The 71,556-nt window shown below is 44.7% G+C and overlaps 4 protein-coding genes and 2 pseudogenes across 4 annotated transcripts; 3 read left to right on the top strand and 3 right to left on the bottom strand.

The window, feature by feature from the left end:
• Nucleotides 1-7,352: 7,352 nt before the first annotated feature.
• On the top strand, nt 7,353-8,710 carry LOC133906343 (uncharacterized). The gene is made up of 2 exons (XM_062348216.1): nt 7,353-7,541; nt 7,637-8,710. Exon 2 carries the CDS (start codon nt 7,779-7,781, stop codon nt 8,376-8,378), a length of 600 nt encoding a protein of 199 aa, XP_062204200.1. The 5' UTR covers nt 7,353-7,541; nt 7,637-7,778; the 3' UTR covers nt 8,379-8,710.
• A 9,121-nt stretch (nt 8,711-17,831) lies between these two features.
• Nucleotides 17,832-19,292, bottom strand: LOC133906019 (probable serine/threonine-protein kinase PBL7; annotated as a pseudogene).
• A 1,627-nt stretch (nt 19,293-20,919) lies between these two features.
• LOC133905874 (transcription initiation factor TFIID subunit 4b-like) lies at nt 20,920-31,554 on the top strand. The gene is made up of 13 exons (XM_062347658.1): nt 20,920-21,231; nt 24,434-24,936; nt 25,602-25,697; nt 25,851-26,525; nt 28,682-28,794; nt 28,920-29,007; nt 29,559-29,694; nt 29,785-29,840; nt 29,908-29,964; nt 30,048-30,191; nt 30,624-30,689; nt 30,759-31,017; nt 31,133-31,554. Exons 2-13 carry the CDS (start codon nt 24,460-24,462, stop codon nt 31,291-31,293), a joined length of 2,328 nt encoding a protein of 775 aa, XP_062203642.1. The 5' UTR covers nt 20,920-21,231; nt 24,434-24,459; the 3' UTR covers nt 31,294-31,554.
• An 8,973-nt stretch (nt 31,555-40,527) lies between these two features.
• Nucleotides 40,528-49,796, top strand: LOC133906099 (vacuolar protein sorting-associated protein 26A-like). The gene is made up of 11 exons (XM_062347885.1): nt 40,528-40,710; nt 41,515-41,589; nt 41,690-41,761; nt 41,843-41,915; nt 42,829-42,873; nt 43,447-43,558; nt 44,712-44,778; nt 45,045-45,089; nt 46,445-46,500; nt 46,592-46,767; nt 49,268-49,796. Exons 1-11 carry the CDS (start codon nt 40,537-40,539, stop codon nt 49,453-49,455), a joined length of 1,083 nt encoding a protein of 360 aa, XP_062203869.1. The 5' UTR covers nt 40,528-40,536; the 3' UTR covers nt 49,456-49,796.
• On the bottom strand, nt 47,363-48,165 carry LOC133906202 (uncharacterized; annotated as a pseudogene).
• A 49-nt stretch (nt 49,797-49,845) lies between the features above and the next one.
• On the bottom strand, nt 49,846-53,105 carry LOC133906100 (uncharacterized). Its single transcript, XM_062347886.1, has 3 exons — nt 52,752-53,105; nt 52,569-52,642; nt 49,846-50,620 (listed from the first exon to the last, which is right to left on the bottom strand). Exons 1-3 carry the CDS (start codon nt 53,080-53,082, stop codon nt 50,324-50,326), a joined length of 702 nt encoding a protein of 233 aa, XP_062203870.1. The 5' UTR covers nt 53,083-53,105; the 3' UTR covers nt 49,846-50,323.
• Nucleotides 53,106-71,556: the final 18,451 nt, after the last annotated feature.

Below are 71,556 nucleotides of genomic sequence, written 5' to 3' on the forward strand. Positions count from 1 at the left end.
GACGCCGAGGAGCCCACACCACCATCACCTCCTCCTCGACGAGCACCTTGACGCCGAAGAGCCTGCGCCACCGTGCTCTGCGCCGCCATCGTCCTCATCCGTCGAGGTAGGCCTCCCGCGGTCCCCTCCTCACCGACACCTGCTGCCATCGTCCTCACTGAGTGTAAGTCCAAGTCCACCAACTTGTGTGGTTAGCAAAAATATTGGAGCTCCAGGACCCTTTGGAAGTCCTGGAGAATAATAATGCAGGTAGCTATACTTTATCCAAAAGGGTTCCAATTTTTTTAATAAATCCACTTCAGAAAACTACTGCAGTCTAAACACAAAAGGAATTGAAGTTGAAATTGATTACTACTACTATGTGCTACTATTTCAGTTAGGCTTAAGTTTCAGTTAAGCTATTGTTTCCTACTATTTCAACTACATTTAAATTTTAGTTAAGCTACTATTTGCTTGTCCTTCTTCTTTCATCTCTATCTGTTTTTGAGCATACATGTTTGCTTCAATATTTTTTGGTCTGAAATGATGCATATGCTTAAATATAGTTGTAAGCAGCCAAACCAATATGATCGATTCATATGCTTCCTACTAATCATATATGCTTCTTCTAGTCCTATTTACCTATATGCAAGTTCTAGTCATTTTATTCAAGTTTATATGTATGCATATTGCTTTGATGATGACATTTAGGAAATGAAAACTAAATTTGTAAGAAAATCCCAAAATGAATTTAGGTTGTGTAACCTATTATGTCGTCTCCCGTTCGGGAGTCCAACCTGTCTCTAGAACTCTATCATTAGTGACGGGTGGTAAATACACTCATCACTAATGACTCATTACCAGTGACGGGTGGTAACACCTCGTTGCTGATGACTCAGTCACCAGTGACAGGTTGTAGCTACCCATCACTGGTTCTAGATAATTAGTGACGAGTGGTAAATATACCCGTCACTAATGACTCAGTCACTAGTGACGGGTTATTATTACCACCCATTGCTGATGACAGAGTCCCAGAGACGGGTTAGAAATCTACCCGTCACTAATGAATCGGTCACCAGTGACGGTTTGTGGTTAGAACCCGTCACTAATGACCAAGTCCCAGAGACGGGTTGGAAAGCTACCCATCACTAGGGATCAATTATTAGTGACGGGTGTATAATACACCCGTCACTAATGATGGTCACAGTAACAGGCAACATGCCTTCTCAGATCATAGGAGACACATTTTAGTGACGGGTCTGAACTATGACCTATCACTGGTGACTGTCATTAGTAACGGGTCCCAACCCATCACTAATGATAAAACATTAGTGACAGATGCGGTAACTGTCACTAATGACGGTTATCACCCATCACTAATGTGTTGTTCTGGTGTAGTGTTATTCTTGACAACCGAGAATAAAGATAATAAAACATCTGAGTTCTGTAAATGAATAGGATTTTCTGGATATTGTGCTATGTGTTGTTTTCCAATAGTTAGTTTAAAAGTAGCTAGGCAACACGGTCTCTCATTCTTAAATGAAAACAGAGCACGTTTTGAAGTCTGAAGTTCAAATAATGTACAACGCTAATATTCCTAATCTGCAAGTGCAATTGGAATGCAAAGTAGAGAACAGTATAAAGTTGGTTTCACGAAGGGATGTGTTTTACTGCCTACAGATAATGCCTCATAAACAATGCCCACTTGGTGGTGCTAAAGATGACAATCTCGAATCCACATTCCACAGTAACCATACTTCAGCATTAAATTGGAGAATTTGCCAAGTTTTGATGATTTATCGGATACCCGAAGTTCAAGGTAAAATGATCTATTTCTGAAACAAATAAGCCTCTAAGATTTTTAGTTGATGAAGTGTTTCTATCACCGCCCAAATTTTGTTACCTAACAATTTCTTCAAAAATAAACAAAAAGTAGAATTGTCCCTCTCTTTCCCCCTCACTCCGCCCATCTCTCTTCCTCCCCTGGTCTAGCCCACGCTCAGCCCCCTTCTCCCCCGACCTATCTTCCTCCGGACCAAGCCGCCTCGGCCCACCCTCCTCTCCTGCGCCCAAGCACCACAGGCCGCCCAATGCCGAGCCGCCCCGACCTCCCTTTCCTCTCCTCGCCTGAGCCGCTCGGCCCCGGCCCGCTCTCTCCCTCTCCTCTGCACGCCCCACACCCCGCCTCTGGGTCATAGCCACGCAGGCCCACACTCTCATCCTCGTGCCCTCACACCCGCATCCCCTCTCATCTCTCTCTCTCTGCACATGGACCCCAGCTGCCAGGGTCTTCTCCCACCTCTAGCCGCTCCCCTTATACCATGCTTGACATCACCACCAAATCCGCGCTGAGGAACAGAAGTTATCACCCAGCTACCACATGAAAGGGGAACTTGACCATGGAAAAAGGAAGGAGATCACTCAATCGAAGGAATTGACACTCGGAAGTATGGAAACCGGTAGCTCGATTACCATCGGCCTTGAACCCTAGCCCAACTTGGATTCGCACTCCCCGGCCTATAAAACCTCCCCTCAAGACCTCCTTGAGCACCACACGAGTCCCCACGTTGTTTCCCTAGCTTTTCCGAGCGCAAGCGACGCCCGGGAGCTCCCTCTCCAAGCTCCAGCCACCGTTGCTGAGCCCCTGCACACCTCCCTGACGTCCACACGCCCATCAAATGAGTTCGCTGAGGCCCCATAATGCTTTTCTACCGCTCACCGTCGACATCCGAGTCACGCGGCGCTGTTCCGCTCTTCTACAGTGACTCTCCACCGTGGGAAGACGTCGTATTCAAGCTACGCCGGGGATCAACCAAGGAGACTGGCCATCGTCCGATCGCCTCCATCCGGTCCGGATTAGAAGGTAAGATACCAGTTCTCTCAATTGATCTCATCCGTCTGATCCGAGTCAGCATTGCCATGCAAGCAAGCCACGTTTGCAGTTTTTGTTCGACGTGGCACGCCTAGTTAGCAACCTCGGCCAAGTCAGCAAAACCTATCAGCATAGTGACGTCAGCCTTGCGCAATAAAGTCATTTTCCTTTAGAAAAACAATTCCTGAAATCCGAAAAATCTAAAAATAGTGTTTTCTTTAATAGAAAATTTCTAAAATTTATTAATAAATTAAATAAAGGTTTTAAAAATGTTTTTAATAATGTTTTAGTGATAAAGATGAATAATAATTAGAAAAATGTTTTAGTGAGGTGGTTTATGTCAAAGGTTAACTCTTGAGGTGGCTTTTACTTAGTTATTTACTTTCACTTTTATTAAATGTTTTATTGAATTATTACTTTATACAAATAAGCCTATGTAAGTCTTATTATTGTTAATGCCTCTATTTCATTCTTTTGCCACAACTTGCAGAGTACAAGAAATATTCACACTTGCTATAACCATAATACTCAGTCAGAGAAGATTATGAGGATTACTCTAATGATGGAGGATTCTGAGGTAGGGTACTACATTGACTGCATGTGAGAGATGTGGAATAAGAAGTCTACGCTAGTTGCGGAGTTTATTTGCTTTTTGACCCTCGAAGGCCCCCCTCTGCAATAATGAATATTCACGTTAAGTTGTGACATTGTATTTTGTTATGATCTATGAAGTCCCTATATATTAAGATTGATTCTTGGCTCAATATATAGCATAAGTATTGGTCTATCCTTAGACCAATCTCGAAAGTTTCAATTGTTATACTAACTTTTATGTCATGTGATGTTTGTTATAGTGCAAAAGCACAATGCCAACATTCCCATCTTACAAAGGAAGACCAGCTGCCTTGAGTTATTTATTCTTCCAGATATCACAATGAGTAGTTATCAAAGAGAAAATATAATAAAATAAACTATCTAAAATCGTCTTTTTAGATAAAGCAAAAGTTCCAGCCTCTGCAAAACTTGGTGCATATGGCCTAGTTCATTAATACACTATCTCAGCAATAACCTGCAAGTTCTGAATAGGGAACAATGATTAATACGCTAAACGATGCTTGCATCATCCACCACATAGCATGTTATTAAATCGCCATCCATTCTTGACTAATACCTCCATGACCACAACATCCAAGGATTGGCACACCTTGCTCACATCTTTCCTCTCTTCTTCCTTCTGCAGTAACACCCAATGTCGTAGCCAGTCCCATGAAAAATGCCTGCATAAGAGATGAGATTCTCTTTTTATCAAAATTAATATCATTGCGACATAGACTTATATCCCAAAAAAGCACATATACACCCACAAAGATTTTCTTCTTATGTTTAAGACCAGCACCCCCTAGCCAATCTCCCATCATGTGAGAGGTATTCCTAGGTGTGTTTATGCCAAAGGCAATCTTAACAATGCGTCAAACCGACCTAGCATAATGACAATAAACAAACGGGTGTTGTATGCTTTTATTTTGATTACATAAGCAACAATTTATACTCCCATGCCAATTGCGTTTATGAAGGAAGTACAACTTTTGGCCTCTATACCAATAGGAGGTCAAGGATATATACAACCATTTTATAAATGTGAGCACTCGTACAGAGTTTGAGACTCAAACCTAAGTGGATAGGTTCCACCACAAAGACTCTAACCAGCTGAGCTATGCCCAATTCTGCTTTTGCAAAAGCACGCAGCACTTATCTGCTATAGCTTTTGAATGTGAACCTAAATCTGTTTCTGCATCAACATGTACGACATCATGTCAATAATATTCAGAGAAGCTGAAAAAATTCAGCCGAGCAAGCCACATCATACTACTGAAATTTGAAACCCACCGTTTCTGTCATGCGGTTGTTAGAACAAAAACGCTTGTGGTTTCTATGGAGTGACTTTTCTCCTTGTATGGACAGAAAACTAGGTATCCCAGGCTCCGAGCCATCCAAATATTGCTCAAGATTTGTTTATCTCTGCTTCTCAAATAGATTTTAAATTTTAAACCGCCATTCCCTCTAAGGGACCATCTCGAACGCAGCAAGAAATCAGGGGAAAGATTATTAAACGTTCCGAAAAGGGGCCAAAATTCCAGTCATTGTTACATATCCCTTCACAAATCTAGAGGCACTTTGGAGGGCTATGATAGCGGGTGTACATATGCTTTTGCTTTTGTCTGGTTTCTACTGTCAAATACCCCCACGTCACTTGATAGAGATGATAAACAATGTAATTTGAGTACTGAAGAGACAAGACCGAAGATAGCAGCGCTGAATCAAATCTATACATCATAATTGCAGCACTAAAAGACAGTACCTACAACAGTGGGATGAAACAAGTCAAGACAGCCCAATTTGAGCACCAGAAGGCAGACTATCAGCAACAAACAAGGATGAATCAAGTCTAGAAAATATCAAGATGTCCACTTCAAGAATTTGTCTGAAAAGCCTATTAATTTCGGGACCCACACATTGTTCAAAGAAGGACTCACATATGTGGAAAGAACAAGAAGATAGGATCAGCAGCTAGGCACTGGGATTATGCCTTGTGTGCTTATGCACTGTGGAAATGATTGGTTTATTCATCGAGATTTGTGGCTCTGCGCCTTTCGCTCGAGTTTGTGGACCGCGAAATGATAGATCCCTCTATGAGATGTCCCTTTCTATTAGTACAGAAGGCCAAGTATTAGTGAGAGAAAATAAATTCCTTTTGTTGTCTACAGAAGGTTCAGTAATCATGAGAGCTTGTATGACCTTACTTTCATGGTTGTTGGCTTTTGATGCATCATGCTTCCAGCTACCCATTGTCACCTAATACTGGAAAGAAATGGTTCATTTAGTTCATATATATATGTGGATAGAAGGCTATTGGTTATTAGAGAGTACTAATGCCACAGTAGACTTTAATTGATTATCTAAGCATGGTCTTGGCAAGTTCAATAATGAACATGAACATTAGCAACTGATCACAAATTCGTATCTGCGTGTGCATAAGAGATTCAAAGGATACATTCCTCTGTCAAATTTTCAGTGGTTATGATTATGATTATGATTAGCAAAACAATTAATTTCTCTTCAGATATAGTATTGAACATTGCTTCCATGAGTTTCACTATTCCGTACTTTTGTGGCTTCTTGTATACGAGCAAGAAGCAAGGAGCTGATTGGTAGACAAACAGGTAGACTTGTAGTCGCACACACAGTTCTTGCATTTCGGTGGTTTGACATTTCCAATTTACTTAATATCCTACATTACTCAAATCAAATATAGTAAAGGAAAATTTCAAATTAATGTTTCGCAATGTACCGCATCTGCTTTCCTATAGTGTAGAACAGAAAAGAACCAAGTTGCTGGAGGCACTAGCAAATACTAGCTAGTAGTATATATTGTTCAAAGTGCGTAAAGGCTACATTGTATCTTGTTAGGTACTATCGCATAAAATAGAATAGCATAGGTCATTTGTTGTATCTTATTGTTCCTAGCTGTACACTCATCCTGGTAACAAATCGTCTTTTTAGAGATCTGATTAAAAAACAAATAGGCTTTTAGAGTAGCCTGGGCCTGGGGAAACTACTGGATGCCAAGTGTTTAGTTCAAAGATTGTACTGTCGGTGGCTATTTTAACTTACATACTTGTCTGATATGCTACTTTGCAAGCCTCCTCTCTGCCACTGTAGATATAATACTTCTAGGGATTCAGTAAAAAAAGTATTTTATTGAGGTTATTTAGGAAGAGCATTCCAAAGTAAATCTATTTGACCCAGGTGCATTGATGTGTTGGCTAAGCTTGTTTCTTTGCCTCATCCGCAGGCCTAGTACCAATGGCTCATGCAGCTCAAGGAGGGGCAGAGTTTTGTTTCTGATCATCATAGGATTCCAAGTTTACAATTCATGGACTGTGAACATTTGATCCCGTGCACCAATTGATTACTCCAAAGATCAGTACTGTTAGAGAATAGATGGATAACTACTCTTCTACATGTTCTTGTCTACACTTGACCATACTGCAATATCAAGACATCCAGCTCTGTCGGCAAAAAATTATGTGCGGTAATAACTCACTAAAAAAATATTAGTGTTAGAAAGTGGCAGGTTACTGTACTCATAGTTTTTCAGAAAAAAGAATGTTGTTTCAGAAAAAGGAAGGATGGGGCAAATCATGAACATTGGGTGCCTCCCACTGCAGAGGGAAAGAATGCTGCAAAATGGGAGAAAATTCATTGCAGTTTCACCTTTCATGAACAAAGTAAAATCCTGCTTTTGATAAGGGTAAGAACAAGAGTGACTGGATGAGATGAGTATGTGAGGCCCATGTGGTAAACTTTTAATTTAACCCAGTGCACATGACACCCTCTTACCCCTAAGTTCATTGGAGCCCAAGAACCCTGCCTTACATGTTGTCATCCCATAGGCAGACTGCAATGGACCACACCTTAAATATTGGTGTCATGAAGGGCTTAACAACTCTGGCCATGATGCAAAGACAGCAGTTACCTTGTTAACCTAGTGCTATAAAGGACGGGGGTGGTGGGCACTGGTAACAATTCACCAAAAAGCTTCAGTTTTTCTAAGCATTCACTGCTGCAGTTACCTTTGCATCCATCCATCAATTTCAGATAAAATTGTGCTGCAGATGCATTCTCCATGGTGATCCCTTCTTCTCTCTCCTTCTCCTCTTTGTGTCAATTCAAAAATCCATTTGATAGAGAAACACACGACCTTTGTTTTCTTTCCTTGTGCAGGTTTTATTGTAAAGGAGGTGAGGGAGGGAGGAGCAGGGCTAGCTTGCCTCTTTCATGCTTGCTTCATCATGGCTTCTTTCTCCTTTAGCATCACTGCATCATTTCTTCCACTAAAGCCCATTCTCCTGTGAGCAATTTCTTGATGCCTCCCAGCTCCCAAATGGCCATACAACTCACACTCATACTCATTTCATGTAGCCTTTACAGTATGTATTCTTCTTCTTCCTCCTCCTCTTCTTTGTTCTTGGCATCGTCCTCGCTCGCATTGCTGGTGCTTCTCATCTCCTTGCTCTTCTCCAACATCAGACAGCTGCTCAAAGCCAACACCCACAAAGGTCAGACTCCTCCTTCCATGGAGGAGGCTGTGCATCAGGAGAAGAACATTGTGTCACAAGATGAGGTGCCTGATGATGCGCCAGAGTATTTGACGGGAAGCCTATCGGATTCTTCAGATTGCACGGCGAATGACGAAGAGCACACCGAGGAGGACTTGATGTCAGACGACGACGACGAGAGCCTCATTGAGATCTCCCTTGTTGATGGGCACTATGTGGGCGTGGGGCAAGGTGAGCAATGCGCACACGAGGAGAAGGACCTCCTCGCCGAGTTTTTGCCGGATTTGGTGCTTGACAAGAGAGACTTCATCGACATCTTGTCAGATATCAGCGAGGAGGACAGCCTGATTGAGATTGACATTGCAAGAGGCTCCATCAAGTGCTCGAACTTCGGTATCAAGGCATGAACTTACCAAAGGTTTGGAGAAGCTGAAATCTTCCTCTGCTTTGCTTCAGAGCGCTGGTCAGGGAGAGGAAGCAGGTTGTACCTGGCCTACATGAAATGGTTTAAGGTGTTTTTTTTTTCACAAGAGCTTATAACTTTCCTTTGTGATTCTTCAGTGAAAGCCTTGTTGCATCTTTTATTGTTCTTTCATATTTAATATTATAATGGAAATAACGGGGTTGCACATATTTCATATATATATAGAGAGAGAGAGTTTCAGTAGAAGCTAAGAATGGTCTCAGTGGTGAACAGTTGTGTCTGTACTGGTATGTCCCAATGCTACCTACTATCATCTATCTAAAAGTACGGTGCAATTTGTTAATTTTGCCATGTAAAAAGATACTTTTGACCACTTAATATGATAACACAAAACTTTAAGTTGAACATTGTGGCACTTAAATTGCTTGAGGTGCTAAGGCTTAAGGTCAGCTTTTGTCATTCTGAATGAAAATTCATTCAGAAGATGGTACTGGCATATGGCTAAAAAATCAGTTGGTTAGCTTGTACACTGGGTCCTTTTAGCAGACCGGTGTTTGATTTGGAAAAAGGGTACAACCTACAAAATCTTCATGATTTGGGCCTCTATTATTAGCATTAGCACTTAAGTATCAGTGTCCTAAACTATAGTGCTACTACTATAATATAGTGTGTAGTTATTAAGTACCGTAGGCTCAATTTTATCTTATATTATAGAAAGATATTAAGATATGGAAAGAATACTTATCTGAATAACCCAAGGGCGTGGAGTACTAAGATATTAAGAATTCATTTTTAAGAGGTAAATTAACTGAAAATAGCCCAAGGGCGAGGAGTATGCTTATCTTAATACATGTTGCCATGCTTTTTCTTTTTCTTTTTCCTTTTTGAGGGTGAATACATGTTGCAATATTAATCTGCTCGTTTTGAGCTGAAATGATGGGTTGAATTAACAAGACAGCATTGAAATTTCTCAGGGATGTTCAGCCTTGAGAGAAGAGTGTGCAGGCTTCATTTATTTCTTGGCCAGGTTCAGTGGCAGACTCAGAACAAAAATAATCAGGTGTCTTAGGTTTGCCTACTTGGAGTCTGGATGTTTCAATTGTTAGGCTAAAACATATCACATGAGCTGCTACATATGATACATCACTGAAAAATGAAAATTTAACCCTGGCTAGGTTTGCTTTGCAGATGCTAATCACTAAGCAAAAATTCATGAGAAAATTCCTCATTTGCCATTGAAAGATAAGTTAATTCCCTTTGTGCGATCCCTCGAAATAAATTTACTTATTTGTCACTATTTCTACTTTTTTATTCCTTCCTTACCACTGCCATCTATTCGACCTATAGAAAAGATATATTTGCCCTTGAAGAGAAGAACGGTGGCCTCATGCATGGTTGCTGGCGGCAGAGCTCGAGCCATAAACCCCTCCCAAAAGCAAGAGCGGGCGGAAGGGAAAAGCGTCGAGGGTGAGGAGGATGGATACGCGGGGGACCACATCCCCATCATGGACGTTCACACCGGCACTACGACCCCACCGCCAGCAACCACGCCCGAGGCCATCCCCCTCACCAAGGACAAATATGTCTAGGTTAAATGGATGGTAGTAGCGAGAAATAAATGAAAATTAGAAATAGTAATAAATAAGTTCATTTCACGAGATGGAACAGAGTATATTAACTTATCTTTGGATGATAAATAAGGATTTTTTTTCAAATTTGATAGCCACTTGTAATTTGGTGGCCATGTAACGTGCGTGCCTACTGGTGTGCACCGATGAGCACAAATCAATCGGAGCCCAGCTTTGTTACAAATCATATATGCTCCCGCTAGGAAACCAATTAACCAAAAGGCAAACTATGGGACGTACAAGCTGTCACGTATCTCTCATCCAGATTTAGATCTGTTCGATCCCATTCCGCAACCTCCAGCTGGGATGCGCCGCCGCTGGAGGAGCCCACTGCCGTTCTGTCACGGGTGAAGCCGCGAAACCATCATCTGCGGCTCGTCCCGCCGGAACAGCAGTTATTTCATCCGGATTCATTTATTTGAATATTTCAGGTGTCATCTTCGTACTCTAAACGCGGGCGTGTTAGCTACTTCCCAGGCTATCCACGTCATCAACAAAATGTCAGCTGTCCGATTCGCCTAACTCGTGATATGAGCCGTCGAATCTAAATTGAGCAGCCACGATATGCTTTGTCTCGTGCGTTTTGGAATCTTTCAGTCTCGACTCTGACCTCTTCCTCCTCCTCGTGGTCCTCGCCCCCCCCCCCCCCCCTCACCCTCTGCCTCGGCATCTCGGGCTCCGAGTCCCCCAACCACGACTACTCCGAGGACATCGCCACTACTCTCTCCAGGAGTGGACCCACCCTAGGAGCAAGCATATAAGCATAATAAAAGAATAATACATAAATAAATGTGTTAACTTGTATTATTTACATCGTGCTTGAACCCGAGTGAACTCATCACAAGGACGTCCATGATGTTGTGCAGACCGAACTCGTTGGGGACGTAGAAAGCACCATCTACTCCTCGTAAGACCTCAACTATGGGTGCCCTATGTCGAAGCGCTCGTACGCCCACATATTTAGGAACAACGAACAACCTGTGATCGACCCAGACACACTGCTCTTGTAATTGGCCTCGCACAACACCCGATACATCTACGCTAGGACCGTGGAGCCCCAACTATACTGAGGGACTTGGTCCAAGGGGTCGTTCACAATCTGCTGCACAAAGAAGATGAATCGCTTGTCGATGGTGTCGTGGTGCGTGCTAGTGAAGAGGACCCACCCGAATAGCCACAATAGGTACGCCTCCAGGTGTCGTCAAACTCTCCAGTCCTCCGACTCTGCTATGAGGCGGTTTGCTTGGAACTGCTCGAGTTAGGCCTTTGTCGGACCTTGCATCGAGGTGAAGTCCACTTGCGCTGGCTGCTGGCCCTCAGGGATGACTCTGTTGTACCTAGCCAACAACTCGTCCCTTCACCCGGTGTGTAAGTCAGGCATGCACACTGGAGGCCCCACTAAGGGCAAACCAAGTAGCATGGAGACATCCTACAGCGTGACGTTCATCTCACCTATGAGCAGTTGAAAAAGAGTGTATCTCCGACCTCCAGCGGTCGACAAGTGCAGTCAGCAGTGCCCGGTCAATAGGAATCTAGGGGGTCGGTCCCTAGTCGGGTCGAGGAGACACGTCATCAGAAGGAGACTCGAGGCCCTCAACCTATGACAAATACAAGTTGAGAGTAAAATATCGGGAGATTTACAACAACAAATATACACTGAACGAACTTATTACCTCGAGATCCAACGCTGGTTAAGCCTCTAGAAGTGGTCCGGAGTACATAGCCGCAAGGTGGGGGTGCAGCTCGGAGTCCTCCAAGTGTGATCGATGAGTCGCATTGATCACGGGGTCGATGAGCTCCATACATAAAAGCAAAAAAGATTCTACTGCATAGCATAATGAATATCACAACATATAGCAATAAAACGCATAGCATGGACAATAAAAATTGAACTTGAATTAAACAAAACTTATAGAATAATGCATAAATTGAACACATTATTACAAGAAATGTCGCAGCTTGTTCAAACACATCATATACTACAACAAAGTCCAAATAATTACAACAGTTCTATACATATGACAACATTTTCATAATATTACAACACATTGTCAGATAGTCTGAATATTACATAATATAACATGGTCCAAATATTACAACACATACGCAGGTGGTCCAAATATTGTATAATACAACATGGTGCCAACATTACAAGAGTTCAACACATAGTCTGATGAATATTACAATCTTACGACACCATCCAATTAGTAATACAACATAAAAACAGTCACATCGTGCTTCAAATCTGAGTCTCATTTGAAGAGTTTTTCTTCTTCTTTGGCTTGTGGATCGGGACATACCTAACCTGCTCGCCTGATGCCAGAGTATCGACCGGATACTAATCACACTACCTCCTCGAATGTGGACCTCCAAATATCATGTACTCCTTGTGGGCTCGTGCTCCCTTAGCAGCATCCATATAATTCCTGATAAGTCGAGTCTTGCATCGCCCCTTTGTGTCAACCTTGTTGTTTGGATCTAAAATCCAACGCGGGCCTTTTTAAGGCGGCTTCGTGAAGTCCATTACAGTCCGCCATCCAAGCAACTCGCCACGTCAAGTACTTTCTATGGTTTTCTTGCGGTAGTATGGTGACACGAAATACTCCAACTCTATGTTATCCTTCGCGCAATAAGCTAGCACATAAGAGCAAGGCAAATGCATCAGTGATGGCTTGTTAAAGGTGCACTCGCACTTGTTGTCTGCTAGCCACAACCTACATTTCATTGTATGTTCATGCATGCTGATGCCGAGTCCATCCTTTGTCATGCAACATCACCTCGAACACGTGCTAATGGTTACCAACAACTAAAACCCTATGCTTTTGGCCCTTCCCGTTCTTCTCTTCCATGTAAGATGTTATCTTCTTCGTGTATACCCTTTGCGGGTTGGCCATATGTAGTGCGGCCTTGCTATAATGCTCTCGGAGATACCGCTGCGCTCCATGAGTAACTCCCTCCACAATTGCCACCAACAGTGACTTATTCCCCTTCATTACCCAATTGTAAACCTCAGCAAGGTTAGTTGTCATAATGCTATAATGTGAACTATCAATGTCCGCAATGAGTGCCTATTTCTCCAATAGTTCGTGTCTGATATAGTTGGACAAACACTTAACCCTCCTTCTACATTTTCTCCTCCTTGTCATACTTTGCGATTCAAGTGGTAAAGGCTCTAAGCCCTCGGGCTCCTCCTCCCTTAGTATATCTGGCTTCTTCAAAACTTCTTCCATGTGCCTACCAGTTAATCTATCCAACTCTTGCCACAAAGCATCAAACTTTCACCTTTGGTTCTATTTGCACAACTTCTTAAAAAGATTCATCAACCTCTTGCTTTGAATTGTTTGTAGAAGTTTACTCCAAGATGCTGCATGCACAATGGCTATCCAAATTTGCCCACGACAATACCCTAGCCGCACCACTGTGCAATGTATTAATAGCATTCAACAAGCTTGTATGGTGATCGTGAGGAAACACGTTTGGCCTGTTACCAACAACACCTCTCTTAACCCACTGCAGGAACCACAACCAACTATCCATAGACTTGTGTTCAACGAATGCAAAAGCCAAAGGCACAACCTAGTTCTCACCATCTACCCCGATGGCTATGAGTATCTGCCCCCTGTATTTGCCTATGAGGAAGTCACGTCCATGCACATCAGTGCCTGACAATGTTGGAATACCTCAATCATACAATCGAACGACCAGAAGGCCCGCTGAAGGACTCGATATCCATCCTGATTTACAAAGTCATAAGTAGCAATGCAATTTCCCAGGTTCCTCCCCTGAATAACCTCTAGCAATGAAGGTAGGTTATGGTACGAGTCCTTATATGTGCCAAACTTCTTCTCTAGCACCTTCTGTTTTGCTCTTCAATCCATGTCATACGAAATCTTATACCCAAATCTGTTGTCAATAGCATACATAATTCTAAAAGTGGACATACTAGTCTTCTTCACAATCTCTGGGTACATCTCCTTTGCCACAAATTCAGCAGTCATGTTCCCGTGTGCGCACAGAGGTCAGCTCAAGTTGCAAATATGCTGCTCAATAATGGATGCTACCCATATAGTATCACACCTCGGCAAGAAGCCATGGACTCGCCACGTGCCACCTTCAGCGAAACATTTCACATCATATGTCCGAGGATTGGAAATAACCACTTTGAACTCTCTCTTCTCCGAGAAACACCATCTCTTCACTACATGCTGCAGATGGATCTTGTCATGAAACATCTACCCTTTGGTAAACCATGATGGGATCACATTGTCATGATGACTCGTATCCATCGTTCACCATCAAATTCTCCAATGTAGAATTTGTACATTCCTCTAGAATACCACTTTCCATGCCCCTTTCGTTCCAGCAACTGAATGGTCAGTGTCGGAGGGTGAACTCCTCAAGCAGGGATCCGAAGGGACTCCCTTTGAGATTCGGCCGGAGGGATGATTCTGAATCTATTTTGCGGGAGAAATAAATGGGTGTAAATGCGATGGCAGGTGGAATGGAATGATCAGATGCAGAATGTAGTAAATGCACTGGAGGTTTTTAGACAGGTTCGGGCCGCACTGAAGGTAATACCCTACTCCTGTGTGGATGCTATAAATGCACTGAGAATGTCTCTCAGGGATGTTGCTGGTTACAAGAATGTTTATCTATTCTAGAGCTTCGGGCTCCTTGTTCTTCGGTGGTCTCAGCTTCTGTGCTCGTACTGGAGTGTTCAAAAATCCCAGAGTCGATTCGGGGGTCGGAGATACTCTTTTTGTGTCCACCGGCTCCTCTTAAATACTCGCCGGTAGTAGCGTGCCTAGAAAGGGAGGGCACGAGTTCCAAGGCGCCATAAATGGAAAGCAACCATCATGGGCTGCTGCGCGAAGTAACGGGGGGGGGGGGGGGGTTGAAAACGCGCCCCCCGCCCGGTCTCGGTCGTCATGATGTCGTTCTGCAACGGGCACCGCGAAGAGGGCCCACCGGGCAGCCACTGAACGGCCCGGCGTGCCCGCCCGGTCTTGTACGCCTAACACAGCAGGGCAGCAGGCGGGGTGCCTTGGGCCTCGCGATGTTATCCCGAGGCATGCCGGATGACGCGGGATGGGACCCGTGCGTTAAATGTCCCCACGTCCTTCTGCTAGAATGTGGCAGGGACTGACACCGAGCGTGGCAGGAGCAGTTGGAAGTGACAGGCCACGCGCCCTCTTAAATGCGCCATCGAGTCTTTCACTGGTTGACACCTCACCGCTGGACCTCTGTGGGGGCCACCGACGAAGGACTTCTTAGGCCGTCGGGGAACCGAGTGCTCGGGGGTCACTGTTCACATCCCCGAGCACTCTCTCCCGGATATGCCCTTTCTTGGTCCTCAGGGAACTGAGTGCTTGGGGGCCACTGTTCACGGCCCCGAGCACTCTCTCCCGGAATTGACTGTTCAGATCCTCGGGGAACCGAGTGCTTGGGGGCCGCTGTTCGCGGCCCCGAGCGCTCTCTCCCGGAACTATCTTCCTTGGGTCCTCGGGGTACTCGGGTGCTCGGGGCCACTGTTCGCAGCCCCGAGCACATCCTTCCCGGTACTCGGCTTTTCTGGTCGTCGGGGGATTTGGGTGCTCGGGGGCCACTGTTTATGGTCCCGAGCACTCTCTTCCCGGCACTTGGCCTTTGCGGATCATCGGGGAACTCGGGTACTCGGGGACCACTGTTCATGGCCCCGAGCACCCTCTCCCGGGACTTCGTCTTCTCGTACCTCGCGGAGATGATCCCCGCGGGAGGGCGCCACGTGGCAAACTGCTGATCTGGCTTCGGGACTCGGGGACCCCTGGTTCCTGATTCACCGACAGTCGGCAATTCCAAAAATCTAGGACAAGCTATATATCCATTTGCAAAACTTGAATGCCTAACAGTCGATTGTCAATTCTAACGCGACGGAAGTGAAAACGATTGGGTGCGCTGCGAAAATTGGCAGCGCCAAACACTTGGCCAAAAACACATACTTGGCTAGACCTCCAATCCGGGTCACATGACGTGTGTTAAGACGTACCCGTAAATATGTATGGGCATGCATGTGATCTATGTGCATCCGACTTGTACTTAAAAAAATCTTTTTGGAATTGTGCCCAATTATAATTTGTACATATCAACTATTTTTTTTCTTTTCACTAGTAATCACGCACGTGCAATGCATGTTTCCCAATAAAGCTCGTGCAAAACATGATATTTTGTTGATTAGCAATAAATTTTATCCAAATAAAAGAAGAGATTCATACTTGATATTTTTTTCAATTTACAGGATCATTGAAATACAAAGAGTTACATGCCTACATGTTCAAGTTGTTTTGCATTTTCTATGGTCATAATAAAGTTATCACTACACCAGAATGTATATCATATATTACTTGACCCACAACACTCCCCTGCTGTTTTGTCCTAAATGCCATTGGACCTACCAGTGTTAATGAACTTGGTACTTCTGTTTGAAAGCGACTTCCAAGTGTTGATACGCATTCTCAATTTGTTCTTCAAACGTGGGCAAAAAAATATCATTAAGGAAGCCTGATCAGCATGTACAAGATCATTTAAGCTAACATCATGTTATAAAAATTTCAAGGCGCTACAATCATTTGACTGATTAACCTACGATAAAATCAAGGGACCTCTTCGGGATACAAATAAATTCATGTCCTTTAGCTGTAGGAAGTCAATTTATCTTTCCAAACTGTTACTAATTCTTCAAACCAGAATTAGATGGATGTACCTCACCATAATTGAGATTGCAAGTTGGATAGCTGTCACATGCAAGGAAAAAATATTCCCTCTCATACATTGCAACCTGCGATCTGAATGAGTTTGAGCTCTAAAGAAATTGTAACCTGCGAATTGCAACCTGCGATCTGAATGTACATTAGTTTATGAATGTACATTAGTTTATGTCGTTTGGAAGGAGTCGACAAGCTCCGATGGTACTGTTATTTTGCTGTGTACACTTTCTCTCATTTATTCATTCCATTCATTGAAATAAACATGCCAACTTATGTCTTGTTTGATACTAATAAGAGATTATTACAGTGCATCTTAACACGAGAACTAACCAAGCACGCATCTTATTCAGTTCAGGACTTCACTTCTGGTGAGGTGAACTTAGTAGCTTATTTCCAATCCAGCTCATACAGCATGAAACGAAATGAACAGGGACTGACAAGTAGAGTAGAGGTGGAAATAAGCTCGTAGTATATATAGATCTTGTTGTTCAGTCCACTGGCTTGATTGGATCCGGCTATGGGGATTATATTTCTAGCTGCAGTGAGCAAACAAGAAGTCAGCCCAGTTTTCCTCCTCTGAGTTTATTTTAGTGAATCCACAGACAAAGAATAAGTTCATTTTCACTTTCATGTCCAATGGACTGGACACATCTCTATCCATGCCTGGAGTTTAGGCCTTTCTTCACTGCAGCAAATAAATCCTTGAACCGTTCAACGAACAGCAAGTTGCGATGACAGAATCCTGCTAACCATCAACTCATCAGCAAAGGCAGATCATGAATTGATGAGTTGCAGTCTCCTCTCCTCCCCTCCCAAAGCAAACTGCAACGCGTGTACCTGGAGTCGTGGACCACCACCATCCATCCCACTCAACACATCATAGACAGCTGACTGACATCCATCCATCGATCCATCGTGAAGCACCAACCCCCATCTCCTTCCTTCCTTCCTTCTGCGATTTCGATTTCCTACTGCAGTATTTTTGCTCACCTCAGGCCTCACCCATTATCAAACAAACAGCTCCACCATTCACACATCGAACACCTCAAACTCTCAAACATCACTCTATATTAGCAACCCGATATCTATATGCAGAGCAATGAAAATAAAGAGAGCAAGGGCCTAGTATAATCCCCTTGATGGGTACTGACCCTCAAGTGCAGGGCCTGCCATCAAGGGAAATTTCTTCATGTCTTTGAACAAGGGTCAGACCTGAAACAAACAGTGCACCAACAAATGTTACATACAATAATGGTGGAAGATAGACACAGGGGGTTTACTTTTTTTAGAGCAAGCAAAATCTTCTTTAGCAAAGCATTTGCCATGTCATAATCTATTCAACAGGTTACAAGAATGTCATTTGGGCGAGTAAATCTTGACCAAATTGATCATGCCAAAAATCAATGCAGAACGATAACTATATTTCATCTCAGCTTACTACGCTGTTAAGGAGAAGCTTGTCATGAAAATTGTAAGGGCAATATGTGCTCCAAGCAAAATTATAGCAGTGCTGACTGCTGAAAGAAGTTTTCCACATATAAATTTTCAAAAATTAAAAAGAAAGAAAGAGAGGAATTGAAAATCAACCTCCTATACTTCCCTTCAGATGATACGAAGGACTGCTGCAATAACACAACTTACTAATCTTCTGAGCTAAGGGCCAGATATCTGGTGAACTTTTCCAGAATACATTAACAATCAATACTCACAAGGAGTAGAAGATAGCACAATGTGCTGTTTTCCATAGTAATCATCTATACTAATCTTAGCATGGAGAAGGAGCAAAACATAACAAAAATAAAACAAATCAATGCCTTACCCCATAAGATTTTGCTCCACCGCAGTTCGGGTGTTGTCAATAGCCCTTCATCCGGTAATGATCTCCAAAAGGACAACACTAAAGCTATAGATATCTGACTTCAGAGTTAAATGACTAGTCATAGCATACTCAGGGGCGCAATATCCATATGTCGCCATCACTCTTGTTGAAATATGAGTTTTATCACCGACTGGGCAAAGCCTTGCCAATCCAAAATCAGGCAACTTTGGGTGATATCCCTCTCCTAGCAAGATGTTTGAACATGTCAAGTCACGATATATGACAGGAGGATTGGTTTTGTCATGCAAATACGCTAGCCCTTTAGCTGCACCAGCAGTTATCTTCATCCTTGTATTCCAGTTAAGTCACGCCTTACCCGTAGAAGGATCTGAGTAAAACAAGATCAAGTTGTGAGTATACAAATGTTAAACATTCAGTAACGGTGCTACCAAAACAAAAACTACAGTATTTCAGAACTTCAATAGCATACCATGAAGATGGTCCTCCAGAGAACCTAGATGCATATACTCATAAACCAAAAGCCTTAGATGCATATACTCATAAACCAAAAGCCTTCGATCGCCATCAGCAAGGTAGCCAATAAGGCTGACAAGATTTGGATGGTGCAGCAAGCTCAGCATCAAAACTTCGACAAGGAACTCCATGTTGCCTTGTAATCCATTACGGTCAAACTGCTTTATAGCAACCACATATCATGGTAACAAATGGCATACCATGTTAATGCAGTGACAAACTCTTCAGACGTTCAAGTTTTCCTCATACATCATGGCATGATATTGATGAATAGATGGATGTGCATCAATAGAATATTTTGGAGGATATATGTCAAATGAATATCAATAACAATCTATGCCAGTGTCTTTAGCATTTGATCTTATCCGGGAATGTTCTTGTGCAACCTTTCTACTATCAGTTAGAGCTTCAAGCAAATAGGGTAAGCTGTAAATAAAATTGGGAACCAATGCACATCTCAATTGAAACAAAAAGGAGGAGAAGGATAAGGGGTAGTGTGCTCACCACATCTGTATAGGGTAAGAGAGGACGGTAAGGAGTTGGACTAGGGAAGATGCCGCTATGCCGGGTGACGTCGTGCTGGGGGACGTCAGCAGCGCCCGAGAGGGAGGCCATGCACACCCAGCTAGACAGATCCGGAGCTATCAGTAGCGTAGAGCTCCCTTGCCTCTCCGATCTTACCGTTGCCCACCTCAGCACCGACCTACCCTCCTCTGCGCGCCTCATCAGATCTGCCGAGTCAATATGGTGATCTGAATTGCAGGGGGAAAGATCTGGACTACGATTTCCCGTGGGTTCGGTTGGAGATTCTGAGAGAGACGTGAGGAGAAGAGGAGGTGGAGTCCCGCATGGCCATGAGGTTGAAACATGAAAGCGAGGTAGAGGGAATAAACAAATTGCACGCCGCAAATCCCGCTCCGCTCACTAAGGCCTGCCACGTGAATCTCGCTCGGGTCGTGGGAGAGCACGAAGAGGCCGTGCAGGGGGCCCTCGCCGTCCGAGTCTACGGGTGACACGGTGGTGGAGGAGTGCTTGCCATGGCGCGTGGAGAGAGCGCGGATGCCAAGGAGAATAGCTAGGCATGGGTGACAGCGGGACGTTCGTGGTCGCTTGAGCGGAGGCGGCAGTGCGGCAACGGGTTTGGGGACGGGAGGAGTGCGTAGCGGCAGTGCGGCAATGGATTCAGGGAACGGGGACGGGGCGGAGTGCGGATGCGGCGATGGTCAACGTAAGAAGAGTTTGATTGGTTTTCCAAAATCACCGTCATGTACGGGGAAGGAAAGTGACGTCAGGTGGAGACAATCTCTAATAGTAGCGTGTTCAATGTAGGATGTAGATGTTCTGATAGAAAATCTAGAAAAAGTAACAATCTATTGTAACAACTCTTAAGAATAATTAATCGACTCATCTTCAAGTAGTTGATAAATAAATTTGTACATGTGTCTCATTTGTAAGTTGATGCGGCTAATGATCACTCCTTCGGTTTGCAACTCTATACACACAACACCAAATTTGTCAATGGTTTGCATCTTGATTCTTGTTAATTAAAATTGATGAAAATTTTGCTTTAAATGTTAGGGGCAAAACCTTAGATTTGCCATCGGAGGGAGCATTTGGTTTAAATTTTGCTTCAAATGTCAGAGGCTATTTGTCAGAGGACCAGTAAATAACAGCAATCTATCCCGTGTGGCCGTATGAGCCGTTCTTTTTTCCTCCAGTTTTCCAAACGGGCCCTACGTCGGGATCTTGGGTCCACCAGGTTTTTTTTTGGGCCCAACAGGTTTTGTCCGTGAGGTATTTGTCCCCTGTGAAAAAACAGCGCCAGGAAATTCTCAAAGATTGCCTCGCGGCGGCGCGGCGAGGACCCGCAATCGCCGCCGACTCCTGCCTGCGCTCTCCCGGCTCGCCGGCGGACCCTCTTCGCCGACAACGCGCGCCCGCCTCCAGGCCCACCCCCCCGCGCACCCTCTGCTGGAGATAGGCACGCCGCGTTCTTCCACTCGAAGGAACCCTCCTCTGCTTGGTAGCCTCCGCCGCCACCCTCCACCTCTCCTCTGGACTGGCGCGGGGTGGAGATACGTCCGGGCCTCGGATCGGTCCCTTCTCCTGCCGGTGAGGATTCTCTAGCCAGCTTGCTCGTCTCGCTCCGCAGGATCCCGTCTTCCCCATTGGTGTGGCCAATCAAGCCCGGGTCTTCCGCGGGGGGGGGGGGGGGGGGGTGCTGTTAGAAGTCGGTTTGTTTCCCAGTAATTTTAGGGCTTTGATTCAACTGAACCCAAGTACCCCATGCTGGCTTAGCTTGAACATGGTGCTGTGAGATACTGAGATTGATTAACGCGCAAGGATCTTTTTCCCCTTTTTTCTTTGCCTGTTTGTGCGATTAGGGTGCCATGATACGCTTTCCGTTGCTGATTTACCATTGGGGCAGTTGTGGTTGGCTCGGCTTTCACGCTGTCCTGTTGCTGATGGGCTCGTTTAGCACCGTGTGAAAAATTTGTTAGCATACTTGTTGGAACTAATCTTGATATTTTGCATGTTTATTATGTTAGTTTGAATAGTTGTCTAGTTCTTGGGATTGCAGCAGTACAATACCCGGTAGATCGTGAAGAGCTTGGCGTGCGAGATGTGCAAGCTGCTGTCTTGAACCGGAACGGACGCTCGGTGAGAAGCTGTGCTGTGTGAAACGGCGAGAGTGTGCATGTGCTACTGTCAGGAGCATAGGATGTGTGTTGAGTCTGCAGCTGAGTTAGTCTGCACAATGTTGAGTATGCGTGTTGAGTCTGCACGGTGGCCGTTCAGTGCTTGGTTGATTTGATCAAGTCTGCTGCTGGTTTCCTTAGTTAGTTTGTTAGGATAGTATTAGCGGTCAAGTTTGTTTTCCGTTTTAGAGTTTGTTATGCACGTTGAGCATAAGCCGCGGTCTGTGTGGGCTATGCGCATCGGGTGTGCGCACGATTCCCGGCTCGTGGGGTGGCACGAGGTCACTGGGACGTGGACTAGCACGTTCATCTCATTTGCTTATTTAATAAACAGAGAAAAGCTCGCTGCAGTTTGATTCGAGCACACAAAAATATTTCTACGTACGTCGTGTGATTTGACCAAGAGAGTAGAGAGGTGAGCAATTCACCAGTCAGCTCGCGTTCCAGGTGTTCTCGAGTGAGTAGTGAGCGAGGGCGCGACCAACATTTGGTATTCAGAGCCAAGTTATGACGAAAGACGATGCCGCGCGATGATGCCTCGCCGAGCAGAGCCATTGTGAGCAGTGGCGTGGGAAACTCGACGGTGATGGCAGGGAGAGTCCCGTACCTGATGCTGACAAGGACGAACTACACAGCATGGGCGATGAGGATGAAGTACCTCCTGCGAACCAATGGCGCATGGGGTGCTGTTGTTCGTGAGAAGGCGTCTGAGGGTGTCGATGAGAGCAAGGACCAACTGGCCTTGACGATCATCTCTTAGTCGATTGACGATGAGATGCTGTTGCGAGTTGCAGAGAAGGAGACCGCCTCTGATGTGTGGACAGTGCTATGCTCCATGCATGTGGGCGCTGAGCGCGTCTGGGAGGCAAGGATCCAGTCCTTACGTTTGGATTTTGATAGCCTTAAGATGAGTGATGTAGAATCTATGGATGATTTCGCGGAGAAGTTCATGGCGCTTGTTGGGCGCATCTGTGAGCTTGGAGATGCGATGGAAGAGAAGTACGGCGTAGGGCACAAAGACAAGATCAAGGTACAATGCTATAACTGCCAAGAGTATGGACATTATGCTTGGGAATGTCCTAAGAAAGAAAAGGAGGAGAAAACCTTGTTAGCTCAAGGTTACACAAGCGACGAACCAGCCCTTCTTTGAAGCTGCGTGGAGAATTGCATATCAAGATTAGGGGGTGATTGTTGGAACTAATCTTGATATTTTGCATGTTTATTATGTTAGTTTGCATAGTTGTCTAGTTCTTGGGATTGCAGCAGTACAATACCTAGTAGATCGGGAAGAGCTTGGCGTGCGAGATGTGCAAGCTGCTGTCTTGAACCGGAACGGACACTCAGCGAGAAGCTGTGCTGTGTGAAACGGCAAGAGTGTGCGTGTGCTACTGTCAAGAACATAGGATGCGTGTTGAGTCTGCAGCTGAGTTAGTCTGCACGATGTTGAGTATGCGTGTTGAGTCTGCACGGTGCCCGTTCAGTGCTTGGTTGATTTGATCAAGTCTGCTGCTGGCTTCCTTAGTTAGTTTGTTAGGATAGTATTAGCGGTCAAGTTTGTTTTCCGTTTCAGAGTTTGTTATGCACGTTGAGCATAAGCCGCGGTCTGTGTGGGCTATGCGTGTCGGGTGTGCACACGATCCTCGGCTCGTGGGATGGCATGAGGTCACTGGGACGTGGACTAGCACGTTCATCTCATTTGCTTATTTAATCAACAGAGAAAAGCTCGCTGCAGTTTGAACCAAGCAGCACAAAAATATTTCGACGTACGTCGTGTGATTTGACCAAGAGAGTAGGGAGGTGAGCAATTCACCAGCCAGCTCGCGTTCCAGGTGTTCTCGGTTGAGCAGTGAGCGAGGGCGCAGCCAACAATACTGAGGGCCTCTCCTTTCTTGCAGCTTGTTAAAGTAGGAAACCATGCAGTGGACTAGTATTTCTAGAGTCCGTGGTACAGTCTATAAAATTTCTCTAAGGTCAGTTGAGCAGTAAAGATTATAGATCAGAACAACAGGTGAAGAGGTAAGATTACAGATGAGCAGAGCTGATCAAGTTCTAGACTCTCTAGTCTTCACACTTCTATAACCCCCTCCCTCCTGACAGTGGGCCAGAACCCCGGAAAGTCACGCTTGACAACTTAAACGATGCCATCTGATGTCTAATTGATGAGGCGGGCTCGGGTGACTTGCTTAGCTAGTTGAGTTGGACACCATTAGTCGCCAATCCGGGCTGATTGTCGATGATTAAGGCCATGAATTCACAACATTGTCCTGGACCATAGGAAACAATCATGATTAGCATGACACACAGTGGCACAATTCATGGTACGTATGTCTAATGGATCATCATTTTCCTCTCCCTTATGGATGTGCTTGCTTATAATGGTGTGTTGCTAAATTGTTGTATTAAAGTATCTTGCACTTTCGATCCTCCTTTTAGACCAGGCTATGTGTGTGTGTGTGTGTGTGTGTGTGTATTATTTACTGTATCTCTTTATCCCATAATTTTTTTTTACTTGCAGCTTCCTGCTCATAAAAATCATACAAATCATAGCTTTTCAATAATGTGATGCTGCCACTTTTTTTCGGTGGTTATAAATAATCTCCACGCTTCTATCCCAGGTACTTTGCGCCAGGATAACAGTGCTATGTCAAAAGCTACAGATGGTCAGCTGCAAGAAACAGAGCAGGAAGGAAATGCTCAGGCAAGCCAACAAGCAGGGCAACATCATGTGAATGTATCAGATCAATTCTCCAAACCAGAACTGGTAACTGAAGGTTCAAAAAATGAACAACCTGTCCAAGTAGACCAACAGAATTCCCACCTACAACAAGAACAGCCAGAAAATCGACTGCAACAGGCTGAAACAGATAGCTTCCAGTTAGCTGAAAAAGAAACAGGGTATTTTGGTCAACAGAGTTTTGCAGGCTCCAAGGTGGATGTAGCTCAGCCCTCAGTAGTCCAGCAGAATGTGAAGCAAATTGTTGGGCAGCAAGCACCATCTGGTGCCCAGGATACAAGGAAAGGGCCATCTATACCATTTAATATGTTAATTCCGATCCTACAGGCACATCTTGATAGAGACAAAGATATGCAGCTTCAAACTGTATGGGCAAAACTTAGGGTAAGTTTTTAATCCTCTGTTATCAGTTGTCATGGTCCATGCACAATTGATCGGCTACATATTACACCTACAAATTTGTTCGGGCATATACTCCCTCTGTTGCTAAATGTACCTCATCTTAGAATACATGTAACCATGCAGTATTAGTTTTGACCATCGATATGGAAATAGAATATGTAGGTTGACCACATGAATTTGGATCACGACACTCGTTATGAAATTTACCTTTGTCGTATTTATTTCTGATGTACAAAATATTACAATATAAGGTGGTCAAAGTATATGTTGGAGAGCATGTCAATGTCCAACTCTTCATATTACCGATATGATTCTATAGACTTCTAAAGTATGTGTTTGTTTATAAAGCTAGTAGAGAAAAAAGAAATAATGGATTCTAGTGCTTCATCATTACTAAAGATAAGTGCATGACAAGTAAAATTAGTTCAAGGTCTGCATTTCCTTAACTAAATGTGTCGATCCGAAATAAAGTGAATGCATGACAAGATGGAAAAGAACATGTTTTTTCTTGTTTCTACAAGTTTGTTCCCATGTGAAGGTAGCAGACAAAACAACATTGACAAAGGCTAAAAGAACACACTTAGCACCAGTATTTACATTAGTATTGCTAAATGAACTAACCCAGCTGTATTGTTCTATGTTTGTAGCGCAATGAAGTCCACAAAGATGATTTCTTAAGAGTCATCAGGAATATCGTTGGGGATCAAATGCTGAAGCAGGCAGCCCATAAAGTTTTTGTACAGGTGAATGAATTGCATTAACTTCATTGCTGCCTTGACAAATAACTACTCATCGAGTTTGATGGAGCCACTCTAAATCCGAATATTTAGCGAGTTATTCAATTCTATGATGAATATTTCATGCATGTGCTTGCTTTGTTTGAACATTTTTTACAGATGCAAGCCCAGGCACAAAGAAATAACCAGGCAAATCCAAGTCAGCATTCTCTATTCTCTCAAGTGTCTGCACAGCAGACTCCTTCCAGTGGTTCAGCACAGTTGCATGATCAGAAGGTTAGCCCAACTGGGCCACCTAACCAGGGCCAGAAAAGCCAGGTGTCATCTTCACCTCAGGCTTTTGCACCACCGTCAGGCACTCAAGCGCAAAATAGTGTACACTATCTTGCTCATGCTAATCCCAACCAAAACCCTGACGCAATGGGAACAAACGCTACACAAAATCAACCACCTAGAGTGAACCCAGCAATTTCATTGCAAACAAAGAACAAACAGCCGCAACCCACACAATTCCAGCAGGCCTCACAGCAAATATATGGAGCAGGTAACCCTGGTGCCCAGGCTTACCCTCGGTCAATCACTGGTTCTCTTAGATCACCGAGTCCAGAACCAGAGAGACAGCCGTCCATGCATGCTCATGGAATGGCTCCTGCAAAAATTGGCCCTCCTCCTACTCACCCAATGATGCAGCACAATGCAGTTGCATGGCAAATGCATCAAAACAAGGAATTGAAAACCAATGCTCTCCCTCCTAATGCTAATGCAAAGGAAAATTCCGAATCTGCTGGCAAGGCCCGCGTGGTTACAGCAAATTCTTCAGCGAAAGGAAAGCAGGTGAATCCACCTCATTCATCATTTGACCTAGCTTTGATATGGCACAAGCTAATTACATTCTAAATGTCACATGTGAGTCAGTTGCTCAAGTATATCAACTTTGAATAATCCGAGCCACCAAGTAATTTTCATTTATGCGATTTGTATTATATATTCTTAATTTTTCTCTCTAGCATTTTTTTTTCATTTAATGCCCAATAAACAGAATAGAGAGACTCAAAATGTATGTTCGTGAGATCACTCTCATTATTGTTCGAATAGAAGATTGGTTATTCACTCACGTAGGATATTCAGCACTTTGATTGTATTAGCATTTTGGCAGAATTAAGTTTTGGAACATTTAACATTTGGAATATAGGATCAATTGTAGTGTCTTGGAGTCCAAGTTTTGTTTGTATTCTAAAATTTCAGGCAAATATCTACCCCAAACCACCATTTTTTCATCATTTGCAAACATTTAAACACCATATAATTTGTCAATGTGGACTGGTTGGGCATTTTTTGAACAGGGTCTGGTTGTTGCAGGCAGGGTAATTTCAAGACTGTAAATGTGGAATATTGGGTTCTGAGGGTAGCTTCCTGGTATTTGGTGAAGCGGGGAGAGAATAAGGGTGGCTTTACTGTAGGAGGCATATAACATAACGAGATGTGACCAGTGAAGCATGTGTAACCAATTATGTTGTGAGGGGTGAGCTGAGGTGTGTGGGAAGTGGTGCTGATTTGGCAGAATTGGTTTGTTGGGATGGGAATGAGTGTAGTAGGGGGTGCATGGAGAGAGGTTTAGGAGGACACTGAGATTCGGAATTGGTATTTACAATGTGGATTTGATGGATTTAGGGAAGAAGCTTCTAGACAGTAAAATATGCATGTTGCCTTCTAAACAGATCTAAAAACGACATCATTAAGTTGGCCTAATTTCAGGATAACATAGCATGCCAAAACTGTGTTTCTGCATACATTTACTTTGTCAGTAGTTACAAATGAGATGCTTCATAATAGTAAATGAACCTATACATAATCGCTTGATATATTTTCAATATATCTAATATTCCAATCGTAAGTTCTGTTGACACTTTTTAGCCAAACTCCCAACTATGAGTTCCATTTGCTAGCTTACAGCCTTCATTCAGATGAGGTGAAGTCCACATGCATTTTTATTTTTGAATGACAAACAATTAAAATGTGATTTAGTCAGAAATGAAAAGATATAGGATTCCCCCCCTGTGTGACTACCTGAATAGCCGATTTGGTCCTCCATCTTTCACTGGAGGCTCAATTCCGTCCCTCATTTTTCAAACTGGCCAATTGAGTCCCTCAACTTCCGTCTTCGGTCCAATTTCATCCCTAATCCGATGTGGCAGTCCACGTTGGCGTGCTTAATTAGCAGGGTCTCGTAGGGTTTTTTGGTGGGCTTGTGCGCACATGCCAAAAGTCGAGAGTGCCTCTGCATACCCCTGCATCACAGCCTGGGTCAATTTGATTCAGGGTTTGGCAATTATTTTTGCCGAAATTGAGGGTAGAAGGGATCATTTATTGTCGAACTTGGTTCGTTTTTCTAACTGGTCTATTGAAATTTCTGGCTTCAGTGCAAGCAGAGGCTTTGATGCTATTTTTTAATTGCCAGGTATCAAAGCCTCTACTTGCGCTAAAGTCAGAAAATTCAATAGATCACTCAGAAAAACGAACCAAGTTCGACAACAAACGATCCCTTGTACCCTCAATTTCGGCTAAAATGATTGCCAAACCCTAAATCGAATTGACCCAGGTTGTGATGCAGGGGTACGCAGAGGCACTCTCGACTTTTGGCGTATGCGCACAAGCCCACCAAAAAATCCTATGTGACCCTGCTGATTAAGCACGCTAATGTGGACCGCCACATCGGATCATGCTGATTAAGCACACCAACGTGGACTGCCACATCAGATCAGGGACGACATTGGACCGAAGACGGAAGTTGAGAGACTCAATTGGTTGGTTTGAAAGATGATGGACGAAATTTAGCCTCCGGTGAAAGATGGATGACCAAATCGGCTATCTGCCTTTCTGTTTTTATATACATATCACTTGCATTTCTTTCATACTTCATGGCAACTATGCAATCGTTTGATGCCTATTCACATGCAATTCATACATTACTCATCTTTCTGTCTTGTTAGGGACCCCCTAACTCATCTACACCGAATGCTAGTGGAGGTGCGAAGAGTAACAAGAAATCGGGTGGGCAAAAGAAATCATTGGAAGCAGCAGGCTCTATGCTGCCACCTTCAAGGTTTTTTGCTCATCCACATTAATCCATCTTTTCTGTTTTATTAACTGAAGTCTGAATGTACGATACTTCTATGGAGTATTTACATTTTTTGTATAGCCCTAATCAAATTTCTCTTTTGTCATCAGCAAAAAGCAAAAGACATCTGGAACCTTCCAGGCACAAAGCATTGATCAACTTAATGATGTCACAGCTGTTAGTGGTGTTAATATTAGGGTATGCGCACCGCTGGTTGATGTTTTGCTCTATTTTCAATTTTTTATACAGAAATAACGTTCCTTCTGATGGGCATTGGCCTCTGTTTGTCAATTTGTGGTTGCACTGTGCACATGTGCTATATCACCATGATGTAGCACATGTGATGTTAGATGTACTTGCTAAATTTCGATACCAAATTCTTCCACACTGCAGAGTACCAAAAAGCAAGCACTGCATCATCTCTAGTTTCTACAATATGGATGAAATGGATATTATTTTGCATGTGTGTGTAATTTTACTTTTATAACATTAGTGCACTTTTCCCACCCTACGTGGGATTGCTTATGCTATGCCTGTTGGGATACAAGGAATGTTCCAAAGAAATCTTGTAAAACTATTGCATACTGGACATGTTATGTCTTGTGTATCTTCAAAATTTCACTATCTATGCATCGTCTCCTGCACCTTTCGAGTTTTTGGTCCAGTGCATCATGTGCACTGTAGGTATCAAATTTGTGCACTTTTTTTTATCCAATTAACATTTTGCCGATGCTGTTTTACTATGACAGGAGGAGGAAGAACAACTACTGTCTGCCCCCAAGGAAGAGAGCCTTGCCTCACAAACAGCACGAAGAATTGCACAGGAAGAAGAAGAAGAACTCTTTTTACGGGAAGGCCCACTTCTCAAGAAACTAGCAGAAATCAGTTAATTTCTTTTAACTTATTGCCAAGTCTGTAAAACCATTTTATATAAACTTTAATGGAAACACTAACTGTTCACATGGTTTTTGATAGCTCTGAAATGCAATCTGAAGAACATTAGTGGTGATGTTGAGCATTGTTTATCAATGGTGAGTTATCCTTATGATTTTCATCAAGAATCTAGCACAATATATTTAACTTCAATTCTTCCATTAGTGTGTGGAGGAGCGGTTGCGAAGATTCATAAGCACTCTCATAAGAGTCTCAGAACAGGTTTGTTTCTCTTTTTGTTACAAAGCACTGAATGATGGCATAATTTACTACCTTGTGATACTAACCATTCTTATTATTGTTAGAGAATTGATGCTGAAAAAACTGGGCATCGACTAGTTATTACTTCAGATGTTGGCCGTCAAATTTTGCTAATGAACCAGAAAGCTAAAGAAGAATGGGATAAAAAACAAGCAGAAGAAGCTGACAAGAACAAGAAACAAACTGAGGTGTTTCATAATCTCCATTGTATTTGAATCATGCAACTTTGTTTCAAAAGTTATATATCATGGTAGTTGATTAGTTTACCGAATCGTTAACACTATACTTACTTTTGTTTATTTATGCACTACTGGATTTTATACTGGTTAGTTTACAAATCCTTAAATTACACACACGTTCATCAGTTTCATTTGTATTTCAAGCGTTACCCGTATCAAAATTGAACAATTCTACATTTTCTAAAGGGAATTGGCTTTCAATTTTGGTATCTTTGGCTTGCTCTATACATAACTAGATTGTTGGAATATAAATCGGCCCTGATTTACTGCCAGAAGCTTGACAGATTATGATTCACTTCTCTCCATTATGTGTTTTGTTATGGATCATGCTGAACTTAAGTATCAGTTTCTGATTTTGATTAACTAAATCCTTTCCTGTAGGCTGATGGCGGTGGTGGTGTAGAGCTGGAAAAAGAAAAAGAGGAAAGTCGTCCAAAGAATGTCAAGGTAACTTTTCTGCTGAGCTTTCTCAGTTCTGACAGTTCTCCTTTTCCTGACATCCTTGACCTCTCACAGCCCAACAAAGAAGATGATGATAAAATGAGAACGAATGCTGCAAATGTTGCCGCCCGACAAGCAGTTGGAGGAAGCGATATGCTCTCAAAGTGGCAGCTGATGGCTGAACAAGCCAGACAGAAGCGAGAAGGCCTTGATGTGGCTGCTGCTCCACAACCAGGTAGAGGGCCAGGTTCAAGGTCATTATCCAAGCTTGGGAAAGGCCCCGGTGACCACCAGGAAGCTTCAAAGAGGAGCCATTCTGCAGCGTTCGGATCTGGTAAAGCCGCAAACCTCATCCTCACTGTCTCAATATGAGTTGATCTTTGCAGTTTCATATTGCGTTGTTAGAAAACGTCTCAGACAAAGGATGCACATGACAATGTTCGTTTCAGGAGGCATGAAAAGACCGGGCAGGGCTCAGTTCACAGGACCGCAACGAACCATCTCCGTCAAGGATGTGATCAGCGTCCTCGAGAGGGAACCTCAGATGACGAAATCGCGGCTGATCTACCGGCTGTACGAGCGGTTGCCTGGAGATTCTACCGCAGACTAGGCTGGACTTACTGTGGTGCATACCCATGGTATTTAACAGCGTAGAAGCATGACCCGCTGCTCCTTCCATCTGGATTGGACTTTGGAGTGGAATGGCAGAGTGTATATTGGTGACAAATCTGTAACACATTAATGGGGGCGCATCGCCAGCAAATGGCTTCTGTAGAAATTGCAATGTAGGGGGTATTCTGGCATGCATGGTTCAGGTAGTCTGCATTCGCTTGTGCACGGTACCAAATAATTACGACTGAATTTCACAAAACCACTGCTGAACTACCACAAAACCATGCTTTTAACTCGAATTTTGTAGAATTGCACTTTTTGTTCCATGTTTCGTAATTCAAATGACGTTATCATAATCCACTCAATGTCAAATGGAGTGCAGATTGACTAAATCCAATGGCAAACATTTTCTTGTAGGTACCGTACAAACAAGTAACACAAGATTGTACAATTACACAAGGAATGGAAAACTAACACAAATCGAACAGGTGTACATATACGTATCATTGATAAAAAAAAAAAATTCAAGCTCATGAGTAACAAGATACACAAATGGCGAGCTATAAGCTAGCACACGATGGGCTTGTTGGGGTGCATGCTGAAGACCCCTCCCTTGTAGTCGCCAACGCCGCCGGGGCGGTACCTAAGCACCGGCCCGTCGCGGCCATCGGCAGCCTCGACCTCCTCCCCATCCGGCCCTCTCCGCCGGCGCCGCCCCGCGGCCGCGCAGCACCCGCAGCAGCAGCAGACGACGACGAGCACAGCCACCGCCACCGCGGCTGGGAGGGCGGCAACGCGCGCCCACCGGGCCAGCGCGGCCGCCCGGTCCCGAATCACCCCGGCGAGCGCCTGGAGCGCGGAGACCAGAAAGCGGAGTAGCTCCGAGAGCTTCTCCTCAACGACGTCCCACGGGAGAGCGCCGTCGGGGCCTGGGCCGAAGCCGAGGCCGAGAGCCTCCCGCGCCGCGAGGCGTGGCGCGATGACGAGCTTCCTTGCCGACGCCGCCATGGCTGGCGCGCTGGTCCTAGCTCGGCCCGGCGTTCTTGGTCGTCGGAAGGAGGAGAAGGGGAGGTTGGCTTGTTCAGGCGATGATGATCATTTTCATCGAGGATCAATGCGACGACTTTGGAGCATCGTGCGCCGGTGGGGCATTTGATTTTTTATAACTCTGCTATTTAGTATAGTAATAAATTTGTTATCAGGTTTACAATTCATAATAGAGAATTACTATTTTGGTAGAATGATAAAAAGCTAAATATTCTTGCACTGGCTCGCTAGGCCGCGTAAGACCCTAGAAGGCTACGAAATAGTCCAGATCCGATCTCATACATTTAAGTTTGAACTTAATTTATAGTGTGACATGTAATAATTTATTTCATTTTCAGTTTCATGTAGATGATTTTCTTTGTCTCTAAATAAGTTTTACGATATTTTTTTCATATGTTTTACTATAAATTAGATCTAGACTAAAATATATGAGATTAGATGTCATACGATTGTTTTTCACGATATTAATGTTATAGTGATATTGTCCACACTACTCGCTCACCACCTAGTCCGTTAGATTCTATTTGATATAGCTTCTATTCATAGATTCTACAGAAGCTATATCAAATAGTAGAATTTTACAATAGATTATCAGTGAACGGATTATAAAAATAAATTACACAATCCTAAGAAGCAGAATATATTTTCCACCTGACTCTTTAAGAAACAAATTGTACAGAAATATAAGCTAAACAGAGTCTTAGACGCCCGCACGATGATCAATACACATATTCGTCAGTTTAACAGCATCCGGCGTGGAGCATCGATTGCTTCGTTGAGTGAGAAGGTCCAACGGCTTGGAGCTTTGTGCGCTCAATTTCACGAAAATGTATAGAATCAATTATCAATTGTCGTATTAAAGTAATCTCTGATCCTTAAATCTCTTCTCGGCTAAAAGAACCTAATCAATTCTGCGCTATTTTTCATGGCGCCTCCCCGCTGAGTTCTGCTCCCGCTCCTTGCCTCCCCGATCAAACCTCCTTCCCACCGCGCCTGCTTCATACTGCTGCGACTCCGATCCGGGAGGGCACGAGTCGGCCTTCCGCTGCACCGCCGGCCAACCTTGTACCGCATCACGTGCCCCGAAAGCGCCCCATACGTGTTCGATAAAATGTGCATGAGCCCTCTACTGATGTCTGCTTTGCATGCCGTTCAGATTCTTCGTTGCTCATACGCACGACTGTTCAGAGGTCTTGGGCTGGAGCGGCCGTGGCCTTAAGGTCTTGTTTGGGACAGTTTTTTCTAAACAGTTTTTCTGAGAAGCTGCTGTTCAACTCTGATTTTTTAGGAAGATTGTTTGTCCTAAGTGACTGTTATGCTTTGAATCGTATGAACTCGTATGACATCTAAATAATCACATATATGATATTATTTTCATTAAATTTTAGCATTTAAACATAAGAACATTGTAATTTTCATTAAAAGACAGACAACGTTGTATTAGTATGCCTGGTTCTAATATTATCAAAACAACACTATATCATAAAACTGCATGTAATTTAAATAGCCAGGCTGCAGTACATTTATGTAATCCCACAAGAAATAATTAACTAGTATACAATACAAGTATCAAGAAGTTCCATTAATTAACATGTTTTTCAACACAATTACATGCCTCGGACCAATGAAATTAAGCATGTTTCCATAGCATGTAATTAAGTTATAAAACAGTTTCATATAAAATGAGACGGGCATAACAACATAACTTGATCACATGAATTAAAATAAAAGATTCAATACAACACATATGAACTGAATAAAACTAGTTTTCCATGCAATACTACTCATAAAAAAGATAAGAGGTTCAATACTAAACAAATTCTAAACCCATCCAAACATGCAATACAACACATAAAGTCTAACACTTGTTCCTCTCTTCCCATGTCCTGCTTAGGTCCTATTTGAGATAGCTTTTTTCGGAAAAGCTTTTACGATAAGCTAACTTTTCTGATAACTAGCATGGTTCACGGCAAGAGACAGATTCACAAGTGTTGTGATCGTATTAGACTCCCAATTTTCCCTCAAATTAGTACCAAAACTTTATGAGTAGATGGCATACCATGGGGAGGTGAATGCCCGGACTTGGAGAGGTCGGACGGAGAAGGGTTGGGGATGATGGTGCTGGGGATCTGAGCGCTAGTCTTGGGATCTGAGAGGCTGGACTTGGGGATGGCTCTGGTAGGTGGAGATGGGGTGGTGGAGAAGGGGCACCGGTCAGAGAAGGGGCTCTGGTCAGTGGAGACTTCAAATCTGAGCACCGGCCTCGATGGGAGAGACAGCTGATGGGTAGCCGAGGATGATGAACTCGCAGGTGAGCTACTGTTCTTATGAATACGCGATGAAAGTAGCAGATACTGCCTCCTGTAGAATCCAACGCTAAAAGATAGGGATTTATACAGGTTTGGATCTATCAAAGGATAATAATTCTAGGTCATATGTTCTTATATTGATCTTTAAGATAGATTATAAGGGAGGTTGTGGCTAGCCTAGATGGGATCTACAACAGTCGGCGAAGGCTCCTTGCGTGCTGTTCGGTGATTTGTCAATGTCAATTGACTTGCGAATGTGCTCCTAGATGGCAGTGCGATTGGGATTGTCGTGTATGTCCTCATTTTCGCAAGGTCACCTGGCTACATATATAGGGGTTGCTATATGGCATTTGGACTCCTTTTCAAATAGGATTTCGTTATCCTTATACTTAGGGGTATACTTTCTTGTTTAAGGGATATCAAGATACCTACGGATAGTTTTCATGGATTCCAATGCGCGGACCCTGGCAACTCAACATATTGGACGTGAAATTAGATAATTGGACAACTGTCACCTGGGCCAGCTGCTCTGGAACAATAGTTCTTCGAATGTAGGCAAATGAATGATGTCTTGGAGGAGCTCTTTGGTGTTGAAAAATAGATACAATACTTAAAGCTGATGGTTGCACATTAAATCACACTTTGTACGGCAGCTCGGCCCAACCACCAAAAGCAGAAGTCCACTGCTGCCTACAGTGGCTATGGCGCCGGTGAATTTGGGCAAGACGGTGTGGCCTGAAGCCCCGACTTGCTGTTGTGGTGCATGCTGGAGGAAGTACTAGGGTTACATCGCTGGTGTTATATGTCGTCATGATGTTCAGTTGGTTCGGGTGGCACGTGGAGGATCACGATCTGCACAATGTCAACTACTTGCATTCCGAGCCCCCCAAGAGGTGGTAAGGGATGCCCAGTGCCACGCTGCACACGAGTTCGAGGCAGTGATGTGTGTACACAAGTACTACATAGGTGTGGAGGTTAACTCCTTAGGTGAGGGGCGGCATTTTGTTATTCTCTATAGAACCTTTGCTTTGTACTGTTGTGACTACTGAGTTGATAAATTTTGAATTGTAATTCAGGTCCCAGAAGCCTTTGAAATGTTGGGTGATCGGACGATGCTGATGCCCCCTGAATTGCTCGTGGGCTCAAGGATTCCTCCTACAGGTGGTGTCTAATGCTTCTTTCCATTACTGAACGACTTACATTGATACGTATGGGTGGTTGATGGTTATTTGGTTCTGTGCGTGGAAACAAAGAGGTGCCCAATCCAATTCATTGTAAATTTTCTAGGGTCGTATCACAATGTTTTCAGTCATGGATTCAGAGTGAGCACTATCACAGTGGCTTCAGTCATGCACTCTGCATCAGTACAAACATGATATGGAAGATATCAACCAGGTTTCGACTTTCAAGCCTAAATGCAGTATTAGTGTTACCTATTTAACTTTTTTTTTCCACATCTCTACAATTGTAAATAGGGCCTTTCAAACCATGAAATAGAACTATTCAAGTTTGCGGCTTAATTCCTCTATTGTTGTCAGATTCTTTAAGCTATAACCCAATTTTGCATGGTGATAGATTTTTTTGCATAACTGTTCCAAAAACTCTCGACAGCTAAAGCACATTTTGCCGATTTAGCTCAATTGATCATATTTTGTTAACACACCTGCTACAATATCAGTAAACAAAGGCATCTCTCAAATTGTAATCCAAAGTTATATTTGGAGCTTTTATATATATATATATATATATATATATATATATATATATATATATATATATATATATATATATATATATATATATATATATATATATATATATATATATATATATATATATATATATATATAGGAAAACTAGTATGTACTCCTGGGTGTATGTACTCCCACCTCTCATATACCACTTTTACACATGAGTTATACTTCTTTATCACTTTAAATATACTTCATTAGTAATTATAAGATACTACAATACAAATCCCACGAAAATTTTTATGAAATTCCATGATTTTTATCTTAATTTGCGTATATACTTCTTTTATGTATAAAAAAGAGTATATAGCAAAAATGAAAGGCTAACATTGAATTTTTTTTCATACAACTCATGTTGGAGTATCTTAGAATTAGTATTAGAGTATACTAAAAATGATAAAAGAGTATAAAGTGTTTGTTTAGGTGGTATATTGCATGTGGGAGTACATACTCCTAGGAGTATAGAATAGGTGTCCTATATATATATATATATATATATATATATATATATATATATATATATATATATACACACACTCCCGGGAGTATGTACTCTCATATACGTATCTCATAACATAAGGAGTATCTCATGTGATAAATAGTATGTACATGGAGCATGTGAGTATATAAGATCATCCAAGTGGTATGTATACTTTTTAGGTGGTTTGTATATATTTTTTGAGTATATTATATTTTATGTACAAATATAAAAGTATTATCAAAATTTATTAAAATTGGTGAACTTTTTCAATTTTTTCATATAATTCACATTGGAGTATCTTAGAATGAGTATATAAGTATACTTATAGTGATAAAAGAGTATATCCAGTTTATTTATGTGGTATATCATAGTAGGAAGTCTGTACTCCCGGGAGTACAGACTAGTTTTCCTATATATATATATAAACACTCATTCTAACTCCTATAGAGATTTTTCGTTAATTGGTTTTCCAGTTTTAGAATGAGTGTTTTCTTGTTTTGTAATAGAGATCTTGCGGTCATCAGTTTTCCTTTTTTTTTTATGATACCTGATTTCCTGTTTTGTTTTAAGAATTTTACTATTTTTAATTTTTTTTGTTTTATAATGTGTGATTTTCGATTTTGTAAAAGAGATTTTCCGATTGTGGGTTGATTAAAGGTGGTTGGATTGGTTGGCGCATTAAATAGCGTGATAACCTTCTTTCACACAGCAAATTGTTCCGTAGTTGTTTTTTATAGGAAAAGGTACATATTGTCTCCCTTAACTATTGCTCGAATATGTCCCCCCCCCAAACCGTAAAACCAGATATCCCACCTCCTCCAACTATTCAAATCGGTGCAATTTAGCTCCTTAACTGGTTTTGATGATAGTTTTGTCCTACATGGTGCTAATGTGGTGGTGGGACCCACATGTCAGATAACACGTGGTATGAGTTATTGTGCAGGTAGACATTCCAATCAGATGGCACACTCTCGACCACCCTCCCGACCACACGTTCTCACTCATGACATGCCCGCCCTTGCTTCCTCTACCATCACTCCTTTTTTTTTTCTTCTCAAGCTTCGACAACAGCCGCCACCACTCCTCGAAGCTTCATTGCTCGATCCGAGCACACCACCATGATCGTCGCACTCCCCTGGTTCCATTTTTCTGCTCCTTCGACCTCGATTTGCATCGAGCCCAAAACGCCCAATCTAGGCCGCCTTCGCCTCCTTCCCCAATTTCTCGTTGACGGTAAGAACTCACTCTAATCCCCTCCGTCTACACCATCTAGGGTATCACTGCTAGCTAGTCAAGCCCCCAATTAGAGCCCTCATACACCGAGATGCCCTAGCATCGTGTCGCATTTGTTTCGGCCACAGAGCTCTATCACCAGACCAATGGGTAGCCTCTAGACCTAATCCAAGCTTGAAACCAGTGTCGTCCTAGCCTCTAGCTACTTCGGCCAAGCTTAATCGACCTAAGATGCTCCAATCTTCTCTCCCATCTCTGATGGCCGAACACATATAGCGTAGCCACTCACCGTGTTCCTGATCCCTAGAGCCCAACTGGAGCCGCTCATCTCCTTCCTCTCTCCCTCCTCTCTCTCTTCAAAATATCTGAGCCCGAGTCACCGTGGTTTGCCCAGCTGAGCCTGAGCATCACCGGATGTCCATCATCTTCTTCTACCTCGGGCCACCCCCACCCGACACCCTCTCGTCCACCCGTGAGCGAAGTGGTTGGCGGTTGTGGTCGGGTGCATGGTTGGGAGTGAGGACGCCGAGGGAGGGGATGACACGACGATGGTGGTGCTCGGGCTAGTCGCTATGGTGCTGGACATGCTGCCGTGGGTGGAGGTGACACCCTCTCGTCCACCCATGCTTCGGTGCTACCGCAACATTGCAGGCATGCTCAGTGAATGTATCCCCAGCTGCGGCAAGTCCTGCTCTAGCGAAGCGACCTCCTCTTTCTCATCGTCTTCCTGCTCATACAGCTCCAGCGACCTCGACGTTGCCTCTCGGACTGAACTCCTGTCCCCGAGGCACGACCACTCCGAGATAGCCATCGCGCACGGCACGCTCAAGGGTAGTGGCATTGTGGGCGCGTGGTCATAGCCCAGCGTGCCGATGCTGTGCCTACCCTGGAGTGTTGGGAACCTGCACTTGAGCCGACTAAGGTGGTCGAGGAGGGTGGGGTTGGCATTGGCGGCGAGGAGGCATGAGACGGCGGCGGGGGACGGGGCGTCTCCTACTCTCTCTGAGCCGTACGCACGGGCAGAGGATGAGAAGAGAGAAGAGGGAGGAACAAGATGATGAGATACCATCTGACATGTGGGTCCTACCATTATATCAGCGCCACGTAGGACGAAATCACCATCAAAACTAGTTAATGAGGTAAATTGCACCGATTTGAATAGTTGAAGGAGGTGGGATATCTGGTTTTACGGTTCGGGAGGAAACATATTTGAGCAATAGTTGAGGGAGGCAATATGGACTTTTTCCTTTTTTATATTGATAAACTGTTGAGATTCTTACTACAAATGATGATCATCAATGGACAGAGAGATCATGGTGAAAATATTGTGCCTAAGACGAGAACTACAAGGTATATGTTCAGTTCTATGAAACTTTGACCACTCTGTTAGTAATTTATGTTTTAAATATTTCTTGAGTATCTTTACAATAAGGTGTTCTGACGAATGTAATGTGATGTCAGTTTTGAAGCTGCTAAATCTTTTTTTTTTGATTTTTTGTTTCAAGCCATATTTCAAATTCAGTTTTCTGGCTCCAAAATCTGAATATGGGTGGCTTTCGTTTTCAGGTTATTGCAATTGCAACTAGCATTGGATTTGTTAGGAGGGATGCCCAATCACCCACTGAGCACTTATTTGCCAATGGCTATCATCTGGTATACACTTCTATGCCCTTGTATTTCCATTTTATGTCCAATCGGCTAGGCTCGTTCCATTTCTTTCCTTATTTTTCTTTATCTACGGTAGTGCTTAACGGTTCAACTAGCATCTAATCATTAGTTTCTTCACCTGATATGTGTGCAATTAGATAACTTTAGTTGTTTTCCTTTGTTTGTTGCAGCCAATTCAATTCTCTGATGTTTTATATTTTTTTTTCAAATGTCTAGATGATAATACTATTCTTCTTCCCTTTTTATTCTCTGGTTGCATCTGGCAGAGGTGCGATCTGTTCCAGCCAGTTAGGGATGTCAACGGGGAAATTTCCCGCAGGGAATAGGTAACCATCCCTGCCCCGATTGGGGGAAATTTTCCCCGTCCCTGTCCTCGTCCCCGCTCGCGGGGGAGAAAATTCTCCCATCCCCATCCCCGCGTGGGGAAATATACCGACGGGTTCCCCGTCCCTGCTACACTAGCACGGTGAAGGGCCTGCTGGCTGACGAGCTTTGATGGGTTGAATTTTAGTTGGGCCGTTCCTTGCATATATGGGTCACGAAGAGTTTAAGTATTTCAGAGAATTAGTCTTGTAGGAAAACAGAGACGGAGATAGGGAATCGTTCCCACCCCATTATATCTGACGGGGAGAATTTTCTCCCATTAAATTTTCACAGAAAAAAATTGATTCCATCTTTATCGCTAATAGGGGAATTCCTCGGGAACGAGGATCGGGCCGTTGAGATCCCTACATCCAGTTCAGATCGCAGAGATGACAGCAGGGCCCACCCGTCAGCGCCTGTCGCGTTCCAAGAGAGGGGAAGGAGAGGAGCGTCCATCTCTCACCTCAGTGAGTCCGCGCCCGATCTCCCCGCCGGCATCCGATCTCGATCTCAGGTCAGCGCCGCCGTCTCCCACCTCGCCGGCCGCCACCGTCTCTGCCATGGTTAGCAACATCCCCCTTTCCTCGTCCCCTCCCCTTCGTTCCGCTCCTCCGCCCTAGCCACCCGCGCGCGCTCCCCCCTGCACCCGCTCGAGCAAGCGACCGAATCCGATCCCTGGGCCAAGTGGACCCGGCCGGGGCTCGGCGGGGCGATCGGAGCCACGCCCGTCTCGCTTCTGGATGTGTGTTTAGCTCTCCAACCTAGTGGCTAGTTGTCGGCGCGGCCGGTGCGCGAAATCGCAGGCGGGTTTCGCCGCGCGGGCTGCTGGGTTGGGGTGCTTTGGTGGTGGTCTGATTTCCGCAATCGCGGCGGGCTCAAGTGAATCCGGCCGAAGAGTAGGGGGGGGGGGGGGGCGGGGCTGCTGCACAGTGGCAGTGTTTGCTAAATTTAATCATTGTTCGGCCCTAGGTGTGATCCTCGGGGCCGCTTGAGCCGCAGGGGCAGCAGGGGGCCTTGTCTGTTTCGCTCGAGATGATGAGTAGTGGTGGATTTTTGGTCTTTCTGTTCCAGGAGGTTAGGTTGTTTAGGCCGAGTATCTGAATTGCAAGTGAAACGAATTCGGTTGCGAAAAGTTTGGTTCACATTCACATGCCTGATACTTAAAATCTGACCGAGATACACATATTCTAATTTACTTGTTCTTCCTATTATTGATTGTATATTTGGTTGATTTTATGACCAGACGAACAGTAATGTCTGCATGTAGAAACTTTAGCTCTTAATCTTCTTCCAATATGGAAATGCTGCATCTGATTTTTGGTGAGTTTTCATTATGTTAACGGAATTATATGGATATGTGAGTTCAGAATTATATCATTGGAGCATTCAAGCCACCATGTGACATCTCGATCACATTCTCTGATGCGAGGACCAGGAAGCAGGTATAATTCTTGATATCCTCATGTAGCTACCAGTTGCAATTCAAACATGGGTTCTTCTTATGCCTTACAAATGACCAGTTCTGCTGTTTTCATTTCGCAGGTTTCGGTTAAGGACAATGGGAAGACAACAATGGTCCCTGTTTTCCAGAGCCTGGAAACAATATCTGGAGAGGTACTATTTTCTTATTAGCTTATTCTTATGTACCTTGCTTGGATGGAACCAAGTATTGAGCTTGGCTGAAATGGTCCTCAGGTATCGATAGCACCGGTCCCAGGTAAAAGGATTGAACACATGGGTGTCAAGATTGAGTTGCTGGGCCAAATAGGTATGCTATTTACCCTCAACTGCCGCTTGTTCTGTCAAATACTACAGCAAGTTTGACAAAGCTTTTGCTTCCAGAGATGTCATGGTCACACTGTTAGCCAATTTGATAGGTGCTGCTTAGGTTATATGACTTTACTGGGGTAGTTATGTGTGTTTGAGGTCTTCATTAGTATCTAGTTTCTTGTTATGGATTTATTCCATTTTGCTATGGTGTTAAGATGCTATTTGTTCTGATGATTCTTGACACAAAATGTAGTGCATATTCCATTTCGCTATGTTATTCTAAGATGGCTGCTGTCTCTGATTATTTCTGACACAAATTGGCAGTGGCATGGATGCATCCACAGGTTGCTGTTATATTTATGGTGCTAAGTTTTGAAGTTTTACCGTATATACTTTTGTTTACTTCTATTTGGCAAAACTCCCAGACTAGCTCCTAAAGTGGAATTAGTGGGAGCTCTACTAAATAGCAGTTTGCAGTTTTCAGCTCTCAGAGTGATTCCGTGGGGGTGATTCTCTTAAATAAACTAGATGCTAGGAGGTAAAAAAATCAGCTTTCCGTGATTCACTTCCCCACAGAATTACTTCTTGCATAAAGTTTACCTTAGATAATCACTAGAGAATCACTTTCAGTTACATAATCGCTTTCCTAGAGAATTTGGATCAGGGGGAGCTCTACCAAACAAACCCTTGGTTACTTACGTTTTCAACTGTGCTGGACGTATTTCGCGTTACATGCAAAACTCATGTTCTATACGATATGGCTTCCTTCCCGTATAAGAGTACTGAAAGCTTGTGCGTTTATGGAATAAATTGTTCTCTGAAGATTTACTAGATTACTTCCTGTCTACTATTTAGTACTTTGGGCTCACCTAGTTCCCGACATTTACAATGGGTGACCAATTCTCTTACAGAGCTGTATTTTGACCGAGGGAACTTCTATGACTTCACTTCATTAGGTGAGTTTCTGGTGCATGATTTGCCAATAGCTTTTTTGGTGCATTGTACAATGCCCTGGACTTCTTGTGATTTTTTTCTTTCATGTTACAAGTCTTCAATTTATGGAAACATAGACCAATTAGTAAATATTGGCCCAAGAGAAAATCTTACAGGTCCAGATTTACCAAGACAGAAAAACAAATGAAAACTACTCAGCCTGGGATTACACGAAACAGAAAGGCACTGTTTTCTTCTTTTTTAAGAAATAAATGCAAGCTTTGAAGCTGAAGCCAAAAGACACAACTGTTCTGTAATCACTATGGCTTTAAGCACACTGAGACTCATTGTATCATATTAGGTTTGCCACTTGCCATACCTCGTATTTTAGTTAGACTGCTGGTGTCAGACCAAATCACCTGGCTACTGGCTAGAAGCCTAGACTAGCACCTAACATGTGCCGAAAGGGCCTCCTGAAATTTCTGTTCTGCTAGTGCCTAGTTGATCAAGTTCTTACTGCTGATCCTTGCTCTGCATATATATTATTATTATGCGAGAAGCTATTATGGCTTGAATTGCACTGTTTGTCTGTACAGTACGTGAGTTAGATGTTCCTGGTGAAATCTATGAAAGGAAGGCGTATCCATTTGAGTTTTCCACTGTTGAAATGCCATATGAGTCTTACAATGGAACAAATGTCAGACTGCGGTAAGCAAATGCTATGATTTAGAGTAGCGTTCTTATTATATTTCGTTTGACATATTTTTCTTGTACACTGTTATGTGATGGAATACTGTTTGCGAATATTAACAGTAGTCACGGTACTGTAGCTCCGTTCGCACTGTGGCACCAAGTTAGAGATAAGATTAGTTGTTAGGGATCATATTAGATTAGAGAGAGATAAGATCTATTAGTTAGTCTTAGAGATAAGATTTGTTAGTTCAGATTGTTAGGGCCGTCTCCTATATGAAGGAGGTGCAGCACCCATTGTAATCAAGCAAGAGAAACCAATCTAGTTCACAGTCCCTTTCTTCTAAGTCTCCCTCAATATTATGTCTTTCCAATCTATGATCTAATCCCTCCCTTAGCAGCTGATGCTGCCTAGCTATCCTCCCGGCGGATGCTTAAACGCTAACATATACTGCTGCTAAAGATTTCATTATAGTTACAAAATTTAGTTTTGCAAAACTCCTAGGCCATGGTTGGTTCTGCACCCTCACAGACAGTTTGATTTGTCGAATTTAATTGCACTTTTGAATTTGCCCTTGCCAATACATTGTTATTTTACAAATTTAAATTTGAATATTTCAAGGATTTTTTCTCCCAGTACCCACACTGGAAAACCAGTTACAGGATTGTGAGTTTGCTGTCTTTTGTGTCACAATGTATGATATTTGCTCTTCACTAATAAGGTGGAATATATGGAAAGCTTCATATAAAATCTGATTTTTAATACATCCTTTGGTGTCTTTGTAGGCTTGGCATATCATGGTATCATTTTGTAGTCCCATTGATTAGTGTTGTGCCTCTCTGTATGATAAGGATGCATAGTCAACTTGCAGGTTTTGCACATATGATTTCCCGTGTAATTGGACTACTAAAATTTGAGAGGAAACTATTATATTTCCTACACTCATTTATGTACATTTTGGCTTAAGCGAAATCCAACAATTAATCAATTGTTTAACACATATACCTTTTGCATTTGTATACCGTGGACTTGAGCCCCCCTTACATCTTTTCACTTTTTTGTTATATACTGCAAGTTCATAATGAGAATAGTGTTCAAGTGCTGGAGAAAAAGATTTAGTGAAGTATTGAAACACCTCTAAAGACTAAAGTCCGCTTGATGTGCTCGCAGGTACATTTTGAAGGTGACAATTGGCAGAAACTATGTTGGGAATATTGTGGAACACCGGGATTTCTGTGTAAGTTGATAACCACCAATATATTTAATTTATACTGCCTACTTGAAAGTCATACAACCATAGAGTTCATTTCTGTTATTTTGGAACAATTTCACCAGATTTTGGGTATGTTTATGACTCTGCAACATATATATTCCATTCTATTTTGCCTTCATTGATATGAACTAGCACATTCAAGACAAAAGATTTCTTAATTTTTATGTGCTCTAGCAAATTGCAGAGTTTTTTCAGAATATTTGACGACTTATCTTCGTGTCTTTTGGCAGGTAAGAAACTACACTCCTGTCCCTACAATCAACAACAGCATTAAGGTGAGTTCTTGTTAATGGAAGCTTTTCATTTGATGCTTGTAAAATACGTTAGCAACTTAGCATGAACTTGACAGTGCTGTAATAAACTGGTACAGTCTCAAATTAACATTTGTGTGTTTGAGGCCTTCTCAATTTTGACTAAATTTCTCTCCCGCGGTTCATGTTAGCTTATTTGTGGCCACACCAGGTTCTAGAAACCTGTGAAGCCTGATCAATTTTTTTTTATTTTTTTTTGCCGAAAACCCAAATAACATGACACTCTGGTTTCCATAAAATGGGTTAATTCATGGCCTTATAGACATCATTTTATCCTCATCTTTGAAAGAATCAATACATTTTTACTTGGACATGATCCAGGTATCAAATATTGAAGATATCAGTTTTGAAAGTTTGAAAACAAGAGATAAATTTGCTGCTTGTCATTAACCACCCAGATCCTTTTTTTGTGTGTGGAAAACACAGCTCTTGAACTCTGAGTCAGAACTGGTTCACTGTTGAGTGCTGAAGTTAGGATAAACACCCATCGGCAGGGTAGCCAGGCGGGGTCGGCTGCTAAGGTAGTGATTGGACTATAGATTGGGGAGATTTAGAACATTGGGGGAGACATAAGAGAAAGGGACTAGGAACTAAATTGATTTATCTTGCTTGATTGATTCGATTACATGACTTCTATAAATAGGACTTTGGACTCCCAATGGAAGGTTCCTGATCGAATCCAACTCTATCTTCTAGCCAATTCTATCTCTAATTGATAACAAATCTAATCTTACCTTTTAAATGACCCCTAACAAATCTGATATAATCTTATCTCTAAATGCTATCTAATCACAAATAACAAATAAAAGATAAAGCAAGCGTGTGCTACAGTACCACGCTGGTCCAAAGGAACTCGCACAGCTAACTTGTGTTTTTTTTGGAAAGTGAACAATGCACCTGATTTCAAAAATGAAGTTATCTGATATGCTATTATCGGTCCTGACCCTCCCTGCCATTATGAGATTCTAATATTCCAAATATGGCTGTCCTTCTGAGGGTTGTTATAATTCAAATGAGCAATAATATTGCGAAAAGAATGTTGTGTTGATGGGTTTAATTTAATAAGCTGATTGCACCAAAAAATATACAGATTAAACAGCTCTGGTATAATGGAATTGATTGTAGTTACTTGACACTTTTTTAAAATATCCTGAAGAGAGAAATTAAATAATATGTTTCCCTATCGCTCTATTCAGCGATATCTTTAATTGCATGACTTTTACTATTTCACGTGGTTAGACCACTAAGAATGATCTGACAAAAAAAAGATGATTGTGTATTTCATTATGCACCTCATGCTACTGAATGTTCCTTTTCAGATGGAAGTAGGAATTGAAGATTGCTTACATATTGAGTTTGAATACAGCAAAAGCAAGTAAGATCATATGCCTATCTGTCTGTCTATTCTGATAAATTTCTCACTTTGGAAACCTACAGTATTGTTCATATTTTACCATATTTTTCAGGTACCATCTCAATGATGTGATTATTGGGAAGATATATTTTCTTCTTGTCAGAATAAAGATAAAAAACATGGAGCTGGAGATTCGTCGTCGGGAATCAACAGGATCAGGATCTAACACATATGTTGAAACTGAGACTCTTGCAAAGTTTGAGTTGATGGATGGTGCTCCTGTTAGAGGTATGATAATGATTGTATTGCTTCTTTTCCATTTTTCAAATGCTAAGTTCTTTTGCATGTTTGTCCTGTGCCCTGAGGTTTTGACAATGCAGTGGGTGTGTTGTAAAACATTTCTGTGCATTTATTAAGCTCATGACTGCAAACTTTTTCACCTGTAGCTTTCTCAATGCCTCAAAAGTCAAAACTTCATAATAATAATGTACCTAAATATTAAAGGAATTAGTTTTTAGTGATTGTGAACCTGTATGAAACAATGACAGAAGCAAGTTCATTTTGAATTACCTGGTGGTGCCCTTGGGAATTCTTCTAAATTATTATGTGGACACTGATAACTCCAAACTACTCAATTAATTTTTTTTCTTTGTTGTAAAGATCAGTCCCCTTATAGAGCTTACTGTTTTGCTAGGAACGATAGATTTTAGTCCTATCTGCTTTTGATCTAGGACCAGCTGTATGGATCCTCATTGTTACAAAAGAACCCTGCATAAGTAGGAAAAAGTTTATATGACCCTCTGAACTATTGACTGGTGTATACTTAAAACCCCGAACTACAAAACCAGGTATTGTGGACCATGAACTTTGCAAAACCGTTTACTTAACCCCCTAACCTAGTTTTTGAGGTTATTTTCGCCTCGCTGGCACTGGTTTTACCACGCTGGCACTGCTGCAGTGGGCAGTGAGCCCACCTGTTAGCCATCAGCGTTGCCGTCCTCTTGCAGGAGCACGCCGCTACGGAGGCTGATGCCGACATGGTCGCCGTGGTGTTGAACATCGTCGCAAAGGCAGACACTGTGGCCGCGGCAGCCTCGGCCAACAACCTTGCCACTTCGACCTCCTCCACGCTGCCTCCGAGGTCAAGGCGTGAGGGCCTGCTGGCGCCGTCCTTGGTCACGACTGCGAGTCGGACTAGCTCTTGCGCTGCGATTTGAGCGCAGAGGCAAGGAGCGCGCCATTGTGGCGGCGGATGGCAGCTAGGGCCTTGGTGACGTCTTGCTTGAGCTAGACGATGGTCTCCTGGAAGCTTCTGTGCGCGTCGGCGAGGCGTAGGAAGGCGTCAAGGAGGCAGTCGTTGCTGCTGCTAGCGGCGCCAGAGAGCACGGGCTGGGCCTTGGGGAGATCGCCGAGCGCGGCATGGAGCGCGTTGACGTGCGCGAGGCCAGAGGCGACGGAGGTCGGGTCCTACACCCAGGCGCGGACGACGAAGATGTGGGTGTGGAGGTGGGCGAGGATGCGGTGGGAGTGGCATGGGGGGCTGACGAAGCGGGCGTGGTAGGCCGATGCTGCCATGCGAGGCTTGGAGGACCTCAACGGGCTCTGAGGGAAGGAGATGGAGAATGCAAAGCTGGGCACCATGCCTGTCGATGGATGGATCACGTGTTGTGACCTGCTTCCTCTCTCTCACACTAGAGCAGAGAGCAAGTCGAGCTCCCTCCCCACTGCAGCAGCGCGCCGTCACCAAAAATCCAATGCCTCGAGCTCAAATCTGCCCCAGCCGAGTCCCTCGAAGCACGGAGAAAGGTAGCCCAGGGTCATTCCCATCGAATCGAGCCGGATTCCCATCAAATCCCCACCGGATCTGTTGCGCTGACCCCCTTCCCCAACTCCGGTCGAGACCTCCGCCACTCATCGTCGACCGACACAACCCGAGCCCCATCACGCCAAATTGCAACATGGTGAGCCTCCCTAGGTCCTCCGAATGTTTATGCACACCTTGGATCCCTTGTGGCCCGACGCCAGCACGATCCGTGGCTGAGCTTCGAGAGTCGCTGTGCTTTGTGCTTGCCGTCAATGATTTTCTGGCTGGCCCAATGCTCGAGAGCAACAAATAGGGATTCCTTGCATCGTGCTCTACCTGTTGGTGCCCTCTATGCATTGAATGTTGACGTCGTGGCTGTGTGCGCGACGGCAATGAGTTGCCACGGTCCCACCCTTTCATAACTGTAGCTAGCTAGCCCTCGGTGAAAACCAGTGCCAACGACGCGAAATGGTGGGTTCCATTTGCTCCATCCCTGACTGTGTGGCAAAACCAGTGCCAACGTGGCAAAACCTGTGCCAGCGAGGCGAAAACAACCTCAGAAACCAGGTTAGGGGGTTAAGTAAACGGTTTTGCAAAGTTCAAGGTCTACAATGATTGGTTTTGTAGTTCGGGGTTTTAGGTATTCACCGGTCGATAGTTCAAGGGGTTATGTAGACTTTTTCCTAATGCATAAAGTAACACCTTTTCTTCGGCTGTTTATGGCCATGGCCATAATCTGTCAGTATGTAACACCACCTATGGTTCATAGCCTGAATCTGGTCAGGTGCAGTTGGTGCTTTAGCGCTTGCCCATGTTGAATCCATTTGGGGGAGCTGGGATTGGGCCAAACGTGGGTCCATCCTTTAATTACACGTGGATGGACCAGGATTTGCCCCAATATTTGCCAGCGCAAACTTACGCCTTAGCATTTTTCAAGGATGTTGATTTTGGTTTGTTGCATACTTAATCGAATTGTAATTGCAGGTGAATCTATTCCAGTGAGGCTGTTCTTGACGCCTTATGAGCTGACCCCGACTTACCGCAACATAAACAACAAATTCAGTGTCAAGTACTACCTGAATCTGGTCCTTGTGGACGAGGAAGACCGGAGGTACTTCAAGCAGCAAGAGATCACAATGTACCGTCTTCTAGAATCTCCTCCGGCTTCTTAGGTCCTGGCCTGGAGCAGCTTGGTGTCCACCTTTCAGGTTTTTACAAGTGAGCGCTGAGGTTAGAGTGATGTTGTGTTTACCTGTATATAACTCCAGAAGAGCACCGCAGTTCACTACTACTACTGCCATGCACGCTGGCCCCTGCGTTATTTATGTTCCTTCTAGTCTTTTGCTTGCTTATGATACAACCATGATTAGCTGGGGTATTGGTGCAGTACCTGCCTAGTTATCTCTCATTTTTGTGAGGCATCTGCAAAGATCAAGTTTGTTGACATTTCCTGCAGGATCTTAGTTCATTTTAATATTAATATGATGTAATATGTTTTCCCAAGTTTAACTGATATAGGTATTATAAGGAGCGTCATGTTAGATGGCAGATAATATATATTTCATACTGACCGTGTAGCACCTGCAACTTTCCTCTTTCCATGATGTATTATGACAAACTCTGCTTACTTTTCTTTCATCAGTTGTCCTTTTTGAGCCTGCCTACACAAGTTTGTAAGCTGTTCATCAACATTTTACCCAAATTATGGTTTCTTAGCTGTTCAGTTAATAATTTTCTTCTGTTTTGGAACAACACTTCTGAATTGTAAACATTCAAAAGGTCTTACAACACGAAACTCCAGAAGCTGCTTGATTCTTATTGAGAAATGCAAACCATCAATGGATTCAATGTTCGCTTCCATGTCAGTCTAAACAGGCAACAAACAAAACAGATGCAACACAAGACAGCATCACCAATCAAACTGCATTTTCCCTATATCTATAAACTTCAGTGCCTTTCTTCTGCCACTATTCCACTGTTTTATCACCTCCAAAGTCGCACCTACAACACAATGCATGTGTAACACAACACTCAAAGATGTCAAGCTAGGAGCCAGAAATCCCTCTGACGCCTGGTGGTGATGAGGTAGCCTCCCCCTCGCCGGCTCTTGCGCCGGACGGCCAGTGCCATGCACGCCGCGTGCTGCACACAGTAGTCGGCAGCGCTGGTGCCTCCTACCGTGCCCCTCATTCCGGCCATCCACATTGACAACAGTCGCCACGTGACGGACCGCTTCTTTTGGCCGACAACTAGGAGCGACACCCCTTGCTTCCTTGCCGCCTCCACTATCGCTGGCCCCCTTTCCTTCCCCTCCGTCACCAAAAGCTCCACATGCACCTGGTAGAACAAAAACATGAGTCACATTGTATCCGTCTTTCGCTAAATTCTCAAGCTCTTAAAAAGCACTCAATCTGGTCATAAATACATGATGTTTTGAATAAGATCTAAGTTAAACTTTAACCATCAATAACTTTTCAAATATTTAGTTTCATAATATGAAAATTATATGTGTGAATTTATCTTCTAGAATATTTCATAATATTTTAAACTTAATGGATTAAATTAATATATTCTAGTTAAAATAGTGGACAAAGATGCATATGGAAGACCACGCTATATCCAAAATGTCAAATAATTTTGACTGGAGGAAGTAGCAACTTGATTTTCTCTTGAAACAAAGAAAAAAAAAAGGCTTATTGATTAGTACATGAAACTCAATTTCTGATTCGAAGGTCATGAACCCGGGACCCACTGAGTTCATTTGTCCACTCTACATCAGCTGGGGCACAACAAGGCGTCGAAATCAAGCCAGAAATGAAGGGTGCATCTTGAGAAACATGGTCATTGGTCAAGGGCGATGATCCTGTCTGGGAACATGCATGCACCCCTTGATGATGCTCAGCACATGCATCCCTGTGGCAGCTGTGATCTTTGCTTGTAGTTGCAGCTGTCTCGCCGTGCATCTTCTTTGATCTTGACAGTAAATGGGGCCCTTTTGCTACTATTTGACATAGAATGCGTTGTCTCTGCGACATGTTGGGGAAGAAGATTCGATTAACCAAGAAACTGGTTATTTAGCCTGCTTGCCCACTATTTTTCCTTTTTTTCACAAAAGCTGAAAAGATAAGAGCTGCCAGAGAGTGATCACCTGGTTGTCGGCAAAGAGAATTTACAGGGAGAGCCATCCATAAATTTATTTTAGTTTAACTTAATTAACTAACTAATTATTTTAACTAAATCAAGTATGGATTCGCGGACACCCATCTCTAAGAATTTATCAGTTTTGTTTTTGTTGAATGTGGGTAGGGATAACAATATAACCTGATTACTCGTGGGTCAACTGTTTGTAAAATTCCTGTGTTACAAACCGCTCCAATGGGTAAGAACACCGGTTTCTACTGATTAAGCGATACGCATCTCCGAGGTTAAGACAATTGGGCCACATGCTTTGGTTTCTGTTGAGCTAGATTTGGGTTTGACGGGTCATGGTACCTTGGGTTTACTGTTCTTCCGAGAGAAATATATGTGAAAATAACAGATAAAATGCATCAAAAATCAACATATAAAGATCATCTCTATAAATAATTGAACCCTATTGTCGATCAGTTGGATTCTGTCGCTGGAAAGAAAATTTGCACCACATAATGTTCAACAGGTACTTGCTGTACTAGCCCCAATGATGTCAATTATTTTAGGAGGACCAGGCTGAGTAATTAGCTATCGATGGCATCAGATCAGAGATTCCTCTGTATTGACCATTACTGATACATTAAATGTGTAGCAGTTCTAGCTTGCAACATCAACATAAATCTTAGTCTTTGATGTTACAAGTAGCATCCCCTTAATCATGTTTTTATGGTGGATAATGCCAATGTTATGTTCCAATGATGCGGTAGTTTAAGCATAGTACGATTGCACATTGTACTGCACACAAATGAAAATATTATTCAAATACAGCCAAAAGACCAACCGCGCGATTTGAAGCAAAAAAAAATTTTAATTCCTAAAATATAATCTAGCTCTGAAATGTTGAAAAACCCAAGTCAATACTGAAAATTATTTATTTGGTGCCCAAACTTGGCCAATACAGGCTCTAGAAAGTGACCACTAACTCTATCTTCTCCTTTTTTATATTTATTAGATATCACTTGCTAAATGCTAGTTGCAGATACTACTAGCTCGAGGATAAATTATATTTCTGTTTTTTCTCAGTGCGGAAAAGAATGACAGATGCGACTTAAGCAGATAAATTTCTATTATCTTTTCTTATTTGTAATTGAAGTACCTCTGGTCTTTTAGCTTGGCAGATGGTCCTCATCGCTTCCAGCTGCTGACACCCTCTTGGAGTTGGATCACCTCCTAATTCAGAACATAACAAGAGAAGTTCATCGCTAGCAATTAGCAAATATGTTTACCTTAATTAAGTTCATGATCGCATCGAGCGAGCTGATTCTGCAGGCTTACGCACGGTTCTTGTAGTTGCCGCCGCCTCCCCTGACGACGCCGAGGAGGACAACCGTGTCGCAGGGCCGGACGGCGTGCGATAGCGCCCACAGCAGCGCCGTCCGGGCATCCTCGCTGTCGCCGTCGGCCACCACCATCACCTTCCTCCTCCCCACGGCGGCGGCATCATTGCCGCCCTTCATAGCCTCCTCCACCTTCTCGTCCTTCGCGTTGCCGTCGTCGCGCTTGCCGTCGCAGAAGGCTTGCTCCTTGGCACGTATCGGCGGTGGCGGCGGCGCAGCGCCGCCGCAGGACTTGATCCGGTGGAGGCAGAAGGAAGGCAGCGGCCTTGCCATGGCGGATGTGTGCAGACCGCAGAGATGCTGGAGAGAAGTGAAGTGAAGCAAGTAAGAGTGGCATCACGCAGATCAACTAGTACTGGCTTGCATGCGGGTCCCACCGGAGGACTAGGAGCAAAACCGTAAAATGTACAACGTGATGTACTGATGTGCTTGTGCAGTTGTGCTCATGCAAATACAAAAAGTAAATTTTTTTGCTAATTTTGGCTCAGAACGAAATTGGTCTATTTAGGTTAAAAAATTTCGGCCCAATTCAAATGGACCCGATCCCAATTGATTCAGCAGGCTAAGCTTATTCCAACTTTAACCCAAACTCCAAAGATCTAGCCATTTTTTAATTATTTTATTTTTTGTGTGACCTTATTCTCTTGTCTCCACTACAAGGTAGAGAATCAGAGACAAGCTATTCAACCTCAAAAACTATCAAAATCAGCCTAAAAAAGATATTGAGGCAGACATTATTGACCTCGGATACCCCTGCCTCAGAAAGAGGTCTTTTGAGGCAGCCAGTGAATTTAGTCTTAGAATGGTGAAATCTGAGGCTTAGTTGTTCGCCTTAGAATCTGCTTGAGGCAAGTAGTTTGCCTCAATGCATTGTGCCAGTTGAGAGATTGCAATCTGCCTTAGAAGCACTTTGAGGCAACTATATGCTGCCTCGAATTCTAATGTATGGCATTATATTGTACATACAATTCATATCAAAATATTCAAAATCCTTGATACACACATGATGAATAATGGCAATTTATACAAATCTCTGCACAAGTACAATCCATATGTTACAGCAGTACTTTCTTGTGCACAATACAACATGTATATCTGACAGATTTGGCACACCCTATTTTTTTTTTCAACACTCACAAACTACAGAAAGTAATAGATTTATAAAATACAAAAATGTGAAGCTAGACACTAAGCAAAATTTACTTGATGTCGCAGTATGTAAAGCTTGCTTAAGTAACCATGACCTAGATGCAAATCATTTCCATACAGGAATGGCTGAACTCCAAACAAATGGTGTCACCTTGCAAATAATGTAAATTTGAAGGTTCATAGTTAGATATGTAAACACATAGGGTAACTGAATTTTGCACCCTATATATCACAATAGGAACTAAAACAATAGTAATTAAAACTATAATGAATCACTAGGAATCGTGGCAGTAATAAAAATGCAGAGTCCATATAGCAATTAGTGGACTCCAATTCTCTTATCAACTGGTGCCATACTGCAAATATGCAAAGATTTATATGTTGTACATGTGTTAGAGTAACTCATTTTAAGTTCAGAAATGGAAACAATAATGGTGCAGATCATAAGTTCTATCTGGAACTTTATACACTCATTTTATGACTTGCCTGGTGGTTTAGACGCTATTGGAGGAGTGGTTATTTCACGGCTCGAAACCCGTAATCGCGTATTTCAGTATAATCATGCATCGTTAACATCATATTTAATTTTGAGTATTTTGTTTTGGGCACTAGAGTATCTCGTTTCGGTTAATAAAGATGAGCGAAAGAATTTCGGAAGATAAAACAATAGAAATCACATTAAAAAACCTAGTTTCTGTAACACGTGAGCCCCACCGGAGTGGGCCAACCACTTCTCTCCCTCTCCCTCACATGCAGCCACCTCACTCCCCTCCCTCTCAACCCCTCGCCTACTCCCTCTCTCTCCCACCCGTGCAGCCCCTCTCCCTCACCCCTCAGCTCACTCTCTCCTCTCACTCTCTCTGTCACTCTCCCTCATTTCTTCCCCAACCGGCAAAGAGAGAAAGGAGGAGCACGGGGAGGCTAGGAGGAGGTCCTCGCGTATTTCTGGCCACCACCTCCCCAATGGTCATCTCGAGCTCCGACCCTTCCATAACCTCCACAAGCACCATAGGTAAGTCCCTTAGGCTTCCCCTCGATGAGAACACGTGATTTGGTTGGTCGATTTTGAGTCAGAGTGGAGTTCTTGAGCTTTGGAGCTAAATTAGAGAATTTGGATAAGGTTTGAGTTAGGAATCATGTTGCTAGGTTAATGAGTGAGTTCTAGACTCTATGAACTATCTCAAACATATTTTCGTTTAGATTGGTGAGGCTCGCAAATCAAATCGGTCGAGTTTCCCTCCTTAAAGGAGCCTCTCTGGATAGTCCAGAGAATTGTCCGAATACTCCGTGGAGTGTCCAAAAAATTTTCTTAGACTTCAAAGTTACTTTTTATCAGGCCTTTTCTTTTGTGCCGATAGCTTGTAAATTTCACAATTAATTCGTACGGACTCCAAAAATCATGAAACTAGTTGCGTTAGCTTCGTATGAGTATGAACAACATGTTAAAAATATTGGAACTCAAAAAAATACTTTTGATAATTAATTAATTAATTAAATATGTTTTAGTTTAATTAGATCATAGTTAATTAATACCATGTCCTAAAATTATGAAACCTCTTGGACAATTCATGTTATAATTAGTGCCATCTAGGAAAGATATTTTCTTGTATTATAAATCATAGTTTATGGCATGTTATGATATGTATATTGTGGCATACTTTGTTGCATTTCATTCATGCTCATTATTGCATGTGTTTTTCTTTAGTGAGCGAAGAATCGGTGTGTGACCTGGCCGCGGTTGAAGACGATGCCAATCTCTCCAAATTCTACGAGTGTTGCACGGGTAATATCAGGTAGTCTCCTGAGCAGCAAGGCAAGCATCTAAGCATACATCTCCTATTAATTTAGATCATATGCGTCATATGTGATAAATTACGCTTTATGTATGTTATGCATGAGTTCAAGTCGATGTCAGGTTTATGATGGGTAGAACCTATGTTGATGCACTAATTCTCCCGTCATGAATAATTGTTGATTCGTATCCCTGTAGCCTAGGTTTAATATGGAGTTATCTAATTTAAAATGTCATTCGTGATGCTTAGCAAGTGCTTAGTTCCTTGGTAGAAGTCGAGCGGTGAAATATTTCATTGTTCGTGGGCATAGGCTTTAATTACTTGCACAATAATCATAATGACGGGTTGATGGTGTTGGTTGGATGAATGGTGAGGATGAGACAAGATGTGGACATTGTTAGGGGTGTTTGTCCTGCCTGGATGTGGAGTTCCCCTGAGTAGGTCAGGAGAGGGACCCGGACACCATAGACCGCTTGCATCATTTAAGCACCGATCATTGTTGCAGTTGGCTTTAGCACTTTTCGTGCTTACTACATGTTGCATATGGAAACGATAAGCCGATTACCTTTGTAGCTGTGGATTTTTGGTATGCAGGTCGATGGTATCGGGTATGAGGCTGGTTGGGGTATCCATTTTGCTTTGGGAGTAGTTATAGATGACCCCCGCACCTATTGGCGTATGATTAAACGGTAGAGGCTTATTGGAAAAAGGTTGATATGAGTACCCCTTATATGGACCTATGTGGTCATGCAAGCCATATGGTTCTCAAGTCATGTAGATAAAAAAAATACCCCCCTACAAGGTGAAAATATTTCAAAATACCGTGCTTTCAGTCATAAGCATGCTTCTTTCCATTTGCACTAGTTGTAGAATTATGCATGTGGATTGATGTGGTTGATGGTTTGAGATGATTTTTTACAGATATTAGTTCTATGGTTCCTTTTACTTTATGTTCGGTTGATGTTTTTAGGCTAATATGTTACTTTGTCAAGTATAAATGCTCATATATGTGTATGTCAAATTTGTTTTCACATATGAAATTTACTTAACTATATGATCGCATCCTTGCTAACATTCAAATGCATAATCCTCGGAGTCAAACTATTTATAAGTTCTCGTTATAGATTAAATCTTACGAATACCTTCGTCTCTATATTTAACGAAGTTTCAATCCCTGGTTTTGTAGGTCGGCCGACGGCCACCTACACTCGTGCCTTTTTCTCTTCGTCTCTGTATTTTTACCTTTCCGGTAAACTCCTAAACTTTCCAACTATTTGGAGACACTGGGTAGGTTCCAATTTCCGGACATAATGCTTGAATTTGAATTCTCTGGGTGGATCGACAATAAGGGTAAATTTAGCTGATGCGAGCTGATTTTCCCAGGACGGCTGGCAGTGGGGATGACGCTTATAAATTCGAAACCAGACAGGTTGCTACTGCTGGATGAATGCAATGTTGAATTTTTTAAAAGTTAATCGTAGATGGAAATCATATTTTTGCATATCTGTCCCTTGTATTATAAGCTGAACAATCTCAATTCTCAATCTCAGGTCCTAAACTAACCCTTGTGCTTTGTGCAGTGAGAGTCAACCTAGATAGCGCAAATAAACTGCAATTTAACTGTTTTATTCCGGAAACACAATGAAACAGTTACTATCATCTATTTTAAATTCAAAATTCGAATATCTGCTGCCTTAGATGATGGTTCTTTTGATAATCCCTAGATCAAACAAATCATTGCACTTGATAAACAACGGTGTGATCCAAGAAAGTGGAACATGCATGCAAGGGCACAAGGACATTCTGTCAATCAATCATCATGGCTCATGGATCGACCTAGAAGTTCCTTAGCTTAGCCTGCTGCTTGCCCGTAAAGCCTGACATTGTAGCATGATTTGGTAGACAAAATGCAGGCATGCTTAACAAATGTGCGTCCTGACCTGGCTGATGGCCATCTATCCATCACATGTATGTATATTCCATTTGTTTGTGGGACCGATCATTTGCTCGGTTAGTATAAGGTGCGGTCGAGTGCCACGCCTGTCCGGGCTCCAACCCGAGTGCCCACATTCTTCCTAAGTGAACGTCAGAGCTCCTGGCATAATTTAAGGAAAGAAATCCATTGTTCGTGTTACATCACCTATGGACAGGCCAGCATAGCTCTCGGGTGTGCACTCATGACGACCATGTTGGTGATTACACCTTAATGTTGTTTTCTTTTATGTTTGTGCAAGATGATACCGGATTATTTCAACAAAAGTTCATGAGGTAGTAGCACAGGGTCACCTAAAAGTTCCATGTTTCAGGGTTTCAGAGAAAGGCTAAGCATCATAATGGCATTTTTCAGAGAACTATCAGATGTTCCACTAGAATGTACTGGTGGTAGCTAGTTATTTAAATCCGAACATGATTGCAACTTTAGCATGAATTTTGGAGGACAATGTCATCATATATAGCTCCAAAGTTCCATTCACATGATTAATGATGTGGAAGTCTTTATAAAGTTTATTTATGATGTTTTCCTTGGGATTTGATTTTCTACAAAGGTTTTTGTCTTCCTTGTAATATAAAAAGACTTTTCTAGCATTTTTCTGTTTTATAGAATACATAGCTAAATATTTCAAATTTCTTAAAAAGCATATTCACATTTTGACCTAGAACAAAATGTGATCAACCTGTAGAAGTATTTTTTTGATGAATGAATCTTTATTAACTCTCATGGTCATAACAAGGAGATACAACCGTATAAGAGTTTGCTCCCAGCATATGCATAACCAAGATGCACACAACTTGAAAGATAGAAAAGAACAAACAAAAACAAAAAACTCATAAGAAAGGGTAAACTTGAAACAGGCAACATCCATGTCTGATGAAGAGCGCTCTGATCACCTGCTCTAGTTGCATATAGGTAGCTGCTACCATCCCTTGAGAGTTTGACTGCTGAAGCATAGACTAAGTATGGAGCCAGTGTGTACAAGTATATATAACCTGCAAAGAAGATAAATTTTTTCTCTTATTAAAGATAATATCGTTTTTGCATAGTTATAAAGACCAGCATAACGTTGTTGCTCCAACCAGTATATTAGCTTTTAATCTTTTACTAAGGCCTCCTGAGGGGCGGATAAAGGTTTGTAGCCATCTGGATGATAAACCATACAAAATGGGAAAATTGGCAATTGAAAAAGAGATGATTAATTGGACAAGCTTGTCATCTTCGCTTTACTAGATTATCCTTGGTTAGCAGAACTCCTTGTAGGAGCTAAAAGAGATTTTTTATTTTATTTTAGAGGGTACTTTCAACTTCCATATATGTATGTATGTTTGGTGTATCAATATGTTTTAGTGCCCGGTATAAAGAATTTATCGAGAACAAGCCATTTTTGGTCAAATTCTAGTTAAATGCATCCTGTTCTTGTGTGATGATAATGTCATTAAGTTTTAATAATAGGTCAATCCAAGAAAACAACCTTGCACTGATTAGATTCCATCGGAACATAATGTTCACATGAGGTGATTGTATCACTTAGGCTACTGTTTTTTCTTTATGCGGTGAGTTCCCTACGCATGTGTCTTTCCAAAATCTTATTTGTGAGCCATACTTTATTGTGAAGATACCAAAGTGGAACAAATATCTTTCCACACTCATTGTTCCAGCCCAAAAATGTGAATCCCCTTGTTTCCACTAGACTTGTGATTGTCCCCAGATATTTATTTTTGAGTAATCCTTGCCATTTTCCTTCCTCATTAAACAGTTTAAATAACCATTTTCAAATTAGTGACATATTTTGCACATTAAGGTCTTAGATCCCTAAACCCCCTTGCTCTTTGGGCTGGCAGATGATCCTCCATTTCATTAGGTGATATTTTTTTTTATGACCATCACTTCGCTAGTAGAATATGAATCTAAAGTAATCAATGTCGTTGAAGGACCCCTCGTGGAATTTTGAAAAAGAACATTATGTACATTGGTAGACCGGAAATAATTGAGTTGATAAGGACAAGTCTATCTTCTGATGATATATGCTTGCCTATAAATGAGATCAATGGGTTAGGTTTAATGCAAATTGATGATGATCAAGTGGCGAGGAGGATACTTCAAGCTCTTCATCCCAAGTACAAGTTGATAGTCTCCATCATCTACGACAACAAAGACATCAAGAAGATAACTCAAACTCAAGTGATCGATAAGATCACCGCCCATGAGATGGCCATGAATATGGGGGTAGAAACTTCTTTTTCATCCGACGCCCAGAACCTTGCTCTCACAAGCAAGCAAGCAATTAAAGTACATCAAGCGATGAAAAGATGGATCCCAAAGCCGCCAAGCTCATCTCTCAAGTGGAGAAGAACATTAAGAAGATCAATGCCAAGATTGATCACTGAATCTCCATGAAAGACTTGGTCAAAACAATTGATCAGATCAAGAAGGAGAAGAAGACTAAAAGCAAGAGGGAGACAAGGGGAAGAGCCAAAGTATTTACAAGCATGGGAAGATAGGTAAGTGAAGATGAAGATTCAAGCTCAAGTGATTAGTGCTTCACCACCCACTCCTCGAAGAGAAACCCTTCCTCAAGGTCATCATCACACAAGTGCCTGTTGGGGATCGTTGTTAAGGACCCTCGACGGCCCCATGGCTCAGCTAGCCCATGCCCATGGAGCCATGCCTCCCGAAGCCTCCATCTCCCGGAGCCATGCCTCCCCCAGAGCCCCCATCTCCGAGGCTCAGGTAGGCTTCCCAAAGGTTACAGGGTGAGTCACCAAGCCTCAAGAAAGATCGGGCAGAAGGGGAACGCCGGTCATCCTTTGCCTACAAGAAAGTGACCGGCATTAAATACCTAGGCTAGTGGACGCCGTCCTAACACCCCAGTACAATTGAGGTTATCCTGACACCCCTAACAGCGCGGTGCCGAGCTGCAATTGGCGACTAGCTCGCCCCTCAGGGTGCAGGCACCACAATAGTTACTATAGTAGATATTTATCCTCTATTTAAGGTAAAAAGTAGTTATCCAGAATAAGGCCTAGTAATTCGGTCAGTTCCTAGATATTTGTATATCGTGATAACTTGTATACTAAGCTACGTACCACCCTGTAAATAGGGGGTCGTGGTCATCTGGGGAAGAGGAGGTCACAAGAAGAACGCTCAAGGTAACACACAGGACACAGAGGTGCCCAAGCACTAAACCACACTATGATACTCCCCCTAGACCAATCCATTTTTCTACTATCAATACATTTGTGGTGTTCCATCCTTTCAAACTTTGTCTCCAAGCTTGAATCTCCTCCTTAGAAGAAACTCTTGCCGTACTTGCTGGGGCAAGACGATGTCTTGTGCCAACAGCATGCCGTCCGTGGGGACTCGAACATAGAAGTGCTAAGGGAGGTAGGATGCCACCCAAGAAGAAGACCACCAAGGCCACAGCAATGGTGGCCGACCCCCCGGTCACGCCCGCAACAGTCCGGGAAACTAAACACAGGCCATGCCGATGACGGCCCTCCAACCGGGGGAAATGAGGGCCTTACAGTCACCACCGATCCAGCCATGACCATAGTTGCAGCTGGCACTGAAGGGCCCTCTACCCCAGAGACCCAGCAGCAAGGCGAGGCCCCCACTGTGGCCCTAGGGGCTGAGGCCGGCGCCACCGCCTTAAACACCATTCCAACCGAGCGTCAATGCAGGGTTCCTGACCCATATGGAGGAACTGCAAACGGTCCTGTGGGTCGAGTAGCAAGCTACCCGCACGACCACCGTCGCCCCCGTGACGAGCGGCGCTATTCCGACCCAAGCCCTATGGGTCGATGAACTCTTCGACAGCAGGACCCTGCCTGTTCGGCCTCTGGAGCCTCGGGACTGGCATCGCGAATATCCCCTGCAAGACTACGACTCTCCCATGCAGGTCGACCTGCAGGCTACGCCCTTCCCGGAGGGCTTTCGGACCCCAAAGCTACCTAATTTCAAGGGCGATTCAGAGCCCGATGAGTTTGTCCGTTCCTACGTCCTCGCCATAGAGGCCAGCGGGGGCGGACCGGCCACCATGGCTAAATGCTTCCCTCTCGCCTTAGGAGGGGTGGCCATATGTTGATTCTAGGCACTGAACCCGGGCGCCATTCACGCCTTGTCCAAACTATGAGACCTCGTCCGCAACAATTTCCAGGGCACCTTCATCGAGCTAGTAACCTCTGGAAGCTTGTTCACTATCAGGCAGGAACTGGAAGAAACCTTCCGGGATTACTTTTGAAGGTTCTCCCAGACCAAGGCCCAGATTAGGGGCATATCGAACTCTTTGGTCATCGATGCCGCAACCTAGGGCCTGGCCGAAGGCCCCCTATACGATCGGCTGAACCGGCATCCCATACGCATGGTGGAAGTCCTCATGAGCAAGTTCAAGGAATATGCGCGGGCAGAGGAGGAAAATCTCCACCGAAGATGCTCGCGAGCTACCGAGACTTCTCGCATCAACCCCAAGAAGTGACACTCACAGGTGGGATCGTCACACGCCCACTCCATCCCAGCGAAGTGGGGCTTTGAGAAGGCTCATACCTCTGGGTCCCAAAGGGGGCGGCAGCAACAGTGCCGAAACATCAACAACATTAGCCCAAGCAGTGGGGCTCCAAACCAAAACCACCCCAGGGGACGCGGCCGGGGATGCCCCGGAGGCCTCCCGGAGCGAAGCCGCACTCCGAACTGATGTTCCGAGGAGGAATCCTGGTGCACTCTACATGACGCAGGACGAGGACATAACACAGACAACTGCCGGACCCTCACCACCTTCTGAGAAGAGTACCTCAGGAGGTAGGCAGCCTTCGCCTCGACTGAAGGGGCCACCAAGGAGCGATCCGAGGATCGCAGGCCACTGGCCAACCGGTGGGTCGATCATCTAGCTTTATAGAACCCTCCGTAGCTGGCCCTTCCTTCTCCACCCCAATCATCCACAGAGTGGTAAAACAACGAAGGGACATGGGGTAGATAGATCATCCTCGCTATAACCGGCGGAGGGAGCTCCAGCTGCACTTTGAAATGACAGCGGCGAGACTACGCACGTGGGGTGCACCACATCGGAGAAACCAGCATCCATCGGCAGGCCCCTGAATGAGCCGACGCCCCGTGACATTCACCATCGATGATTCCAAAGGGGTGAAATTTCCTCACTCCGATGCCCTAGTCATCTTAGCCAACATCGCCGAAGTCGAGGTCCGGAGAATACTGATCGATAGGGGTAGCTCGATGGACCTTCTCTTCATACATACCTTCGACCAACTCCAAATCCCACGAAGCCAGCTCTCACCAGGCCACAGACCCCTCCAAGGATTCAATGGGGCCCCCTCTATGCCCTAGTCGAGATAGAACTCCTGATCATCTTCGTCGAGGGCCCTGCAACACGAACCAAAGTAATCACCTTCGACGTTGTGGATGTACCTTACGCCTACAATGCCATTTTGGGACGAGGAACTCTGAACAGATTCGGAGCGGTACCCCATCACAATTACCTCTGCTTGAAGATGCCTGAACCCCAGAGGCTAATAACCATCCATGGTGACCAAGACCTGGCTAGGCGCATCGAGTACGGGCACCCTGCTCTGCTCCCCAGCTGCCACATCCACACCGTGACCCAGGAGGGCTCCGAGGACCCCCCGTCGGTGCATCCCGGGCACTGCTACCCTCCAAGGCCACAACCGGAAGGGGACATAAAGTGTGTCCTATACATCTAGACCAACCCGACAGGACCTTCCAAATAGGGGTGGACCTATGGTCACCGCAGGATCTCTCGAGAGTCAACTGCTCCATTATCGAACACTCTCTTCAGGTTGACCCGAAGGCTAGGCCCGTATGCCAGGGGCTTCGCAAGCTGTCCCCAGAGTGGGCAGAAGTCGCAAAAGAGGAGGTCCAGAAGCTAGTAAGGGCCAGTGTTATCCGAGAGGTCATCTACTATGATTGGCTCTCCAACACCGTCCTGATCAAGAAACACAGCGGAAAGTGGTGTATGTGCATCGATTTCACATTGCTGAACAAAATATGCCCTCGGGATCCATACCCCCTTCCTCGCATCGACCAGCTAGTGGATTCCACCACTGGTCGCGAGTTGCTAAGTTTCCTGGACACCTACTCTGGGTACCACCAGGTGTGGATGCCGATGGAGGATGAGAGCAAGACCAGCTTCATTACCCCCTTCGGGGTATACTGTTATGTCCAGATGTCCTTCGGTCTTCGGAATGCTGGGGCCACATTCTCTCACCTAGTGCACAAGGTACTATGACAGCAACTGGGCCACAATGTCAAAGTCTACATTGCCGATATCGTGGTAAAAAGCCAGCTCGAAGCCAACCATGTTGCCAACCTACAAGAAACATTTGATAGCCTCTAGGCTGCAGGCGTGCGGCTGAACCCAGAGAAGTGCGTATTCGGCGCTAAGGTTGGAAAGATGCTGGGATATATCGTCTCCCAAAGATGTATCGAGGCCAATTCGGTCAAGACTCGTGCCATCACAGAAATGTCACCTCTCACCAATCCAAAGGAAGTACAACGCTTGGCTGGCCACCTCGTAACCCTCAGCCGCTTCCTTGCCAAATCCGCCGAGCACAGATTTCCTCAGCCCCTTCTTCAAAATGCTAAGGGGCTTCGAACCATTCAACTAGACTCCGACGTGCCAGGTAGCATTCGAGGCCCTCAAGGCCCACTTTTCCCACCTCAAAACACTCGTGATGCCCCTCCCCGGCGAAGGGCTGCTCTTATACTTGTCTGTTTCTGCCTTTGCTGTCAATGCTGCCCTGGTAAGGGAGGAGAAAGTGGCAGTTGCTCTACCCAAAGGGTTGTATAATATGTCTCGGAGGACTTAGCCAGAGCCAAGACACGCTACACCGAGCTCGAAAAGATAGCATACGCCATAGTGATGGCCTCACACAAGCTCTGACACTACTTCCTCGCCTACGACATCACTGTCCCAACCTCTTACCCACTTGGCGACATGTTTCGCAACCGGGAGGCTACAGGACGCATCAGCAATTGGGCAGTAGAACTAGCCCCCTTCATAGTAAGGTTTGTGGCCCGCACCGCCATCAAATCCCAAATCTTGGCATACTTCATCGCCGAATGGACTCCAACACCCGCCGAACCAACCGCTACCCCTCCCCAAGAAATCTGGGCTATCTACATCGACGGAGCATACGGCTCCATGGGAGCCAGAGCTGGTGCGGTCCTCATCTCCCCCACAGGCCAGCAAGTCCAATTCGCTGCTAGCCTGGATTTCAAGACAACCAACAACAAAGTCGAATACGAAGCCGTCCTCTTAGGCCTCCGGAAGGCCCGAGCCTTAGGGGCAGCTAGAGTCATCATCCGGACTGACTCCCAGATTGTCACTGGCCACGTCGACAAGAGCTTCCAAGTTCGACACCTGGACATGTCAAGATACCTCGAAGCCATTTGCAAGGCCGAAGCACACTTCTGCGGCATATCAATACGGAGCATACCGCAAACGGACAACAGCCAGGTAGACACCCTGGCAAAAGCTGCCGCCATGGGCAAAGACCCACCATTGGGTGCCTTCCTCGAAACTCTACACCAGCCAGCTACTAAAACCCTTAACGAGACAGCTGCCACCATCCTCCCCATCGAAACCACCGACTGGAGAGCTCCCATCTTATCCTTCCTCACTAGAACAGAAGTGCCGAAAGACCCGATCGCTATCCACCACATTCAGCATCGCACCATGGGCTACCGTCTCATAGAAGGCGACCTTTACAAAACTGGTGTCTGCGCTCCCCTCCTTCGTTGCATAACCAAACAAGAAGGGGCCAACCTCCTCTGGGAGATACATGAAGGCCTTTGCGGCAACCATTTGGCGCCTCGCGCCCTAACCGGCAAGGCACTTCGCCAGGGACTCCATTGGCCAACAATCATGTCCGATGCAGAAGACCTCGTCCGTACCTACCAAGGATGCTAGTGGATGGGACACCGAAGCCACCGGCCCCAGCTCCCCTACAACCAATCACTCCCATGTGGCCCCTAGCTCGTTGGGGCATGGACCTCATCGGACCATTCCACTATGCCAAAGGCAACGTGCCAAAGGCAACCTTTAGTACGCGGTGGTAGCATTGGAATACTTCTCCAAATGGGTAGAGGCCGAGCCCCTCACGGTGATCACATCAAAGAATGTCTGGAAATTCTTCTGGAAGAACATAATTTGCCACTTCGGTGTTCCATGACAGCTCATGGTCGACAACGACACACAATTCTATTCCGAGCCTTTCAGACAATTCTGCGATGACCTGGGCATCGAATTATGCTTCGCTGTAGTTCAACACCCTCTATCCAATGGGGCCATCGAACGGGACAACGACAATATCCTCTCTGGCTTAAATCGCCAATTCGTCAGCCTAGCTCGAGGCCTATGGGTCGAAGAGCTTCCTAAGGTTTTATGGTCCCTCTGCACCACTGTCACACGAGCCATCGGGTTCACCCCCTTCCGCCTCCTATCTGGTGACGAGGCCATGACCCCCACCAAGATCAAGGGATGCTCACTCAGGGTGCAACTTCCACAAACTACCGAAGAAAGAGAGCTCTCCCTCGATCTCACCGAAGGCACGCGGCTCCATGTCGTCTAGAATCTCGATCACTACATCAAGAAAACCAAGGCCTGGTACGATCCTAAGGTTGCGCCATGAAGCTTCGAGCCCAGCGATCTAGTACTTTGACGTGCCCTAGCTACAGGAAAACTGTGCAACAAATGGGAGGGCCAATACCTGGTCCTCACGTCTAATAGGCCCGGCTCCTACCGCCAAGCTGATGCAAAAGGGACCCCCTCGAACATAGCTGGAATGCAGAGACCCTCCACAAATACTATGTATAGACAACCCCACCTTAGTCCTCTCCAAAGATCCAGAACAATAAAAAATAGTAGGTTTACACACCCACAAATAGCCACCAAACCTAGAGTTGTTACCTCCCACAAAAAAAAGCCCTTACCCCACAAAACAACCTCACACAAAACCTATGAAGACCCTCCAGCACCTTGAAGGCATTGCCTCCGTGATGAAGAGGTAAAAACCTCCGACATCTTGAAGGCAGTGTCTCCGTGTGGAGAATTATATCCCTCCACCATCTTTAAGGCATGGTTGACCTATGTGGCGGAGAGGCAAAGACTGCTCCGACATCTTGAAGGCTTAGCCTTTGTGCTAAACATGCATATATCCCTCCACCATCTTTAAGGTCTAGCTAACCTACGTGACAGAGACGCAAAGACCGCTCCTGCATCTTGAAGGCATTGCCTCCATGCAGGACAGGCATAGGACCCTCCGTCATCTTTAAGGCCTGGCTGATCTACGTGGCGGAGGGATAACCTCCCTGGCATCTTCAAGGCCTAGCCTCCGTGCCAAAAAGGATTCATACAAAGTAAGGATCCTCCGGCACCTTGAAGACTAAAAGTGTCCGTGCCAAAATCATCTGACCCCTCTGGTATCTTGAAGGCCTAGTCTCCGTACTACAAGGCATCGCACATTGAAACTTATTAAACAATATGTTCTTCCCTACTCACGCCCAACGCAACGCACGACCCCTCAGATCTCGCACCCCGCGGCCGCTAATAGCTGTAGAATGCAAAGGGGCTAGGATAGAGGGCACAAGTGAAGCGTTGATACGATAACGAAGCGTTGATATGATAAATTATAGATGCCAAAAAACAAAGCTAACACAAACACAAGTTTATTCATACATGACATACAAAGAGTTTGCATTCAGCTAACCACTGTACATCGAATCTATGCCTAGCAAACTTGCTAGCTTTTTACGCCTCCCTGGAGTACTACGGGAGGATGAGGGCACTTGACTGCCACACCTCCTAGAAATACCACGGGACTTGGAGAATTGACCCCGGTAACTGCCAGGGGGTCGACGCGAATCCCCTCCATAGAGGGAGCTGCTGCCCAAAACGAAGCCCCCTCGGCCTTGGGAAGACGAAGGATCCGCTGGGAAGGGATATGAGTCAAAGGCCAAGAAATCCAGCTCTTCCCCCTGCTCCTCCAACGGGGACTCCGCAGCTTGTACCTCCTCCACCTTCACCTTGGCCAGAATAGGCTCAAGAATTTCCGAAGGCACCCTTCCGTCAAAATCCCAGGGGAGGACAAGGCATCGAAAGAAGCGTGAGCCAACAACCTCCCAGGCTGTTCGGGCTGCACACTAGTCGTCCTTTGCAACAAAATAGACATCCAGAGTAGATGCAAGGGGGCCCTCTGGCTCGATCTTGACCAAGACATTAGCGACCACCTTCGAATCTACACGCCCCTCAGAATCGCGGGGCATAACGAAACGACTCCGCCGTCGAATGGACGGAGTAGCCCTAGACACTCCGGACGCACTCGATCCCTCCCCGGAGGCACCATCCAAGATACAAGAAAGTCCCCCTCTGTCTTCTGGCCACCACACCTATATACATAGATCGAACTCCAGTTAGCCTCAAAGGAATGAACATTCTAGAACAACACAGGCGAACCACAAGAAGATGACATGGTTCTATTAGATAAGGAGAAGCCCAAGTACATGAAGTAGAAGGGGGTAGTCAACATACTAAGACTTTGACCCTCTTCAGAATGAAAAGAAAGCAAAAAACAGATAGCCTACGACAGAGCTAAACCTCCAGGGCATCCACATGCGAAGACCGCTCCCGCAGAGCAACGACGTGTAGCGAAAGGCCTTCAGAGGGCCGTTGTGCGCCTGCATGTTCCGGATGAAGGACCGGACCTCCCGACAAAGAACCCGGGCGAAGACCCCTCGGGGCGCCTGGAGTCACCTGATCCGTCATATAGCACAGCGTCATGCTCCGCCCATGCCTCACCCATAAGTTATGGCAGAAGTTCTCCAGAGTCGCATGAATCTCCACCGGAGGTGTCTCGTGTCGAAAACCCTCGATCACGGAGTCTGGCACCTTTTGCTCCAGTACCTCGAAGGGACCAACCCCCGCTTGGTGCAGCAGGGTCAGCTGGAGCGCTGCAGCCACATGTGCGCTGGACCTCGCGTAGGTCTTCGCGGCCCTAACATGATATTTGTAGCAGACCGAAGCTAGAAGAGTGGCATAATGGACGCCTCTGAGTCGGAGGGTAGTGGCGGACACCTGGCCCCAAGGCCACTCATAGCATCAGAGGTGATCCGATGCCCGAGCGTAGTGTCACCTCCGATGCCTGAGCCTCCTTCAGCTCTCGCCACACCTCACCCACCACAGCCCGAAGGGTCTCAACATCACCTTCCGCAAACACACAGGCTGAGTTGGCCGCAACGGTGAACTCCCTCGCCTCCCGGAGATCTTCGGCAACCTTCCACGCCTCAGCCTCAACGCGCTCCAGCTTCAAAACCTCCTCCCGCTGGAGACCCTCCTCACGCTCGTGGAGAACCATCTCCCACTGAAAGTGACCCTCCGAAGACTCCACCTGCCTTCGGGCCTCCTCCAAGGCCTGATGATGGCCTTCAAGCTTGTCATGAGCTGCGGCCAAGGTTTGGCGCCCCCCATCTCCCAGTGCTCATCAAAATTACTTGCTATGAGGCACAGCAGAAGAAGAAAAAGGACTAGATGAGCTAATCAGAACTCCACACCGGACTCGGCAAATCACGACTCAAACTATTGACCTGCAAGGCCACTGCTACCAGACACGTCTCCACCTCCTCCAAAGAACATTGGGCCAACAATCGCTCAACCTCTCCACTCCGGAGAAGGGAGGAGGCTGCAACGAAGGCCCTTGACACCTCTGGGCGCAGCGTGAAGTCATCCAAAGTCAAGACCCCGAGGCCAGGGCCCCCCTCGACCACCGCGAAGGGAGCCCCGAAAGAGGGCCCAGTGCCCCCAGCACCGGCCGCCAGGGCCAAGTCACCAGCTGGCTCAGGGCTCCACGGAAACGAGGCTGCGTCCCATGAGGCAACCTTCAGGGGCACATCCGGAGGAGTCCCCGACCCCTGCAAGGCTCCAAAGCCTCTAGGGGAGGAGTCGAAGACATATCCACCTCAATGGTCGCTGCAAGATACCAAGAAACACAAATCAAGATCCTAGTGCACGAACAAAATAGGATATAGCTAATGAAGCAACAACGCCTCACCAAGTCCTCAAAACCTCTCATAGAAGGGCCCGTAACGTCCTCGACATCCGAACCCACAAACCCAAAATCATATTCCACGGAGGCCACGCTTCCTCTCCGGCTCTAACTGTGGCCAGCAATATCTAGAGAGGCTAGGTCCTCCCCCCGGTCACCACCACCAAGCTGACCCTCACCTCCGGATGGATCGCTCGCGCTCCTGACCCACCTCTGACGCTTCCTACGGACCAGTGGCACCTCGGACCACTCGGTCGTTGAGCTGGTATGCGAACCTCCGAAGTGGCCTCGCGCGGATCACGGGAGCGGCGCACGCTCATTTCCCAGCAACCTTGGGCTCCGGTGGATCCAGCCATGTCGGAGTGTCCACTCCAAGATAAAAGCAGACGCGGTTGTACCATTCTCGACACTATGTCAGAGCCACCAGCTGTTCCCGCTCCGCGGGCGATGGCATTGGCATGGAGCTATGGAAGCTCCATGTAGTAGTAGCGGAGCACCTCCTTGAGCAGCGGCACCAATGGAAATCCCAGGCCTGCTTTGAAGAAAGCTTCGAACTCCACGACCTCGTGGACTAGAGGCTCCAGAACCTCCTCGTCCAGCAGGGACTGAGCGATGGCTCTAGAAGGAATCTTCCCTTCCCTAACCATCTGGTCAAGCTCCTCGTCATTGATGGCAGACACCCCTTGCACGGTGGTTTGCTAGCTATGACTTCTGCTGGCGCAGCGGAGCTCCACCCCTGGCGGTGGCCCCATCGGCAACAGAGGAACCGGCGCCACCTGAGGGCCCCCCGTTGTAGCCGCATCGGCGGCTTCGCTCGCTGCTTGAGTTCCTGCTCCACCCGGGACACTCAAGCTAGCCATACGGATCACAGGAGGATTGCGAAGGGCACTAGACGGCAAGAAACAAAGAAGAACAGCAACCGATGGACGCACGATCAAAGTAAGAACAACTAGAGGCAAAGGGCAGATGAGAATGAGGCGCAAGCAAAAAGGCTGCTCAGGGTAATTCCTCTCCTTATAAAGGTAAGGGAGAGATTACAGAAAAGCGAGTGCATGCCCTGTTCATTCGCCTGCCAGGCCACGATCATGGGGGAGCAGAACCGCCCCCATGACCCCCCAACCACAAGACACCAAGCGTCCCACGTCCGCCTGATAGGACGTAATCATGCCTTTCTTCACACGGTGCATTCAATGCCCCTTATCACCAACATCATAAACGGAGAGTCCAGATCAAGTGGATCAAATCCTCCAAGAAAAACAAAGCGATATTAGGGACCATAAGCCATTAACAGCAAAGCCAGAGACCGCCGGAGGCCCTGCTACGAAACAACCGTGGGCCCGATCGCTCGGCTAGCCGCCCTTGCGATGGGCTACTGTTGGGGGTCATTGTTAAGGACCCCCGATGGCCCCATGGCTCAGCTAGCCCAGCCCCCCGGAGCCCCCATCTTTTGTGGCTCAAGCTCCTAAGTGATCACAGTGGCTAGTGGTGAGACCTTGCCTTAGTGGCTTGGTGGCTCATCCGGGTGGAGGTCTTGTCTTTGTGACTTGGTGGCTCAAAGATCGTGACCGGGTGCCGACTGGTAGCATATCCTTTGTGGAGCTCCAACATGGACTAGGGGTGGCATTCATGCCATCGATACCACGAGAAAAAAATCCTTGTGGCGAGTTTGCTCTCTCTACCTTATTTACGTTTCCGCATTTACTTACTTCCAATTTACCTACTTAGATAGGTTGCAAGCGCT

Source organism: Phragmites australis, chromosome 23 (assembly GCF_958298935.1).
Source record: "Phragmites australis chromosome 23, lpPhrAust1.1, whole genome shotgun sequence".
Classification (NCBI taxonomy): domain Eukaryota; kingdom Viridiplantae; phylum Streptophyta; class Magnoliopsida; order Poales; family Poaceae; genus Phragmites; species Phragmites australis.

Coding starts and splice junctions, on each gene's coding strand:
- LOC133906100 (XM_062347886.1), bottom strand. CDS start 53,082: ATGGCAAGGCCGCTGCCTTCCTTCTGCCTCCACCGGATCAAGTCCTGC. Junction 52,643..52,751: donor CGGCGGCAACTACAAGAACC/GTGCGTAAGCCT, acceptor GTTCTGAATTAG/GAGGTGATCCAACTCCAAGA. Junction 50,621..52,568: donor GCCAAGCTAAAAGACCAGAG/GTACTTCAATTA, acceptor TTGTTCTACCAG/GTGCATGTGGAGCTTTTGGT.
- LOC133906099 (XM_062347885.1), top strand. CDS start 40,537: ATGACAGCAGGGCCCACCCGTCAGCGCCTGTCGCGTTCCAAGAGAGGG. Junction 41,762..41,842: donor TGGAAACAATATCTGGAGAG/GTACTATTTTCT, acceptor AATGGTCCTCAG/GTATCGATAGCACCGGTCCC. Junction 42,874..43,446: donor CTATGACTTCACTTCATTAG/GTGAGTTTCTGG, acceptor TTGTCTGTACAG/TACGTGAGTTAGATGTTCCT.
- LOC133905874 (XM_062347658.1), top strand. CDS start 24,460: ATGTCAAAAGCTACAGATGGTCAGCTGCAAGAAACAGAGCAGGAAGGA. Junction 29,008..29,558: donor TTAGTGGTGTTAATATTAGG/GTATGCGCACCG, acceptor TTACTATGACAG/GAGGAGGAAGAACAACTACT. Junction 29,841..29,907: donor TTGAGCATTGTTTATCAATG/GTGAGTTATCCT, acceptor TTCTTCCATTAG/TGTGTGGAGGAGCGGTTGCG.
- LOC133906343 (XM_062348216.1), top strand. CDS start 7,779: ATGCCTCCCAGCTCCCAAATGGCCATACAACTCACACTCATACTCATT.